Below are 71,719 nucleotides of genomic sequence, written 5' to 3'. Positions count from 1 at the left end.
CTTTGTGTGTTTTGTTGAAGTGCTATTCCCCTTTGGAATGCAGCATCTCCTGTATCTTGGTGCTTTTGTCTCAACTTCCAATTTGTGACACCTTGTCACATTAGCAAGGGAAGGAAATTTAGAAAACAGTTTTTTGTTGTTTCGTTTATTTCTCAGCAAGGCCTCCAGCAGCTCCAGGCGTCCCTTGCCTGGCTGTAGTTAAGGGCTCCTGAACCTTAGGGGATGGAATGTACCAAATTCTTAGAGGTACAAGAGCCCAGTGTTAAAAAATAATAATGGCTGCGATCCTTTATGTTGGACTCTTTAATGATTTGGTCTGTCATTCATGGGTGGATCTAGTGCTTGTGCCTCTTGACTATTTAAGAAAAACCACAAAATTAAAGTATGGGTCTTAAAATGGGCCTTTGAAAGTGTGGTGCGCTGAAGCTTGCATTCTATTAGCTAAATCATCCTGTGCTGTCATGTATTGAACAATTGGTCTTGCCAATATTTATTACAGATCTACAATAGTTTAACTCTGGTATAGCTCTAAAGATATTAGAACACTTTGAACAAACTTAAAATACTAGCCATAGCATCTACCAGCTGAGCGGTTAATAAGGAAATAGTTCACAGACTTTATCCTTTCTTGTTCCTCCCATTTTCAATATGCCATATTACCCACACTCAAGTCTAGTAGTGGTGAGATACCAACAGTTCTACCTAGGAACCAGTTTCGAGTTGTAATTATGACTTACCACCTGATTTTTTTGTCACTTCATGTCACCAGACTATGATCAACTTCATCAAAGATTGTTTTTAAGATTTCTCTATTCCAAACCACATGAAAAGACTCACCTTAATTTAACCAATAAAAAAGTTTTAGGTGCAATCCAAGAACAGTGTCCTAACTAAATTATTTTATCTGGTAGGTAAAGTGTGTACTGGGTGATGGGAGGGAAAGATGAAATCAATACAGTTTCCCTGAGCCCACAAATTTCTTTAAAAGTGAAGCGGTGGTTCTACAACTTGGCTGCACATTGGAGTCACCTGGAGAGCTCTAAAATTTTCTGATGCCTGGATCCCGCTCTGAGAGATTCTAGTTTAACTTGTCTGGAGTGTGGAATGGACACTAGCGTTTTAAAAATCCCCCTAGGTGATTTGAATATGCAGCTAAGGTTGAGAACCACTGGTCTAGAAATTCTCTATTTAAATTATCTCAAAATATCCACAAAGGTAGGAGGAGGCATAAGAGAGGTATACCTGCAGGCTTATCCCTTTCTCAGTTAGTCTAAGCTTATCTAGAAACACCACTGGTGACTGAGGTAGTCACAGATACAGGAGCAGCCCCCAGACTGGCCAAGTCAAGGGCAGACAGGGGTGATCCATGGGATATAACTTAATTTCACATTACCATTCTGCTAAGTAAAGAGAAACACCTCTCTCTCTCTTTTATCTTACCACAGTTGTTCAAGGACTGTGAAATGAAAACTGTTACTTCCTGAGATCCCTGTGTTTGCAGAGCTGGTCACTGGGAAGAGTGTAGATCACTTAATAATTCAGTGCCTTCCAGGACAGAACAAATATACTCTAAGCTTCCCCCCACCCCAAAATTTAAATTCAGGGATATCTATCAGTAGTTTGAGATGGCTCTGACCTAGACTTGAAGCAGGAAAGACACTACATTTTCTGAAATAAAATTTCCTCATGAAAAAGGGGAGTTGATACTGATAACTTGGGGCTAAGACTTTATAATGGAAGGCTTTTTTTTTTTAACATCTTTATTGGAGTATAATTGCATTACATTGTTGTGTTAGTTTCTGCTGTATAACAAAGTGAATCAGCTATACGTATACATATATCCCCATATCCCTTCCCTCTCACCATCCCTATCCCACCCCTCTAGGTGGTCACAAAGCACCGAGTGCATTCTAGACAACAGGACCTCAGGAAAATGTTGTAAATCTGGGAGATTTTAAACATTCAGGGAAGGCAATCTGATGATCATTTTTTGAATTCATAGAGTGTGAGGTGATCAAAGGAGAGGAGGGTTGGATAAGGGGGTTGGAATAGCTATTTCACAGTTGCTACCAAATGGCAAAAAAAGGATTAACTTTCTAGTAATGAACAAAGTAACAAATGTGCTAGGTGCATAAAAAATGCAATATTCATATCTTTTGGTATTCTAAATAAGCTATTCACCAATAAAAGTTAAAAATGAAAATAAACTGAAGAGACAGAAAAAAGTTATATAGGGGAGAGCTAATTTGCTCACATAGAACTTCCTGTGCTTAATCCTTAAGGGGTCCTACTACTTTTTTCCCCCGAACTTTTCTTTTAGGGTAAATTCTAAGTTATTTTGAATGGTTGTTTCACAAAGTGAGGAAACTTTAGATTGCTATTCCAAGTCATTGCCTTTATTTTTTCCCCTTGTATTAGTTTTCTGGTATGTTTGACATAAAATGTTGGAAGGCTTGCCTTTACTTATGTCACTATGCTTCAGGGAAAACCCATTTCCATGTGGCCTAGGTAAAGCTACAGTATCATTACCCATAGATACATTTTGTTTTGTCAACTAACATTTTAGCTACTTAATGGCAAAGATTATGTCTCTGCTCTGTTATTTTCTAGAAACTATAGAAATTCTGGCAATATCTGTTAAGGGAAGAGGCTCTACTACATGTAAAGCAAATATGTGAATACTTGGGGCTTTGCAAGTGCACTAATCTTTACTTTTACTTTTGTTATTTTTCTAATACGATAATGTGAAAGTTTATGCAAATATATTTTATTTTATTCAACTTAAAATTAATTATGAAATAGTAAAGCATAAATACAGAGAATATTATGATAGATGTCATGTACCCTTTACCCAGATCTTCTTTTTTCCCTAAGGAAATAATTTAGAAGTATGGTTGAAGCCTCACCCCTCACTTCCCATTCCCCTTCCTCTCTCCATAAAAGTAACCACCATCCTGAAGTCCATTAGTATCTTTCCAATCTGCATTTTAATCTTTTACTACATGTATGTATATCTATAAAAAATTTATAGTAATTTTTGTTCAGCTTTTTAGTTAGTGTACTTGAGCCCTTCTCACACTTACCTCCCATCACCCCTTATTCATTGGTTCTCTTTTTATTTTAATTTTTATTGAAATACAGTTGATTTACAATGTTTTGTTAATTACTGCTGTACAGCAAAGTGATTCAGATATCTATATAGAAATATATATATATTACATAAGAATGTATATATATACATATTGTTTTATATATATTGTTTTCCATTATGGTTTATCATAGAAAATTGAATATAGTTCTCAACTCTTTTTAAAATAAATTGTCTTCAGTTAAGTTCGGGGCAAAATTTAGGAAAAAACTTAGCTCATACTCAGAGGATGATGCCTAGTGCTACTGTAACAAAATAACACAAACTACATGGTTTAAACCATAGAAGTTTATCATCTCATGATTCTGGAGGCTAGAAATCCAAAATCAAGGTGTTGGCAGGGTAGTTCCTTCTGAGGATTATGAGGGAGAATCTTCTTATGCCTCTCCTGTAGCTTCTGATGGTTTGCTGACCATCTTTGGTATTCCTTGGTTTATGGGTGCATCCCCCTCCCCAATCTCCACTTTCATGTTCACATGTGTGTATGTCTGTTTCCAAATTTCCCCCATTTACAAGAACCGCTGTCATATTGTAACAGAGAGGCCTGCCCTACTCCAGGATGACTTTGTCTTAACTAATTACATTAGTAATGACCCTTTTTCTCGACTACTTCTACAGTCACATTCTGAAGTAGTGGGGATTAGGACTTCAACATATGAATTTTTAGTGGGACAAAATTCAACTGATAACATCTACTAGCTAGTATTATGTTGAATCACCCTATTCTCAACAGAGGAAGCATTCATTAGGGTAATGAGAAATCATTGCAGTTACGAAAAATCCCCTGTTCCACTATCCATATTCATATCCCTCATTTAGTTATTTTGGGTCTAACATTAATCAAGCACTTGTGCATCAAATTGTCCTGGGGTCTCATATGTTATTTGCTCTTTCAGTTCTCATACGTATTGTTTACCTGAGTGCAAGGCTATTTCCGGAAGGACCTCATTGGAATAGGTTCCATGGATTCTGACTCTTTCTACTCTCATGATAATTTTATTTCATGCGCCTTGCAGACCTTCCTACTGTTGGGCCTTGGTCAGATTTATTTCATTCCACCTTGGCAGAGATTCCTATTTTGGTTAAATACCTGGGATTAACATGAAAGTTTTAAAGATGTTTCCAAGTACTACTTGTACAGTTATACATTATATATATATGTAAAATATACTTTTTCTACAAAAAATCAAATACATTAAAGAGAAATCATCAAAAAATGTATTGAACTGGGCAGTGTTCATAGTACAGAGTATTACAAGCCCTTGTTAGGTGCTCATCTATCATCTTGTGCTTCTTTTATTATCATATTAAATTTTTATTAAAGTTTCTTGTTCTATTTTCTATCATCTTTGGCCATCTGGTACCTAGTTGTATCCATAGAACTAATTTCAGCCCCTGATACATAGTAGGTACTCAGTAATATCACTCTTGTTGGACAATACTTGAACAATACTTAGCCAAAAATGCTGTCATCCCAATCGTGCTTTTGTAACTGAAATTTATACAGTCCTGATCATAAACAATTGAGCCAATTAGAATTCAGAAGCACCATGATTCCTTGTCCATTATTATTTTGAAGGTGCTGTTTTCCAAACTGTATATTTTCCAAATATACAGTAACTGTAAATGGAGTAGTAGCGTGAGCCGTATCATAGAAATTTGTTAGCATATATTAAATTAAAAAGTGACTATCCTGGTTAGCAAGAAAATAAGTTTATATTCACTATAAAAACATTCTGAATGGGATAGAAAATGTCAGTGCCAGACCATTTGACCCAAGAAAGGAATTAAAAAAGACTTTGGGATTCAAAGGTATTATCAGGCCCAGAGCTCCTTTCAGCCTTTACTTGGTTAAATAAAGAATTTTGGAGTCCTCGCATTTTGTATTTTAACCAGGCAGCAGAAGCTGGGTGGATATGCCGTGGCATCTGCTAATTTGATGAACTCACTCCCTTTTCAGCGCCAGCCTTATTCCAATTACAGGCAGAAAACCAGGAGGCAAGTGTTAACAGTTTAAGAATGGATTCTTAATTTCGTAATTGTACAATCAGTAAATGTTTGTTTAGCTTCTACAAGTTGAGGGTCCATGAGGAAAATACTAAAGAACATCCTTTTGAAGAACCAATAAGAAGAAGGTAGTATAGAAAAGGAGGAATTTCCTGATCTGCGACGCCTCCCAGAGCCTAGGGAGCTGTGGTTTACATCTGTGCACCTTCCTAAGAGCTGCAGGAACAGAGGTCATTTCCCAGCCTCGGGCAGGCAAAGGCTCCTGGGATTTGAATCATAAAACCTTTAAGTGAATTCTGACCGAGCTGCCTCCTGAATGACCATCTCCTACTTCCCCAAGCAGAGCACAAGCGGACAGCTGTTAGCAGAGTCTGAATGTGTTTGGAATTTTGGGTTGTTTGTCTCCGTTTTGTTTGTTTTTCAGTGCACAAGTGTGCCCTCTTCTAACAACCAGGAATGCCATTAATTTGATTGAAGTTCTAACTGACCTATTCTGCTATTAAAGCTTTTCACTCTACTTTTAGAATATCCACTTACTTGAGGATTCTAAATTACTACAATCGGATGGAATATAAGAACTTCTTTGGCCTCATTCAGAAAAGTCCACTCCTCCACAACGAACACTTAGCTCGTATCTACTCTTTCCCATTCCATGGTTGTTCTAAGTACCTTTTCTCTGTTACGGTGTGAGTGTGCGTATGCGTTTTGCTAGGCTTGATGGGAGTCTTAAGTTCCAGGAGTCTCCATCGTGGGTCTGTCTGCTCTGCAAGGTCGATTTATTCGAGAAGAAAGTGAGCAGTGACTCTAATTAACTCAAGTTTTCACCTAATTGAGTACGATTTGAACAGAAAGGAGGCCTTAACTTTCAAACCACAGGCTCTGTGGCTAAGTTGGCTAAAGAGCCTCTCACGTAAATAGGATAATCCTGGGTTTGAATCCCAGCAGGGCCTAATGAGGTGTCTGTTTTCCCTCCTAAAAGCCGTTTGTCTGATATTTTCTTTAATTGCAGTGGTTGGAGGTTTTTTTTAACCTCTTCTAATTATACCTGCATTCTCGTACACCTGCATTCTCAATCACCCTCAGGCTCTCTACTGATGGTCTATCATATGGTTATACTGTACTGGAATTTAACTACTTAGGTGTTCAATATCAATTATGAATAGAGATTTCCAGAGTAAAATTGGAAAACTTTTTATTCAAATCATTTAAAAATATATTCTGCTGGTTTCTCAAACACCAAGCAATCTTACTTAAGTTATACATAGATGAAAAATGGCTGCAATTTATCGAACACTTACTATGTTGCATTTTTGTGTTTCCTCACATACCTTTAAATCCCTAAAAACACTCACAAAAGTAAGCATTATTATGCATATTTTAGAGATGAGAAAACTGAGAATTGGAGAGAAATGAAGTAGCTTGCCCAAATCACAGCTAGGAAATAAATGACCAAATTAGGGTCTAAACCTAATATTTTCCAGTTCAAAATCATGGTTTAAAATGTCAAATAATCTTATTTATAAAATCAAACAGTATCCAGTATGGTTTAAAATAATAGTTCTTAAAATTGTATGGCACATAAACTCATTAGATTATCTGATGAAAACTTGCCAATGACCACCACGAAAAAATGCTCCAACAGACATATGGATAAATTTTTTATATTCTTTGAAGGTGTTCACTGATCCCCTTAAGATCTTAGGTGTCCATGAACCACTGAAAAAAAAAAAAATCCTTGACTTTCGTAAACCAATAAAGTAAATCACAAATTGGTATTAAGGAAACATAGCGGTTATAGGGGCGTATTTTACTTCTTGATGTTGATTTTTATGGGACTATTATTCCCTCTCCTAGGCTGACTAAAATTGGACCATTAGAGGCAAACATCTGGTCATCAGTGTCATGACTCTGGGCCAGCATATCAGGTTCAAGAAGTTATATTTCTGGATGTGAGATCACTGAAATGAGTTCTGAAAGAAGATCTGTGCAGACAAACAACTCTTACAGCTGGCCCCAAGCAGCAGAAAATCTACCTTTATCTATTTTAGCTGATAGCTATGAAACTTTCATTCATCGCCTCATTCCAAAAATTATGTATTGTATGCCTACTCATGCAGCATGTGGAAAGGTGAGCTGAACAGGTCTGGTCTCCACCTCCAAGGAGTTAAGAGCTTAGTGGGAAGGAAGGAGGAGATAGAAATCAATTACATGATCACAGACAGAAATATAATATCATGACTATGATAAATGCTACAAAAAAGAATGACTGAGATTTAGGAGAACATATATGAGAAATTTTGTTTAATCTGGGAAGTCACAGAGGGGGACACTTGAGTTGCAAAAAAGGGGAAGAATTATGTAGGAAAGAGAGGCAGAGCATATTGTTTTCTTTTTGGAAGATAGATTTTAAATGAAAAAGAGTAGATTTTAAGCAACTTAACCAGAGGTGCAGAAAACATAAATGTAAAAAATAATAAAAGGGAACTGGCATCAAGGTTTAGGGAGAAAATCCCCCCAAATGAGAAAGAACCTATTTCTACAACTCCAGGGGAAGCATTGCTGACAGTGACTTTTTTTCCAAGACAGTTTTAGAGTAAAACTTTGACAGAAATAAAGTAAATGCATCCATTCCTTTTCCTTAATTTTAGATCAATAATTCATAATCCTATCCTTTCTCTCTCTATCTAATGATGATGAATTCACCAATGTTTTAGTGAGAAGGTATTTGTGCTAACAGGGAGTTCTCTTTGGAAATTTTAACTCTCCATTCTGTTTCTTATTGGAAGTTCTTAACTACCAAAATAAGAGAAATTCGAGGTCAGCTCTTCTAAGGTTATTTGAACCCCAAGTGCAGTTTTGTAACGAGGTTTAATGGAGCTTTGTAGTCTCCTCATACTCAGCAAAGAACTCAGTTGGTCTCCTTACAGTGCAAACTCAACAGAAAACTCCTAAGATTCTGCACTAGGGCATAGATTAAAAAGTGAAGTGGCTTTCAATTCAATTCAGAGATGTTTTCTTCCCTCTAAAGAAAGCACTATTCATTCAATGGACCAAACTGTTATTGTAAAATAACAAAATCTGTCTATATATGAATGCAGAGAAAAGGCTGGCAATAAAGTGACCGACCATGCACAGAAGAGAAAGGAGCATCGAGTTTTAGGTGATAAAGTATCTATCCATTTCCTGGATCTGCCATTCACCAAATGTGGGCTTTTGTTAAGGGATTTGATTATCTGAACTTATATTTTATTCTTACCTTTTCTTTTAACTATTACTTTTAAAGTAATTTTATCTTTACAGAAAAGTTGCAAGAACAGGACAAAGAATTCCTATTTATCATCATTCAAATTTCCCAGATCTGAATATTTACTCTCATTTAATTTATTATATATATATATATATATATAAATCATTGAGAGTTGCAGACATGATGATCTTTTATCTCTACCTACTTCAGTGTATGTTTCCTATAATAGTATTCTCTAATATAACCACAGTACCAAAATCAGAAATTAACATTGATATCGTACTGTTATCTAATATACAGGCCTTATTCAGACTTTGCTAATTGTCCCTGTAATGTCCTTTAAATTTTTAAAAATTTTGTTTTGGCAAAAACACAACATGAAATTCCTTCTTCCCTTCCTTCCTTCCTTCCATCCTTCCATTCTTTCTTTCTAACTTGAAGTATAAAGCTATAAATGGTACTATAATTTATCAGATTGACTTCAAAATAAGTGCCTATTAGCTAACGGGAGAGTTTTGGGACAAGATATTAAATTCTCTTGTCCAAAGTATTTTAAGTCAAAATAAATGGCACTTGCAGTTCATTTTAGATTGAAACACAGACACCACACACACCCAATTACATATTTCACTGCACGTTAATATATTCAACAATCAAGGTTGCCTTACATAAGTTCCACCTTCATCCAAATTGTTGATTAGATAAGAAAAAATAAACTATTTTATTTATTTTTAATTGGTTTCCTTTGGAAATTGATTTGTAGAAGCTTCTCATTTATTTTTAATAAGAATTTTCATCATATGTAGCTTATATAAATATAAATGGTCTATCCTGGTTTATCAGTTTGTCAAAAGGTCATATTAAATTTGACCAAGGCAAGTGAACCAATATTTTTATTTATGTAGTGGTTTCTTTGTGTGTCTTAAGTAGGCCTTCCCTATGCTAAGTTCAATAACTTTAACTGTAATTTTATTTTATTGAAAGACCAGCTTCTGTTTCCTAACCTCGTAACCCCACAATACCTATTTTTAGCTTCTATATTCAAAATGTTAAATAAATCACGATTGTTCAGTCTTAACATGTAAAAGGCTAATTTAATCCTTGCTCAAGAAAGGGAGGATTGCGAGATTGGAACCAAGATGGCAGAGTAGAAGGACGTGCTCTCACTCCCTCTTGCAAGAACACCAGAATCACAACTAACTACTGGAAAATCATCAACAGGAAGACACTGGAACTCATCAAATAAGATACCCCACATTCAAAGACAAAGGAGAAACCACAATGAGACGGTACGAGGGGTGCAATCACAGTAAAATCAAATCCTGTAACTGCTGGGTGGGTGACTCACAGACTGGAAAACACTTATACCACAGAAGTCCACCCACTGGAGTGAATGATCTGAGCCCCACATCAGGCTTCCCAACCTGGGGCTCTGGCAACAGGAGGAGGAATTCCTAGAGAATCAGACTTTGAAGGCTACTGGGATTTGATTGCAGGACTTCGACATAACTGGGGGAAAAAGAGACTCCACTCTTGGAGGGCACACACAAAGTAGTGTGCACATCGGAACCCAGGGGAAGGAGCAGTGACCACAGGGGAGACTGAACCAGACCTGCCTGCTAGTGTTGGGGGTTCTCCTGAAGAGGCGGGGGGGTGGCTGTGGCTCACCGTGGGGACAAGGACACTGGCAGCAGAAGTTCTGGGAAGGACTCCCTGGCCTGAGCCCTCTCAGAGTCTGCCATTAGCCCTACCAAAGAGCCCAGGTAGTCTCCATTGTTGGGTTGCCTCAGGCCAAACAACCAACAGGGAGGGAACCCAGCCCCACCCAACAGCAGTCAAGCGGATTAAAGTTTTATTGAGCTCTGCCCACCAGAGCAACAGTCAGCTCTACCCACCACCAGTCCCTCCCATCAGGAAACTTGCATAAGCCTCTTAGATAGCCTCATCCACCAGAGGGCAGACAGCAGAAACAAGAAGAACTACAATCCTGCAGCCTGTGGAACAAAAACCACATTCACAGACAGAGAGACAGGATGAAAAGGCAGAGGGCTATGTACCAGATGAAGGAACAAGATAAAAGCCCAGAAAAACAACTAAATGAAGTGGAGATAGGCAACCTTCCAGAAAAAGAATTCAGAATAATGATAGTGAAGATGATCCAGGACCTCGGAAAAAGAATGGAGGCAAAGATCCAGAAGATGCAAGAAATGTTTAACAAAGACCTAGAAGAATTAAAGAACTAACAAACAGAGATGAACAATACAATAACTGAAATGAAAACTACACTAGAAGGAATCAATAGCAGAATAACTGAGGCAGAAAAATCGGTAAGTAACCTGGAAGACAGAATGGTGGAATTCACTGCTGTGGAACAGAATAAAGAAAAAAGAATGAAAAGAAATGAAGACAGCCTACAAGACCTCTGGGACAATATTAAACGCAACAACATTCGCATTATAGGGGTCCCAGAAGGAGAAGACAGAGAGAGAAAGGACCCAAGAAAATATTTGATGAGATTATAGTTGAAAAGTTCCCTAACATGGGAAATAGCCACCCAAGTCCAGGAAGCACAGAATCCCATACAGGATAAACCCAAGGAAAAACATGCCGAGACACATAGTAATCAAATTGGCAAAAATTAAAGACAAAGAAAAAGTATTGAAAGCAGCAAGGGAAAAATAACAAATAACATACAAGGGAACTCCCATAAGGTTAACAGCTGATTTCTCAGCAGAAACTCTACAAGCCAGAAGGGAGTGGCATGATATACTTAAAGGGATGAAAGGGAAGAACCTACAACCAAGATTACTCTACCCAGGAAGATCTCATTCAGATTCCATGGAGAAATCAACAGCTTTACAGACAAGCAAAAGCTAAGAGAATTCAGCACCACAAAACCAGCTCTACAACAAATGCTAAAGGAACTTCTCTAAGTGGGAAACACAAGAGAAGAAAAGGACCTACAAAAACAAACCCAAAACAATTAAGAAAATGGTCATAGGAATATACATATAGATAATTGCCTTAAACGTGAATGGATTAAATGCTCCAACCAAAAGACACAGGCTTGCTGAATGGATACAAAAACAAGACCCATATATATGCTGTCTACAAGAGACCCACTTCAGACCTAGGGACACATTCAGACTGAAAGTGAGGGGATGGAAAAAGATATTCCATGCAAATGGAAATCAAAAGAAAGCTGGAGTAACAATACTCATATCAGATAAAATAGACTTTAAGAATGTTACAAGAGACAAGGAAGGACACTACATAATGATCAAGGGATCAATCCAAGAAGAAGATATAACAATTATAAATATATATGCACCCAACATAGGAGCACCTCAATACATAAGGCAAATGCTAACAGCTAAGAAAGAGGAAATCGACAGTAACACAATAATAGTGGGGGACTTTAACACCTCATTTACACCAATGGACAGATCATCCAAAATGAAAATAAATAAGGAAACAGAAGCTTTAAATGACACAGTAGACCAGATAGATTTAATTGATATTTATGGGACACTCCATCCAAAAACAGCAGATTACACTTTCTTCTAAATTGCCCATGGAACATTCTCCAGGATAGATAACATCTTGGGTCACAAATCAAGCCTCAGTAAATTTAAGAAAACTGAAATTATATCAAGCATCTTTTCTGACCACAATGCTATGAGATTAGAAATGAATTACAGGGAAAAAACCATAAAAAACACAAACACATGGAGGCTAAACAATACGTTACTAAATAACCAAGAGATCACTAAAGAAATCAAAGAGGAAATCAAAAAATACCTAGAGACAAATGACAATGAAAACACAATGATCCAAAAATCTATGGGATGTAGTAAAAGCTGTTCTAAGAGGGAAGTTTATAGCAATACAATCTTACCTCAAGAAACAAGAAAAATCTCAAATGAACAATCTAACCTTACACCTAAAGGAACTAGAGAAAGAAGAAAAAACAAAAAAGAAATAGAAGCCATTCTTTGATGAAAATAAAAATTTAAATATATTTAATATACAATATAAAGCATATTATATATATAAAGTATTAAATTTTTAGCTTTTTGTTTTGGACATTTTAAAACAAAGTAGAAATCATACTATAATGAATACCCATGTACTTACCACCCAACTTCAGCATTTATCATAGTTTTGTTGTTATTCTTTGTCTCTTTTTGTGCTTTTTATTCCCCTCCTGGAAAAAAAATCAAGTTCCAGATATTAATCTCAACTATAAATATTTTCCCATGTACAACTAATAGTTATAAACTTTCTTTTTTAACACTGCCACAATAACATCACAACCAGCAAAAATAATAAAACTTCTTAATACAATCAGATCCTCAGTATGTGTTTGATTGTTTCTTTTTCCAATTACTTTGTTTGAATCAGGATCCAGATATGTTGCATTTGTCTATTATTCTCCTTACATGTCATTTAATCTGTATCAGTTCCACCTCCCTTTATCCCCCATGCCATTTCTTTCTTGAGGGTCAGTTTGTCCAGAATGTCCCACATTCTGGATTTGACTGATTGCATTTTTGTGATGTTATTAAATATATTCCTATATTCCCAATATTTACTGTAAACAGATGGTTCCATCTATTAGACTAGACAAAGCACTAATTTTTTAATAAAAGTATTTCATTGGTGGTCCTGGGCATGTTCTATTTCACTGTGTCAAGAGGCACATGTTGTGTAGCAGTCTCACTTTTAGAGAGGAATTGATCGGGTATGTCAGCCCGCTCCATCTGTTCTAGAGCTCCCCCATCCAATTTCACCTCATGGTTGTAGCAACCACTGATGATTGTGACCAGGATGCATTTTAGCAATATCAGTTGCAAAATGTTGACTCTATTTTATTGTTCCTCCTGCATGTATTAGCTGTCATTCTTCTAAAGAAAGAAAATTTTCCTCATCAACTGTATGTTTATCCTGACATACATTCCGTATGAGAGGTAGTATAAGTACTTGATTCTTTTCCTTCATTTGTCAGCTTTCAAAATAATGAATCAATAACCAAAACCCTCCAAAGTCTGGATGTAGGAACACTTGTGTGTGTGTGTGTGTGTGTATGTGTGTGTGTGTGTATTAATTTTACAACCAGGTTCTTTACTAAATTGTCCATTTGTAGTAGCTTTTCCGTTCTGAGGAGTAGCTTCTAGATATATAACCCTACCAAGATATATAGAGAGAGCTTTATCCCTTTCTATCCACTACCTACTCCTCTAATTACTTTTTCATGCTAAATTCCTTGATTAGTACCTCCATTATAGCATTAAAATAGTAACGATAGTGGATATCCTTATCTTATCATGAAGAAATTAAATCTCTGTGACCACAGATATACTTAAGGTGACTTAAATAGGTGGTACAGATGATAAAAACTTACTAAAAATATATATTGTACAGAATTATTTTCCAGAATAAAAACTAATTCCTAGAAATCAATATATTTAAAAGGGACAACTTATTTTTTTTCCCTCTTATGTTATGAAACCAATGTTTCAGACTAGGTGGGCCTAAGCAAATCAGCTTTGATTTTTAGATTGGTTAAGACATATTGTTATTGTGGGATACTTGTTTGTGTTGGCAAAGTATAAGTGGTCGTTCACTCAGATTTATTTCTGAAATGAGCCTATGTCATTTATTTTGATTGAAATTTTCTTGAACAGGAGATATTTAGATGCTTGATCTCTCACACTCCCAATAAGTTATCTCAGCAAAGCGGCAATGGTCTGGATTCACTGAAGCAGCCAGTCTTCATTCACTCTGTATCATTCAGTTTAGACTTGGAAGGCGTCACGTACAATGACAGACAGTGCTTTATTGTTTCTCTGTGCATAGAACCTTGTGGTTATGACTGGAGCCCACTGCTTCCATATCTAGTGATTTAAGAAAACTAAGTATGGGGTGGTTGGACACTCATAAGGAAGAAATCATAAGATATTTTTCTGCTATTCCACCTCCAGTTTGGTTTTTGCTCTAAGAACTCTTCAGAATTCAGAAGAAAGTGAATGAAATCGAGAGTCTGTTGTTTTCTGTTTTCTTCTTTTCTGTTTTTAACTTGGCTTCCAAGGAAATCAGGCCAATTATCTTTCAAAAACGCTTGTCACGTAGGATTTAGGACATTTCTGGTGGTGGCAACGCTCTCGGGGCGAAACCGGGTACTACAAAGGCAGTACAGGTAGACAGAAAATTGAATGAAAGAAGACACCAGGTTTAAAGGGAGAGATGAAAGGAAAAGTGGTTTGATCACAAATGCATCCTCTCAAAACTGGTGGAGGTGCCGGGGATTGAACCCGGGACCTCGTACATGCTAAGCACGCGCTCTACCACTGAGCTACACCCCCAACTGCAACTCGTTTTCTTCGGATTCCTTTCGTGATTTATAATCATTATTTCTTTCCTTCTCAAAGATTTAGTAAATTGCAGAGGAAACGTGAATGTAAAATTCTCCATTTGCGTAAAATTCTCCATTTGCGAAACAGACTGAGCAGCGGCCTCCTAAGAAAGCAACAGAATGAGACTCCAAAGGAAGGAGGCTGAAAAGAGGCAATCTGTTGTCTCGACAATCTGTTGTCTCTCACTCTCTCCAGCCTCCCTCCATTCCTGCCCTCTCCACATGTAAGGCTTCAGGTAGCTGGGCAGCCGGGGTACCCACTGAGGAGGTGGCGTTGGGAAGGGAGCAGAGGTGGAGTCAAAGCGGGTCCGCGCCTGCAGAGCTCCAGTTCCCGCGTCCAGCACCAACTCCCTTGGAACAAAGACCCTCAAATCATCTCCATTTCCGGAAGCCAGAAAAATCCACTGAGTGTTTCGTGGTGATGGCAGGGAACATCCCAGCGAGCTCACGATGTCCTGGACTGTAGGCGCCCAGATCGTCCAATTTAGCAACACTTACCTCCGGCAAAACCCTGGAGTCCCCTTGCCTTGCGGAGCTAGTCGAGGGTGGGCTGGGCTGGGCTGGGATGTTATTTAGATAAAAGGTGAGCAGGCAAGGCAGGACTGGCTTCTGTTTCTCCGCGACCAATCCCTTGGGAACCAGGGAGCTATGAAGAATTATTAGTACCTCGGAAGGTTTGGGAAGGGGGGAAGCTTCCTATACTTTAAAGAGTTGGCCCGGGCCCAATTCACATGCATTGGTTTCTCCGGCACGTCCAGCGCAGTCTCTCTTTTTCTCCCTCTGAATTTCAAACTTATTAAAATTTTGAAAAAAATAAAAATATTACCCCAAATAACCATATACCTTTTACCCAGACTTAGCTGTTGTTAATATTTTACCCCATGTCCTCCCTCTCTCTCCCATGTGAGAGTAAGCTGCAGTATATCATGTTCACTTACCCTTAAATACTTTACTATATAACCACTGTACGATCATGAACTTCAGTGAATTTAACATTAAATAAATAGCTGTATTTAATCTACAGTCTGCATTCCAATTTGACCAATTACCCCCTAGAGTACAAGATCTAGTCTAGTGTCAGGTATTGTATTTAGATGACATGCCTTTAGTTTTCTTTAATCTGGGACATTTCCTCAGCCTTTCTTTTTTTTTCATGACATTAATGTGCCATTTCAATAATAGTGTATTTTTTCTTTTATTTTTAAAAATAGAATGTCTTTCACTTTGGTTTTTGACTGATGTTTTCTCCTGATTAGATTCAGACTATGCATTCCCAAGTGGATTACTACGTAGATAATGCTGTGTGCTTCTCAAAGTACCATACCTGGAGACAGGTAAGGACTATCTGTCACTCACTGGTGAGGTTAATTTTGATCCCTGCTTTGTAGGACAGTGATTTCAGACTGCAAATATCCTGTTCCTCATCAAAATCTCCCCCAAGATTTAACATGCACAGTCTGAGCAAATCTTTATTATGATTGTTACAGAATAATGATTTTCCAACTCCAGTCCTTCCACCATATTTACAGTCAGTGCTTGGCATGTTACTAAACAATCATTTGTATGGATTTCTAGTTTTTTGATGCTTTATAATTGATTATGATACTTAACTACTTTGGTGCACAAATAGTCCCAGATTTGGCCACTGGGAGTCCCTTCAAACTGGCTTCCTTTGTCTGTTTGAAATGTCTCCATCATTTTTTTGAGTCCTTTTTACTTTCTAAGCCACTGTCTTGTTCACACTCTCCTAGACTGAGTCTGTCCTCATGTCCAGTAAATAAACACCCAACACTGGGATTCTGCTCAACAAAAGTGGATGAGGGAGCTGATGATCAGGATGAGAATTTGGGCTGGGGAATTTGTTTTTGTTTTTTTAACTGAGTCCTACCTCCTCTGATATACCCAAAGCAAATAGGGGTAAAGGGGTGGAAATCACAAACATAAACTTGTTGCGTGAAAGAAACTAACAGAGTGTATGATTCCTTTTGTATGAAATTTTAAAACTGCCCAAACTAATGTATGGTATAAGAAATTAAGTCAGTTCCTGTCTTGTGGGTAGTGGCTAGAAGAGGACAGGAGAAGAGCTTCTGGGATACTGGGAATGTTCTCTTTCTTCATCTGGGTGTTGGTTACACAAATGGGTTCACTGTATGAAAAGTTGCCAAGTATAATTTGTGTACTTTTTCTGTATGTTTGTTATACTTCAATATGAAGTTTTCAAACACAAGAACAGTGTTCAGAGATATGTTATTTCAGTCGCTGGGGGATTCCTCTTCCTGTTTCTGCCTGGGGTTTATCTCCACAAGAGATTTCCCTTCCACGGTAAAGTGTTTACCAAGGATATCATGATTAACCTTGAAGTAAAAGAAAAGAGCAATTCGTTATTGTTTCCTAAGACATGATGTATAGTGGCTAACACAGAGCATCAAGATGCACTATCAAAGTTCAACAAGAATCTTTTTATGTGGGAAAAGGAAAATTAAATGAACTAGTTTTTGGTAAGCTTTTATCTTCAGAGTACTAGAGAATTGTATGTGACCTGAATCCCCTGATTTAGTGTTTCTACACTTAAGTGCGAGTTCTCTTTTTTCTCTTTCTGTTTTGTTTTTGTTTTTTGTTTGTTGTTGTTGTTTTTGTTTTTCCATTTTGTTCTTAGGCAGACAAGGCAATGAGAAGTGATATCTGGATCATTTTATTGGCATTTCCCCTCCTAAAATACTCTCAAATCCAATGGTGGAGTCTTGCCTCTGTCCCTCCAACTTGCAGCTCCCTCTGGAGATGCCCAAACATCCTCAAGATCAGTACTGACAGGGCCAGATTTCAGGTCCATACTCTCCACAGGGCAATGCTCTATAGCATATATTTCCTCTTCTTCAATTTATACTCATTTTAACATCTCCTCAGAAAGTTTTTAAAAGGTTTTAAGAAACCACAAAAGAGGACTAAGGAGCAAATTAGCAAGATCCCTTTACCCTCCCCAGAGGTCATGCTGGGCAATTCTGCTTTCTGAATGAGAAAGTCCAGTGAAACCTAATGTGAGACAGACATTTTTTCAGGAGCAAACACCACTTGGATTTTGCAATAGAGAACACTGGCCTAGGGAGAAAAGGGAAACAGTATTATCTATTTGTTTACAGAGCCTTGCAACCTGCCAGATTTGGGGGTTGAAATGGCCTTGGAGATGTCTCAGGTGCCTGGGTTGGATATGTTATTTAATCTCTCTAAATCTCAGTTTCTTCACATGTAAACTGAAAATGATAATACCTATATTTCATGACTGTTGTGAGGTTTAAAGAAGAAATGTACAAAACTTTTATTCACTGGGACCTAGAACAGAGTGTGCTTTTACTATTTGGTGGCTATTCTTATTGTTGTTGGTATTAAACTGGAACTTCTCAGCCTGGAGTAATCTAGTTGTATCCCTTTGATAACCGCCATCTTCCCCAGCTCAGGAATTCCCCATGTCTTTGGGACTGTATATTATTTACTGGTCATAAGGATCTCTGAAGATACAAAGGGGAACCACAGGGAAAAATATGACCCCTCTGTGAAATCAATCATATTACAGAAAAATGTTCTTTAAATACTTTTTCTCAGAAAACATGGTCTGGATAACAGGCTCACTGCTGTTAGAGAAAATAAGGATCCAGGTAATTTTTCGATGGGAAAAAAGGTTTTTTGTTACCTATGGAAGTAGAAATTTCCAAAACCTACTTTAGGTTAAATTGTTCTTTATGGATTTTTGGCAGGAGAAGGTAAAGAAGAAAAAGCTATGAGAGTGGAAAAATAGTGTTCAAGAAGGATTGAAAATAAAAACTAGGGATCACACCAAGCCCAAATACTCTGGCTTTTCTGTGGGAGAACTCACACATTAATAATATTTAGAATGAGAAGAGTAGAGAAGAGAGAAGAGGAGGACTAATGACTAGATCGAAGACAAAATTAGATGCTGTGCCTGTTTACAGTCAGCATCATTGTAAAGTTTTCCCTAAATATCTCGGAGATATGCCCAGGAGTTATATCACTGGGTTCAAAAATATATGTACTGTGTAAGCCAAATTACAGCCGTCAAAGATATCTAGGTCCTAAACCCTGGAACCTGTAAATGTTACCTTATTTGGTAAAGGAGAGTGAAGATATGAATAAATCAAGGGTCTTGGTATGGGAAAATTATCCTGGATTATCTGGATGGGCCCTAAATATAATCACAACTGTCTTTATAAGAGGGAAGCAAAGAAGAAGGCAATGTGTGGGCTGAAGCTAGATGCTACACTGAAGGCTTTGAAGAGGGAGGAAGCAGCCACAAGTCAAATAATGCAAAGAATGCAGCTCTAAAAACTGGAAAATTAAAGGAAATGTTCACCAATTATGACTGACTAAAAGCTCTGATGGACCTCCTACTTCCCAACAATTAGCCCCTAGATAGTGCACTCTTTGTGACATTTCTGGTCTCACAAAGAGTTGGAGAATTCTCTAGGGAGGTCACTCAAAACAAACAAATATGATATTATATGGGGCCTAAAGTCATTCAGGAGCACGTGGAGCACAGGTCAGGGTGACTAGTGATAAAGCTCTAGATGTGGGAGCCCTGCCTAGGGTGCCTGGGAATCAGAGCAGTTGGGAACAAGAACTGCAGGAAGCCGACCTGGATCAGCAGAGGAGCAGGTTATCTTGAAGCCAAACGGCAATAGAAATACAACTGTGGGGATGAATATTTAACATCAGAAGAGCAGAGAGGTGGAGGAACTGAGCCTGGACTTCTCCTTATGGGCCAAAACCTGTAGTGGGAAAGAAGTGGTTCAGGGTATGTTGTATGTTGAAGGTGAGTTTATGAAATTCAGTAAAAGAACATGAGAGGGAAAGAAGAGGGTCACTCTTGCCAAAGTTGAGAACCGAAGTAGAGATTTCATAGGAAGGAAGGAGCTACAGCATTTGGGCATGTGAGAGTCTTTTCAAATTTCTCTCCAAAAGTCTGCACTAAATGTAGAAAAGCAGTTGAACCCTAGCGAGTGACAGGGGTTTATTGATGCTGAGTTTATTTGAAGTTGTCAAGTTCATCTTCCTCCTGGGGGTGGGGAGGGTGGGGAAGAATGGTGGTGGTGGTGGAATTGTGGAGGCGAGAGGGAAGGAGTGGATATGGAACTGGTGAAGTGGCCTGCCCGAGGTCACACGGTGAGTGGGACAGAACCACAACAGGACCCAGGCGTCCTGGCTTCTGCACTAGTGAAGATTTCCCCACCTGGCCCTTCTCGGTGGGGAAGGGCCACCAATCTGCTCTAAGACGCCAATCTGCTCTAGAAACAAAACGGCCCGGTCAGGACAGTTGCGGGTTTTCTGCTGATACTTTTTTTCAACCACGTTTTCATCCGTTGCTGTGTGTCTCAGACTGATGAATCCCAAGCCCCAGAGAAGGTAACAAGACCGAAATGAAGGAGTCTTTCAGCAGTCCAGCATATTTCAGAAGCAAATATAAGAACTACAGAGCCAGGTTTTGATGTTTCCTGGTCTCTCCCAGAAAACAGGAATCCCGGGACGTGTTCTAATCAGGACGTAGGGAATTCGGCCCCTCGAATGCAGAGTGCAGCGGCAGAGGCACCCTACTCTCTGGGAGAACACAGGGCAGCTGACTGGAGCCGCGTCAGCAAATCAGGGTTGAAATCCTGGCTATGTTCATTCATTCATGTGTTCAACAAGGACCTATGTATTTAAATACCGACGTGTACTGGTTTTACCCGTTCATTTTGTATGTGCCAAGTAATCGAACCACTCTAAGTGTCATTTTCAGTTTTATGGTTGCTGTGAAATGTATATAAAAAAATATCTGATTGTGAGGATTGAGTCAGGATTAAACCAGAAAAGAAAGGCAATTAGATATAGTACGACAGAACGGAACTGCAGTAATGAAGGACATGATTTTGCCCCAACATCATCAGACGAGGTGGCCGAGTGGTTAAGGCGATGGACTGCTAATCCATTGTGCTCTGCACGCGTGGGTTCGAATCCCACCCTCGTCGTGAGGTTCTCTGGACCTTGGCGCCTTCAGGGCGGCCACTGTGTGAGCAGGGTGTTCTTCACTGACTCACTTCCTACTTGTCATGTGGATAGTGCCTATGAACATCTATAGCAACTTGCCTCAGAGCGGGAGGTGTACTTATATTCACACGGACTTTTTCGAGGAAGAGCGATATAATAAAACATTGCCTAGATATACACAACAAATTATTATATGTTGTGTTACACTTGCAGGGTATTTTCAGCCTATTTTTAACTGTACTGCAATTTTCACCAAGTTTGTTAAAGAGACAAAACTGAAAATATATCCCACATGACATTTCCTATTAGATCCAAGGATTCCTCCTTTAGCAGAACAGAAGAATATCAGTATTGTGTAGTTTCTGCTGTGATCTCCAACTTGTCAGAACTTTGGGGCAAAATATTTTTATATGTATATAAAATATTTTATAAAATAAATTTATTTAAGTATTTTATACATAAAATATAGTTTAATTTAAAATTATTTAAATATTTATTAAAATATCATATATATAAAGCTATACAGAAAACTCTTGCATCCTTTCTTATTTTCCAACCACCTAATTACATTCGCCACAGATAGCCATTGTTATTAATTCCTTCCAGAATCATATTAAGCATATATGAATATGTACCACGTGCAATAAATATATCTTTTTATCTCAAAAAGGGGTAACACAAATGATAACATACTATGCATATTGGTCTGTACCTTACCCTTTTCCCCTAAGCAATATATCTTTCCATATCATAAAAAAAAGTGACAGTTTATGCTTTTCCAAGGACACATAGTATTCCAACATATGGGTTACTGCATATTATTTAACCAGCCCTCTATTGGACATTTAGGTTTTTCCCCCATCTTTTGCTTTTACAAACTATGCTGCAATGAATAACTTTATACATTTATATATAATATTATACAGAGAGATATTATACAGAGAGAGATTATACAGAGAGAATATTATACATAAATAACATTTATGTATAAAGTTATTCATATATATGTATATGTAATTTTGAATATGTGCATTTGTAATACTGCAAGATAAATTTCTAGAAAGGAGTTTGCTGAGTCCTAAGATATGTGCATTTGAAATATTCACACCTACTGCCAAACTGCCCTCCAAAGGAATTTTATTAATCTATACTCCCAGCCAGTGATGACTGAGGTTCTTTCTCCCTTCACCCTCTCCAATATGCTATGTTGTCAACTTTGGCTTCTCTGTTATTTTAGTACGTGATAGTGATACTGCAGTGCAATTTAATTTTCATTTCTTTTACTACAACAAAATATTTGTTACATTTATAAAGATAGAATTTTTTTGCTTTATTTTATTTTATTTTTTTAAGGTGAGAGCAGTATTTGAAGTATGATCTCTAGGCTGCTTCAAGTGCTTGTTGTGAATGAAGAATTCTGGGCCTCACTCTTGATCTATTAAATTATGATCTCAGGGAGTGTGCTCTGGAATCTGTAATTTAATAAAGCATCCAGATGCTTCTCATGTTGATCTTAAAGCTTTGTGTCTGGCTGAGGTATCTATGTATTACATCCAATCACCCAGAATGCTCTTTATTTCTGTAAATGTTCAGCCCAGGAAATCTGCTCCTGCCTTCAATTTTACCAGCCACATCCTCATATCTTGGACAAATTTTGAAATCTGTTTTTATATCCTCAGGAAATTGGCTACCATTAATTAATTCAGTCATCTACATTGGACACACATTCTCTACATTTATTGCACCCTCAAATCCTGAGTTAGCTCTCTTTTCTGAAAAAGCAGTTTTCCCAGGATGTGTCTATCAGTTCTTTGAGGAAACTGTGAAAGAAAAATTGCACCAGATGGAGTCAAACAGACAAGGAAGACTTTAAGACTATTGCAATCAGGAAGATTAAACTCCATTCGGAATGCAACAGAGGCAGCTGAGGATTTTTAACCAAAGGGGCAGAGTAAGGAGTCATTGGGTGGAAAATTACTGAAAGAAACTTGATTAAATATCAAGAGTGAAGGAAGGGGAACTTGACTGGACATCAAGGGTGTTGGGGGGATTCTAGATAAACTGGCTTAGCGGGATTCTTGCCCAGACTGGAATCAACAGGATTCTTTACTAAAACTGGGCTGGGCAGGCCAAAGATGGTTTGTAAGAGGGCTCAGAGGAGCTTGACACAAGTTTGGTCAAGGAGGGAGTCCTTGTTAATATCCACAGGGATTCCTTCAGCTTCCTTAAAGAATGGGAGATCCACAGACCAGATAAGGTCCCTACAGAAGTGTCCACATGCTCTCCCAGCCTCTCATGCGTCTGTTACTGGTTCTGCCTCCCTAGATCAGCTGTTCCTTGGCCTTCTCTCCAGCCCTGGGTCACTTGAGTGCAGGTACCTCCTCCAGCCAGGTATGTTTCATTACTGTAATTTAGAGGCTTGGAATAATGTCTGATTTACTGAATTTGAGCTAGGACAAATGGGTCCTTGATGCCAAATATGACCATAATGATTATGTCATTAATTTTCCTTCAGTATTTGAGATGAAGTGGTTCTCCCTTTTGTTACGTCATTTCCTAAAGTTCCAGGAGGGTGGTTGGAACTCTGGAGTCTATTTGAGGTTTTGGCTTTGGGTTAGGATGTTAGTGCTGCAGATGTCTGAGAACCACAGGCTGGAGGTGGCATTGGTTGGAGAGAATGCAGTTAGAAACTCCCCACCCCAGGAAGGCTATCAGGTCAGTTCAGAAAAGAGAGGATACTTTGGAGGATACTTTTGATCATACTAGCATCAACAAGGTTGAAAGAAGACAGGACCACACCTGCTAAGGCAACACTCCAAGCAGAAAATGTTATTTCCCCTGGCAATTAGCATCATCACAGACCATCTACGTAGAGATACAATCAAGTGCTCATAGTGGGAAACAAAAGAATCTGTTTTCATAAACTTAGTAACCTTACTTTGTTACAAAGTCTCTGTGTAACCAATGGTAAATCATAATATGAGTCAATGAAATATTTATAGTTTAGTGAGTTACTGGAATTGGTGAGAGTAGGACTTGATTTACTTTTTGGTTACATATGAGAACATTAAAATGTTGAAGCAAGAAGGAACCTGAAAATAGATCACTGGATTTAAGGGTTGCCTATTATGACATAGAAGAGATTAATCTGTACAGAACATAGATACCTGTCTCCTCCTAATTTAGTTCCTGTCCAGCTGAAGGAAATCTTTCCTCCCACTCGCCTACGTTTCTCATTCTAATGGCAAATGAGTGGCTATCTAGAACTAACTGGACTTTCTACGTTTGATCAGCTTTGTCTCCAACGTGATCTCTGTCTACACACAGAGTACTTTTTCAGGGGGACATTTCTTGACCCTGAGCCTCAGCTCCATAGAACCGTTTCCCGGGTGCTTCGGGTGCAGGTGTTTGGCACTTTCTGAGGAGGTCGCGTTCAGAGGTTCGCTCCATTTCCCGCGGGCCCGACCGCGGGAAAGGGGAGACGCGGGGAGAGACGTGAGTTTTTCTGCTTGGACGGCAGGAACTGCGCGCTCCGCGGCTGCAGGCTTTCGAGGAGTTTCCAAGCCGGCTTCGCATTTGGGGTGGGTGATGAGAACGAGAAGAAGGAATGAGAGAAGGCAGAGGAGAGTGAACTGTCTCGGTGAAATGGGAATGGGAAGAGGAGGTGAGAAGTGACCCCGGACGGAGAAAGCGCGCTCCCGGCCGAGGCTCGGCGACTCGGCACGTGGGGTTTTAGGCTTAGGAGCGGGTGCGGCGAGGAGGCCTTGGTACCTTGGAGGTTTTGAGATGCGGTCTCCATCAAGGAATTGCGCTGCTGGAGCTGTTCTGCCCGAGCCCTGAAAAGTTCATGAGGTTGCTGGGAGGCTGACCATTTCTAGTCAGCCTCCTTGCTATTGAACTTTGTGTGATTGGAAAGCTTAATTTTAAAGAATTCGTTAGTTCCCAGGAGAAGTATTCTGTCCTTTTGTTTGAACAGAGTCGTAGAATCCAATACGATTGCACACGACCACAAATGTGTAAAGCAGAGGAACGCTTTCTTTCCGGTTCAGATATGATCCCAAGAACTATAAAATGTTCCCCCAAGAGAGGTCCCACCGAGATTCGAACTCGGATTGCTGGATTCAAAGTCCAGAGTGCTGACCATTACACCATGGGACCAACCGAAAAGGTAAACCTCCGTCTGTAATCATAGTTAAATATTTCCTTCATAAGTTTTCAATAGCTCTAACCCAGAAGAGTTAGGTCAAGCTTCAGTGAGACCACGCTGATAATGAAATCTGACGCTTTACTGTCGCTGGGGAAGAGGCATTGGGCAAAATATCATTCAGGGCAATCCGGGCACTCTCTCTTCTGCTTCTGTTGGGAGCATAAATTAATTTTCGGAAGACCAGCAGAGGCGGATCCAGACTTTGTGAAGTCTGAAACTTACACAAGTTTCTTAAAAAGGACACAAGGGGGTCCTTTTTAAGAAAAAGAATAGACATTCTCAACAGATACAGCTACTCTAAAGCATATATAACGTATCTGAGGAAAAATTGGAATAAAAAGAGGTCGCAGTCTTAACTAATTTCCATTATAATATACTTTTGCAAATTTTACAAAAACATATGTTCATACAGGGCGACCCCTTCCAGGGCCTTGGAGAGCAGTCTTGACACACTTAGTGAAACTCATGATAAATACCCCTCCAAAGAGCAGTTTGGCAATATCTATCAAACTCATCTCTACTCAGCAATTTTTCTTTAAAAAAGCCATCCTACAGAAATACAAACAATTAAAAAATTAAAATATATGTCTAAGGTTGTTCACTGTAATATTTTGCAATATCAGAAACTTGAAAATATGCCCATCCATTCAACGGAAATAATATACTAAAAAGAATGGGATAGATGTAGGTACCCACATGTTGGTTTGGCAGTTTCTGGAGAGGATTTAATCTAAGTTTAAAACAAATAAACACAACCTAGAAATTTGCTGAATTGTAATATATAGCATGAACTAATTTTTGTGAGTCATAGTTTGTGAGTTTATATATACATTTTTAAATAGCTTAAGAAGCGGAATTGGGAATCAAGGAGCTTCTCACTTTTTGTCTGTTCACTTTTGTGAGATATAGTCACTTTAGTAATTAAAAGTGAAAAATCTACAAAAAAAATTAATGCCCTTCAGTAGAGGACTTAGAAGTCATGTTTACTCCATGCTGACTGCCTCCTGTGCTCAGTATGGCGGTGATCACAGAATGCAGAAAATGAAAAAATGTAGAAGATAGAATCCCTGACTGCAAAGGTTAAGAGTTGGTTAGGGGGAAACCACAAAAGATAAGTGCAACATGTCAATAGTGGCTAGGAAAATGAATGGGGAGCTCCATCTCAGTCCTTTTGATGATCTGATGACTCGCGCACATAGACAAAAATTGTATATACAATTTCACTGGGTTTAGCGACTCACTCAAGACCATTTACAGACCTCAAAGGTAAAATTTTTTGATTTAGAGATCTCTAAAAAAGACCTTCTGATCCTTCAAAGTCTCTTGAATCAGAAATGCCAAAATGTGAGTAATAACAGGGAACAAAGTAGAAGCACAGAGAGAATGGGGAAAAGGAGCCATTCAGCAATTCAACAAATATTCCTCAGACATCTATTATTTATTGAGCGCTCTTAACAAGGCCGTGGGGGCAAGCTGGGTGGGGAGGAGGAAGAGGAATTAAGGCTGACACTTGCAATGATTCCTAGGCTTCTAGACCTCCAGCAGAATCCACCCATGCCACAGCCTTTTCCTCTTGAAACAGCGTTTTCTCTTTGCTTACCTGCATCCACTCTAGCACTGCCTGCTCCGTGCATCTTCGAATACCTTGCCTGGCAGAGCACACTGCCTTGAAGGAGCATGAGCCAGGCGGGAATTTCCTGGTTGCCCACTTGTAATGACTTGTTAGACTCTGAAAACACGTCCAGATTTTCCTTGTTAGGTTTCTGGGGCCAGTTTCACAGGACTGTTTACAGCATGGCTCACAGGAATAGCTACTCCTGTCGTTAGGGGGGAAGCTCACTATATGGATCTTGATTTTTCCCATCTATAAAATGGAAAGAAGGAACTAGATCTTACATTTCTTTTTTCGAGTCTGATTTACGGTGAATGGGAAAGGAGACAGTGGCCCAAATCTAACGAGAAAAGGCCGGTTGAAGCCTACAAATTCGCTGACTTGGCATTCGCTCAGGGATGCTCTTCTACGTCTGTTTTAGGACGCGGCGGTGACTACTGCGTGTCTGAGTGCAGCGACGGCTTATCACCGTGACAAAAAAAACAACAACCCAGAGTAGCCTCTACACTAGCGCTACTCACACCGTGAACCTCTTTTCACCCGGGAACTGGGTAACTCGGGAGTTAAGTCTCTGTACAGTTTACAGAGCACTTGCCTCCGGGTGCTCACCAACGTTACCACGACCACCGAGATGACTGCACCACCTGGAATCCTAGAGCGGACCGGAAGTGAGCGCTGCTCCCCCGGCCTGGCGGGAACGTGGGAGCAGCTGCGTCGGCCAGGAGTGTAGCCCGCGGCCCATCTCTCTGGCGTGGCGCGAGAGGGTCCGAGCTTCTCTGAAGGGAAGTGCAGGCGGAGGGAAGGTTGTGTCTGCGCGGCGACAATCGGGCGTCCTCCGCAGGCGGCTAGCCGTGTGGCAGGAGCCCTTCGCCCTCTCCACGCGGGCCTGAACCACAGGGAGCGCCGGTTTCGGAGAGACCTGTCTGGTTTCCTTGCTGGAGCTCGTATATCTAGGCTTTATTTAGGGCCAAAGTCTCCCCAGTTTTCTGTCTCGCAAGTAACCTGCCGCTCAATCTGTGGTCCTGGAGCTTTAGTGAGTGCAGTGAAGAAACTTTAGTGAGAAACTGTACTCACAGTTTCCCGTCTTGTCAGAGAATGGCTTCACTTTCAATGGAATTGCTCGAGTAACTGCCCTGTTGTCACCTAAACAAATTTTTTTTAGCTGCGTCTATAATTTTTCTGGTCAACAGGGTTTTCTTATATCGAAAACTTTCCTGACCAAGAATTGACTGGGGCCTTCAAGGAAAATCTGCCTAGACCCTTGTTGGAGGGAGCCTTTCTCTAAGCTAAGCTAAGGATGGCGGCAGCCCCGGGGGCGCTCCCAGCCTTGGTTGGCCAGGCTTCAGAGGAACAAGGGGAGATTATCAAAGTAAAGGTTAAAGAAGAAGACCCTATTTGGGATCAGGAATCCTGCCGACAGAAGGATTTGTCTCATACCAGGGAACTCTCTCGTCAACGCTTCCGGCAGTTCTGCTATCAGGAGACTCCCGGACCCAGGGAAGCTCTGAGCCAACTCAGGGAACTTTGCCGTCAGTGGTTGAGCCCAGAGATGCACACCAAGGAGCAGATCCTGGAGTTGTTGGTGCTGGAGCAGCTCCTGACCATCCTGCCTGAGGAGCTCCAGGCTTGGGTGCGAGAGCATCATCCTGAGAGTGGAGAGGAGGTGGTGACTGTGCTGGAAGATTTGGAGAGGGAGCTTGATGAACCTAGACAGCAGGTGAGAAATTGGAGGGGCCATCTTCTGTGAAGAATTTGAGTGCGTGGGTCCAAGGTAGAGTAAGTGGGGTTAACTTCACACTGACGGCTGCAAATTCTGGTTCTGGGCATTATTATTTGATCACTGGTGTAGACGAATAGATTCATGCTTCTGGGATAACAATTTGCATGTCAGTGATAGCTGATCCTAATAAGGAGATGGTTTAACCAAATGGGAAACCTTGGTCTATTACTTGCAAATGGAAAATATCTCTTATTTAGTGACTGTGAGATTAAGGTAGCTATCTCTTCTTACGATCCCCGCTACTTTTACCATATATGAAAGCAAATCAGTGCAGGAATATAAGGAATACCTTCTAGGAGAGACAAATAGAAAAGTAGTCTAATTTAATGGAAATATCAGGAAATGGTGAATCATAAGATCTGGGTTCTATGATAGGCTCTGTCACTAATTAGCTGTATAATCTTGGGCACACACACTTTCTCTGGACTTTGATGACTTCATCTGTACAGTGAAGAGATTAATTGCATCATTTTCTAGATACTTTTCAGTACTTGCAGTCGTTGGTATGTGAGCCAGTATTCTGTCTTTTCCCATCACACTGGAGGTTATTTTTAAGAGAATATACTTGCTTTCTGTGACTGTAATTTTAGAACATTATGGATATTGCCAAACACTGTTACATTTCTATAATGTTACTATCTATACATTTATCTGAATTCTTTTTGAGTATGAACATTGTATGTATACAGTCTGATCTGTTAAAATATGTTTTCTGGAATGCAGAATCTTTCATATGAGATTGGTAAATAGGAAAATAAGTCAATATAATGCTGAAATTGTGCCGGCTCATATATGAGTTTTCCCAGAAAGTTGATGTTTTGGGCCCAAGTAAGAGCAGCTGAATACAAAGTATATGACTATAGCTGAGTGCAGCAAGTTGTGAAGACATACAGTGCATAATGTCCATCCACTTCCATATCCTTCCTCTTGGCTCTCTTGGCCCCAGTCTCTGTTTTGGAAGCCCTTATGTGCATAGTTCCCTCCCATTTTGGTGCATGTTTTGCTAAACTTTTTTGTATTCCAGAAAATGAGCAAGGAAGGGGGTTTGCAAGTGCCATAGAAGCATGCTGGTGATAAAATTTATGCTAGTGAGCACAAAAGAAGAAAAGATTTAACAACTGAAGGAAAGCTCGAAATTATAAAATGTTTTGAAATAAATGAAAGAACATGTGACACTGGGTGTGCAACTGAAATAAAAGAGTCAACTTTACGAACAATTAGAGACAATGCTGGGAAAATAAAGTTATCTAGCTGGAACAGCTTCCATTGCTACAAAATTTATTGGAAGAAGGCATAAGGAAATGGTAGAAATGGAACATTTGCTTGGATTTTATACCAAAGAAAGAAGCAATCAGAGGTAACCTTTCTCAAAATTAAAGAGACGACTTTAGCAATACATGAAGACCTTAAGAAGAAAGTGGAAGATCCTGCAGAAGTGCCTTCATTTAGTGCAAATAGTGGCTGGTTTAGTGGCTTCAAGAACTGCTATGGTTTCCACATTATTAGGATCTCTGGTGAAGCTGTGAGTGCAGAGAAGCTGCAAAGACATTTCCCCGAGTGTTAAGAAATTTGATAAAGAAGGCTATAACCTGGATCAGATTTTTAATTTTGATGAAACTAGTCTCTATTGGAAGCAAATGGCCTCAAGGGCCTGTATCTTGAAGGAGAAATCATAAGATCCGGTGTTTAAGGCTACAAAAGGTCAACTGACTGTGATGCTGGGTGGGAATGCCAGTGGGAATTTAAAGCTAAAGCTTGTGTGATTTATCAGTCTGCCAACCCACAAGCTTTAAAAGGAATTGTAAAGACTAGCCTGGGTGACTGCTATAAGTCTAGCAAGAGAGGCTGGATGACAGGGCAGGTATTTACTTATCGTCAAGGTGATGTTTTGTAGATGATTTCTTAAAATATTGCAAGAAGAACAATTTGTCTTTCAAAATTCTTATAATTCTCAGTAATACACCAAGCCATCCTCCGACAGTTGCTGAACTTCCTTCAAATATTAAAGTTCTCTTTTTATCTCCTCATACAACTACTTTACTCCCTGCTCAGGGTGTGATCACAGTTTTTAAAGCTTATTTAATGATAACATTCAAGGTGTTTATTGGATCAACAGGGGGTGACAATGCACACACAGTTTTTGAATTCTGGAATTGATAGAGCATTAAACCTGCAATTGATAGTCTTGTAGAGGCCTGGAATGATGTCACCAAAGCCTGTTTGCATGGGGTGTGTTGTAAGATTCTCCCTGATTTAATTTATGATTCTAAAGGCTTTGAACCTTCAGAAGAGCTCCCTCAAATCAAAGCAAGCTGTATTGCTCTTGCAAAGGAGGTTGGATTTGAAGAAGTTGAGAGTGAAGATATTGAGGAACTGCTGCAATCTCATGCAGAGGCTCTCTCTACACAAGAGCCACAACAATTAGATGCTGAGGCTCAAATGGAAGCGTTTAAGAGGATGGTGCAGTTCAACAAGCTACCCCACAAGAGCATTTCACTTCTCAGTTATCTTCTGCTCTAAGTATGATAGAAAAGCAGTAACAGTGGGTAGAAGATAATGATGCAGAACACAGCAGGATTTTACTTTGTGGCATGAGGTCCTGTTTGGAGCCATGTTACCAGCTTCTTTATGAAAGAAAGAAAATATTTAAGCAGCAAAAAGTACATATCTTTTTATAAGCCAATATCAAAGAAATAAAAACAAGATGATGAGCCAGAACCGTCATTATATTTTTTGTAATATCACTACATTTCTTGGAAAGTGTGCAAATGCTTGTCCATCTGAACTTCTGATGATGATATCCTCTACCCTTGCCTCACCCTTTCCTTACACCTCTTTCTAACAAGATACCATCACCTTTCAAAGTAAAATCCTATACTTAATGTAACATTTCTTTATTTAATGTCTTTTTGACTATACTTGTACTTTTATTGGAATTTCTGTAGTTTTATTAATGCTCTCCTGACAAAGTTGTGTAGAATTTAAATAGTCTACCCTACAACTTTATTTTCTCCATAAATCCTGTTATTTTTTGTGCAGTTTTGCAGAAAGCATGTTTTTTCATGAGTTCATATGTTACCGCATAGATGCCTGTACAGGCAGTCTCTTATCTCTAGCCAGCACACCTTTTCTCTTTGTTTCAAATAAACAATATTAGTTTTTTCCCTTAGGATGTACCTGTTACTTTAAAATTTTCCTCTTCTGGCTTTGTTGAAAAATGCAACCATTGGTGGGACTTGGTGTTTTGTCAATCCTGGGTAATGTTCAGGGTTATGCTCTGCTCATACTTGATAGTTTTTCATGTGACTCAGGGTTATAGAAATCTTCTAGTCTTATTGAATGTCAAGTTTGCATAAATGTTTCTCATTTTTCTTGTTTCTGTGTGATTTCTGAAGGGAGGGGGAAATGCCATTGTTGCAGACACTTTTAGCTGCCAACCCAGTATCTATTGTACACCTCTTCTTTCTTGCTTAAAAAATGTTGATTTTGTTCATGTTGGCTATGTACCTAACTAAATAATTTTCAGCTTTCCTTGTGCTAGAGTTAGCCATGCATCATAGTCTGGCCAGAGAGAAATAAGCATATTTTTTGGGAATTTCTGTAGAAGCTTTAATTTTCCTTATAAAATGGCACAGATGTGTTTAGTTCTGCCTTTTCCCACTTCCTGTCTTGAACGTGGATGTGATATCTGGAGCTGTGGTAGCCATCTTGTGACCATGACATGATGATAAGCGTGAGGATGAATACCAATATGTTATGAATGGCAGAGCAGAAATATAAAGACAACTCGGGTCCCTTACAGAAGTGTTAGGTATGTGAATCAACGCCAGCAACTGCCCTCCTCTGGATTTCTTAGCATATGACAAAAATAAACCCCTATTTGTTTAAGCCACTATAAGTTAGGTGTTTTAATTAATTGGGAAATACATGCATTTCTAATGAATACAGTCATATTTACTCCACTATTTTATGACCAAAATTTCTTATTAGATATCTTAAAAAATCAAATCTGGGAATCATATAGTGAAAGACAAATGACTTTCATAACCAGTTTGAAGTAATTTCAGCTTTGTAATTTGTTTTTGCCATCCAGAGGCACCCTTTACACTTTTGTGGTAAAGGCAGAGTGGAATTCCTCCTATTCCTTCCAAGACCAGGCCCACCTACCTTGGACTAGTCCCTCTAATGGAAGTAAGAAGAAGTAAGCAAGCAGAACCCAGGGAAGCTGAGGAACACAGCCAACCAGCCAATGTCCATAGAAGCGAATTCTAAGGGGATTATCTTAATAGGTAATAACAATGAGATATTACTATATTATAGGTTCATCTATAGCCAGGGAGGATATCTGTGTTGCTTAGAACCCAAAACTTGAAAACAATAGAAAATGAATTTCTATCTACTGTGTTAGGAGAAAACAAAACTAATTGCTTACTTTTGAAAAGGATTAAAACACTGAACTGTATTCATATGTGTAAATAAGCGTGAGAGAATCGGTAGGAAAAACTTTGAGTAAAGAAGAGAGCAATAGTCTCATTCGATACTAACATACCATAAAGCCTCTTTAGGTAAAATTGTGGTACTGACACATGAATAGCTGGATCAGTGAAACCATAGAAAGTATGAAAGTGGACTGGAGCACATATGAAAACTGAGTACACAATATATGTGCCATCTCAAATCACAGTGGGGAAAATGGTGTTTTAAGTAAATGGTGTCGGGACAAAGAAGTAGCCATTTCAAAAAGAAACACATGAAACCCATACCTCATACCATATTCCAGAACCAGAATAAACTTTAAATGTGTCAGAGATCAATATATAAAATTTTAAACATCCAGGAACTAGGAGAAAACAAGCATGACTTCTAAAATAATCTGAATGTATAGAATTACTCAAAATCTAGAAGTAATATCAAAAACCTTTTTTTCTACATGAAACATATTTTTTAAATGCAGGACAAAAAACCCCCACAAGCAAATCAATATAATAAATTAGTGAAGATATTTGCAAAATATGTCATAGGTATAAGTGAATCTCCTTAACAGAAATGCAATAAAGATAATCACGAGACATGAGCAGTTTTTTTCTTTTTTCTTTTTACAAACAAACAAATGGCTATGAGAAGATACTCAACTTCAGTCATAAAAAGAGCAAATCAGAACTATACTGAGGTGCCATTTGTCACCTATCAGACTGGCAAAAATTCAAAAGCTTGGCAACACAATCTGTTGGCCTGACTGGGGAAACAGTTCCTCTCAAATGTTGCTGGTAGAAGTGCAAAATGGTACCATCCCTATGGAGGGGATTTTGGCACCATCTAACACATATTTATGCATTTACGATTTGACCCAGCCATACTGCTTCTGGGAATTTACTTGGAAAATACAAGTAAGAAACAACATAGACACAGTTTTTCATTGCAGCATTATTTGTAAAAGCAAAATATTGTAAACAACCTAAATGCCCATTCGTATAAGGGTGATTGAATAAACTATGGTGCATCAATATAATGGTACTATGTACACAAAAAAAAGCATAAGCAAGATATCTATGAACTGGTATGAACTGATTTCCAGATAATATTTTTATATTAAGTGAAAAAAAAGGAGGTGTAAACTACTATACAATATGAAAAAATAAGTATACACACATTTGCATTTAATTTGTATATGTATTATATACACACAAATATATACATGCAGACGTGTGTATATACGTATGTATAATGTTTTTACTTATTTTTGCAAAAAAATAAACCAGAGGGTAAAGCATCAACAACAAAAAATGGTTTCTTATGGGAGTGGGGGAGAGTAGAATGCAGGCTATGTGAATATGAGCAAGACTTCTCTGGATACATATTTCATTTTTTTTTACATCACGTAAATGTTCTCAGTATTTAAGAAACAATACTAAATTCAAAATGATAAAAACAGAAACAAATGAACTCAACAATATATCAAATTAACATAGTAATACAGAGGAAAATAATAATTCAGGTAGCTTGACCACAGTACTCTGACCATATACTTTTAGCAGGATACTGTCTATGGGCCTGTAAAGCTGCAAAGATATATTGAACTTTACTTAGTAGGTATGTTGTTGGAAGTGTTCTACAACACAAAGCATACTGATTCTGAAACTCTTTTGTATTATTGTAGTTTAGAGCCAATGAGTAAATAATATATATACATTGTTATGAACTGCTTTTTTTTTAACTGTGGGAGAAGGAAGATATTAATATGGAAGATGGAAAGGTGAGGAAAATTCTACAGGTATTGAAGTTGAGTTGAATTCATGTTATTTTATAAAATATATTTACCAGCTTTATCCTTGAAAGGGCCTAGAGGAGATGACACCTATTAAAAATGAGCCTACTACTACTCAATCTTTGCTACTAAACATTGTTGTCCTCTAAAATGAATAAAAATTTCTTGGGAAAAAAAAAACAGTTGAACTAGATCTGGGACAGGGAGAATACAATGTGGTCCTTGTATTGTTTATTCTAGAAAGCTTGGATGTGCCAAAACCAAAACCAAAACCAAACAAAAACTAGTGGGGTCATGTCAAAAGGTTGCAGGTGCCAGATCAAGGGGGCTCCCACTGGCCAAATTTGAGACAGTTTGAGCATCAAAGTGAGTGAGGATGGAATGGATTATAAAATAAGTCTATAGTGATACTCAGAAAGAGAGACAGACACCAAAGTAGGATGAACAGAAAGCTCTTTACAGAAAATTGCTAGCTATTAAATGTGGAAGGAATTGTAAAAGTAGGAAGTCACCATTTTGCAACCCCCAGTATAACAAGCAGAAATCAATGAATATTAAAACCATTGGGGAATAAGATATTTGCATAGTTCCAAATTATTACCAATTATTATTTATTACAGTTGGAAAAAGTGTATTTTTGAATGGATAGACCTGGTAGTTACCACCTTAACTAAGTAATCAAATTTAGCATTATCTACAATAAAATAATTTGACAACTTAATGTAACCTGTGATGTGACACAGTAAGTACACATTACTTACGTAGTATTCTTCCAAAAATGTTCTTTCCCTGCTGCCAAGCAGTCGCATGGAGGCTGAGGCTCGGGTGCTTTCAAGATTCGGCTCCATCCGTAACCCACCTCCTTGGCCGAGGAAGGCATTGTTGCTGGAGGTGTAATGGACGTTAATACTGCTCTGCAAGAAAAAAAATGATCAAATTAAAAATACTGGGTTTTTGTTCCTCAAAAAACAAAGAAAAAAAAAAGTTTAACCAGAATCTACTTGTGAAGAAACAATTAGGCAAGTCCCTAATGTGCGATATTCTATAAGACAAGTAGCCCTGACTTTTCAAAATTTAATGTCATAAAAATGCCAGGAAAAAAAAAAAGTCAGGAAATGATTTTAGATTAAAAGAAGCAAAAGAGATATAATAACCAAAAACAATGTATAAATATTGAATTGGATCATGGACTTAAAAAAAGCAAACATAAAATGCAGGTGACCCTTGAACACCTGTGGGGGTGAGGGGTTAGGGGCATCGACTTTCTGCACAGTTGAAAATAGTCCTCCCTATACATGGTTCTTCCATATCTGTTTCTGCATATGCGATTCAACCAACCAGGGATCGTGTAGTATTTACTGTAGTAGTTACTATTGAAAAAAATCCGCCTATAGATAGTCACCCAAGGGTTAAACCAATGTTGTTCAAGGGTTAACTGTATGTATGGGGACAATTGGGTAAATTTAATTATAAACCGAGTACTAGATCATTGGTGTAAGGAAGAGATAAATGTTTTCTTTTCACCCAACAGTTATCCACTTTGATTGGCTTTTTTTTTCTCCCATCCATAACACACTGGGCTAATGTTTTCCACATTTGGTCTAAAACAACTATCAGATTTTTTCCTGAGTTTAACAGTTCAGTTAGTTCCTATTAGATAATTTGCATACCCCCCAAATATTTACTTTTAATTGCTCACACTGAAACCCATTTACAATTTTCTTCTGGTTAGGAGGAAAATTAGGAAAGATTCCTTTAATGTGCTTCCATTGTTATTCCCCAAAACAGAAACCACAAGGATGCATATCAACTCCTGTTCAATGCAGACAGTTTCTGTTGTATGGCTCTGGCTTGATTCGTCCCAGCATTTTTTATTTCTCTCCTTATTCTATCTTGCACTCCTCTTAAGAATTCAATGAAGACTTTTTTCTCTTCTTATATCCATTCTGTTTCAGTAGAAGAATGTTTTGAAGTTTAGCTATGGTTTGTGCAGTGATGTGATTAATATTATATTAGTTTCCAAATGTACCTGTTTATCCCCAGGTCCCACAGGACACATATGGGCAGGAAGTTCCTATGGAAGAAATGACTCTTCTAGATACTGCAAAGGCGTCCTTAGGTACCCATCTCCAGACTATAGAGGACGGAATGGAATGTGAATCTCCAGAGCCACATGCACTTCAAGATAATGGTGAGGATAAGTTAGTCTTTGGAAGGAGGATGAGATTTGGGAGGAGGGAAGGGTCCATTCATAGAAATCTTATCAAATTTTATTCCATTGCAGCTTCTACTGAATATGGCTGAAGGAAGGGTCAATGAGTGTAGTGGAATGCTATTAAAGAAGTTGAATTAAGCAGTCATGCAATAATGTAAAAAATAGTTGAACACAAGATTTTTCATGGATATTTTGCAATGGAATTAAGTACCTATGGATAGATAAATCAGAGATGCCTCTGTATGTAAATGCTGATCACTTGTCAATGTAGACATGGGTCCCATTTCTGTAGCCTCTGCCCCCAATTCTTGTTACATATGACTGTTTAAGACTTGGAAATACTACTTCGATATTCTACTGAAGAAAATGGAATTTCTGAAGTCTATGTCCACTAGAGATCTAAGGACTATTAACAGTGTAATGTGTGGTGGAGGCAGCAGCACAGGCTGGCCTAGTTATGGAGTAGCTGTCTTTTCCCAAAGGCTTAAGTATAATTGATATAATTTTCTTCTTTTCTTTTCTTATAACCCTAGCAACTCCTTATTCTCTGCTTATCCTAGACCTACTAACATTGATTGTACTAATTTCTGAAGCTCATATTCTCAGATTACATATTCTGAAGCTCTGGTTCTCATTTACGTTGCCCCGTATTTCTTTCCTCCCCCCAGTTTATCCTTGTTTACCTTCTGTTATGTTCATGGCTCCATAGCATGATGCAAAATGTATCAGTGTGGAAAGAAATACTATCTATATAATGGTCTTTTCAGTCACATTTTGAAATACCACTTATCGTGAGTGTTGTCATCCTCATTATAAAGTTAACAAATTTTTATCCAACACTTTTTTTTTTGTGGCCACACCCAAGGCTTGGCCTGCAGGATTTTAGTTCCCCGACCAGGGGTTGAACCTGGACCACACAGCAATGAAACCACCTGAGTCCTAGTCACTGGACCACCAGGGAATTCCCTATCTGACACTTTTCTATGTAGTAATGTGTTAGATAATGGAAAAGATACTGGAGGAAAAAGTGATCCCTGCTTCTTTAGAAACTTACAATCTTGTTAGTTCTATGAAACAGTTAAAGAAGAAAGTGCTACAGTGCTAGTTTGTGTTGTGAATAAATTATGTCTTCAAGAAAGGAGAACTCACTGTAAGCTTAAATTAAATGATCAAGGAAGTCTTGTTGGAACCATTGAGACTTAAGTGAGGCCAAAACACACAGTAACATATTAATTTGAAGTTTTGGAAGTTATGAACATTTGAGAATGATTTAAATTTACCAATTCAACATTTGTTTTGCAAATTGGTAGTATAAACAACGTTGACTTGAGAGAAAGTATTTTTTCCAAGCAGCTGTAAGACTTTAGAGGTGATATGCTAATTCCAAATTATTCTTTTTGATTTTTTCAAAATAGTTTCCTTAAGACTAGCCAAATTTCATTTATTCTAAGTGTTTCTGTTATTATGAATATTCTAAACATTTATTTTAATATGCTATATTAAGTCAGAGCATTTTCACTACTTCAGGTTCATCTGCTACTCTTTCTTTATTAAAATCAGTAATAAGATTATTGGTATTGGGTTTAGAGTTTCACAGGCACCAAAAAGGAGCTCATGCAAATATATGATGTTGAAACTTCAGCCCCAAATGTTGCTATAACAGCTAACCTGACTGAATAAAACAAAATGTGGTATAGTCTGGGGCTTTAAAAATATCTATGACTGTATTTCTGAGACTTCTCTAGCCAAAAAAAATGTTCTTGTGTAATTAATAAATAAATGAAAAAATAATAACATCAGTTTGCTCCCTGTTTTACATAAAACAGTGCTTTACTTTAAGGCTAACCCTGGATACTGCTCTGGAAAGTCACATCCTGGCTTTCTACTCTTTACTATATCAGAACTCTTTGTTCCTGGGTTGAGTTCTTCATTTACCCTCTCTATTCCTCCAAAGGTAGACTCCCTAACCAAAATTGTATTCCCCCTCTTGTGTGTCCATAGCATCTACTTGTACTCCCAGCTCTCTCTAGTGGCTACTTGAGCAATATACATATTTTAAATTATATTCCCAAATAGTCTAACTGATTTTTTTCTTTATATTTTAGGGTCATTTTTGTGGCTTTCCATGATGTCTCAAACCATGGGTGATGATAACTTTAGTAGCTTAGATACTAATGAAGCAGAAATCGAACCAGAAAACATGAGAGAAAAGTTCTTCAGAAGCTTAGCAGTGTTACTGGAAAACAAGAGTAATAATACCAAGATATTTTCTAAAGCAAAGTACTGTCAATTAATAAGGGAAGTGAAAGAGGCTAAGGCCAAGGCAAAAAAAGAATCAGTTGACTACCGTCGCTTGGCTAGATTTGATGTGATCCTGGTACAAGGACATGAGAAGCTGATTGAGGCTGTAAATGGGGAAACAGATAAAGTACGGTATTATTTACACAGTGAGGATTTATTTGACATACTGCATGATACACATCTCAGCATTGGACATGGTGGACGTACCCGCATGGAAAAAGAGTTACAAGCAAAATACAAGAACATCACAAAAGAAGTTATAATGCTATACTTGACACTCTGCAAACCATGCCAACAGAAAAATTCAAAACTCAAGAAAGTTCTAGCATCGAAGCCAATTAAGGAAGTTAACTCAAGATGCCAAGTAGATCTTATAGACATGCAGTTGAATCCTGATGGGGAGTATAAATTTATCATGCATTATCAAGACCTTCGTACAAAGTTGAGTTTTTTGCGGTCATTAAAATCTAAAAGGCCTAAAGAGGTTGCACATGCTCTTTTAGATATTTTTACAATTATTGGAGCACCCAGTGTTCTACAGTCTGACAATGGGAGGGAATTTTCAAGGCAGATTGTCAGTGAACTTAGTTGTATTTGGCCAGAACTGAAAATTGTCCATGGGAAACCTCAGCCCTGCCAAAGTCTAAATTCTATAAATCAAACTAATGAGGATATCCAAAACCGGATTATCTCCTGGATGCAAACTAACCATTCATCACACTGGGCTGAATTTTTGTGGTTTATTCAGATGACCCAAAATCAACCCTATCACAGAGGCATGCAACAGACTCCATGTGAGGGTACATTTAGCTCTGAAGCTAAACTGGGCTTGTCTCATTCTCAGCTAACTGAAGAACTTATTGCCAGCCTGAACACAGAAAATGAATTGGAACAGGCCGACAAGGAATTAGAAAATACTCTAAGAGCCCAGTATGAAGAAAATATTGAGACTGGAACAGATAGTAGTGATATTGAAGAAAATCTTTCTATTTCTCCTAAGATAGCCCAAAAAACTCCTCCTGAAAGCAGACTGAATTTTTTATCTTGTGTAGTTTGTGAAAAAGAATGCACAGGTGTTAATAATTGTGTATCATGTGATAGAAATGTCCATGCAATCTGTGGAGTGCCCTCTCAACGTGAGACTGATGGTTATCACCATAGAATAACTTGTAGTCTTTGCTATGAGACCACTACAATGAAAAGGAAACATGACGAGATTCCAAGAAGTTTGACTGTTCAACCCTCCAAAATGTTAAAGCCATCGGAGACACCATTTTCATCAGACAAAGTAGGAGACTGGGTAAGAGTTTGAGTGTCTGCTGTAGATCAAAGCAGGGGAAGAGCCTCATACTTTACTGTGACCATGATGAGTGAGAAATTTTTGACATGGCATACTAAAGCACAATTATGGCCATCTTGTATATATTTTCTCCAAAGAAAGGCCAATTACATTTAATGTCCTCCCTCCACTCCTTTTTTCAAGTTGGAAGTTATAACCTTGGATGCTGCTTTGTTTATTGTTCTGGGGTGAAAAACAGTAGTATCTCTTACTTATTTCTGATGTCAGGCATTTCTTAGCGGAATGAGAAAGCTAGGGGATAAATGGTATGCATGATGGTATGTTTCTATAGAAGGATAAATTTGGGGACAGATGAATTTAATGTTACTTGGTTTTAATTATATGTGAGTTTGGGTTGAGGGGTAAGCTAAGAAAGGGCATCTCAGGTCAAGTGAAGAAATATTTAGGAAGGGCAGGGGATGATAAATTTGGTTGGGAGATATGGATTTGTGTTGGGAAAGAGTTTGGTTTTCTGATTTAAATGCAGAGTGTGAAATAAGACCAATGAGGCTAATATGTGTTCAGGTAAGTGTTTTGAAATGTGAAGCTTACACATGATTTGGGCCAGTGGTACTCAGAGTTTGTTCTTCAGACTAGTGCTGGTCTGCAAACTGTTTATACTAGTCCATAATTAGGTAAGTACACAAATTTGAGAGTATTTGGAAAGTTACAACAATTTGACATTGCTGCAATGCCCAGGCACGTGATTAATGAACTCATCTTTTCAAATAGAATATTCAGTTTGGGTGTTAAACTCTCAAGGTGAGTCACATGTGGTAGCAGCTCTACATTAGTCAGCACAATAGGTTCATATTAAAATGTGTGATATAGGGGTTCCCTGGTGGCGCAGTGGTTGAGAGATCGCCTGCTGATGCGGGGGAAACGGGTTCGTGCCCTGGTCCGGGAAGATCCCACGGGCCGCGGAGCGGCTAGGCCTGTGAGCCATGGCCGCTGAGCCTGCGCGTCCGGATCCTGTGCTCCACAACGGGAGAGGCCACAACAGTGAGAGGCCCACGTACCGCAAAAAAAAAAAAAAAAAAAAAAAAATGTGATATGCTATGATTAGCTTGTCGGCTGTAACCCAAAAGTGTATAAAACTCTGAGAAAATGTAAGTATTTATTTATCTTTATAACTTAATTTAAAAATCATTTTATATTTTTAATCAAGCCTAGTTTTGGGGTTTTTAAAATTTTTTAAAAGTATAGTTGATTTACAATATCATGTTAGTTTCAGATATACAGAACAGTGATTCAGTTCTATATATATTTTCTTTTTTCTTCTTTTCCCTTATAAGTTATTATAAAATATTGAGTATAGTTCCCTGTGCTATACAGTAGGACCTTGTTGGTTATCTATTTTATATATAGTAGTGTATATATATTAATCCCAACCTCCTAATTTATCCCTCCCCTCCTCTTTCCCCTTTGATAACCATAAGTTTGTTTTCTATGTCTGTGAGTCTCTTTCTGTTTTGGATATATGTTCATTTGTATCTTTTTTTTTTTTTCAGATTCCACATATAAGTGATATCATGTATTTGTCTTTCTCTGGCTTATTTCACTTAGTATGATAATCTCTAGGTGCATCCATGTTGATATATATATATATATATATACACACACATACATACATACGTCACATCTTCTTTATCCTTTCATCTTTTGATGGACATTTAGGTTGCTTCTATATCTTGGCTATTGTAAATAGTGCTGCAATGAACAGTGGAGTGCATATATCTTTTTGAATTAGAGTTTTCTCTGGATATATGCCCAGAAGTGGGATTGCAGAATCATATGTTATTTTTAGTGTTTTGAGGAACCTCTATACTGTTCTCCATAGTGGCTGTACCAATTTACATTCCTACCAACAGTGTAGGAGAATTCCTTTTTCTCTACACCTCTCCAGTATTTATTATTTGTAGGCTTTTTGATGATGTGAGCCTAGTTTTTGATTTCTAGTTTAACATTATTAAAGACAAAAGTAAAATTTGTATTACTTATTTTTAATTCTAATTTGCAGATGGAAAAACAAGCTTCACTGGACTTTTTTGTGAAGAAAAGACATACCTTTTCTGAATATGGCAGTAGTAGTAAAAGAATTGGTAACAATGGAAGTCATCCTGAGGAAGTGAAAACCAAAAGAGTTCATACTAGCTTTACTCGGAAGTACGATCCCTCATATATTGAATTTGGTTTTGTAGCTGTAATTGATGGTGAAGTGCTGAAACCACAGTGTATTATTTGTGGAGATGTACTGGCTAATGAAGCAATGAAACCATCGAAACTTAAGCGGCATCTATATTCAAAACATAAAGAAATAAGTTCACAGCCAAAAGAATTCTTTGAAAGAAAGAGTACTGAATTGAAAAACCAACCAAAGCAGGTGTTCAATGTTTCTCACATAAACATTAGTGCTTTGCGGGCTTCTTATAAAGTAGCACTTCCGGTTGCTAAGTCTAAAACACCATACACAATTGCCGAGACACTAGTGAAGGACTGCATCAAAGAAGTTTGCTTAGAAATGTTGGGTGAATCTGCAGCAAAGAAGGTAGCTCAAGTGCCACTTTCCAATGACACCATAGCACGACGTATTCAGGAACTGGCAAATGATATGGAAGACCAACTCATAGAACAAATAAAACTAGCCAAGTATTTTTCACTGCAACTTGATGAATGCAGAGATATTGCTAACATGATAATTCTTTTAGTATATGTGAGGTTTGAACATGATGATGATATAAAGGAAGAATTCTTTTTTTCAGCCTCTTTACCAACAAACACAACTAGCTCAGAACTGTATGAAGCTGTGAAGAATTATGTTATCAATAAATGTGGTTTGGAATTTAAGTTTTGTGTAGGAGTGTGTTCTGATGGTGCAGCTTCAATGACAGGAAAACATTCTGAAGTGGTTACCCAGATTAAAGAACTTGCACCAGAATGTAAAATAACACATTGCTTCATTCATCGAGAAAGTCTTGCTATGAAAAAAATATCACCTGAACTAAATAGTGTGCTTACTGACATAGTAAAAATTGTGAATTATGTAAAATCTAATACGTTAAATTCAAGATTATTCTCTTTATTATGTGATAATATGGAAGCTGATCATAAGCAACTGTTATTGCATGCTGAGATACGGTGGTTATCACGGGGAAAAGTTCTATCAAGAATGTTTGAAATACGAAATGAACTCTTAGTATTTCTGCAAAGCAAGAAACCAGTTTGGTCCCAACTTTTCAAAGATGTGAATTGGACAGCCAAACTTGCTTATTTATCTGATATCTTCAGTATTTTTAATGATCTTAATTTTTGCATGCAAGGAAAGAATGCAACATGTTTTTCAATGGCAGATAAGATTGAAGGACAAAAACAAAAGTTAGAAGCTTGGAAAAAAAGAGTTTCTACAGATTGTTATGACATGTTCCATAATTTAACAACAGTTATCAGTGAAGTAGGTAATGATCTTGATATTGCATATCTGCGAAAAGTTGTCAATGAACATCTTACAAATTTGTTAGATTGTTTTGAATTGTATTTTCCATCAAAAGAAGATCCACGCATAGGAAATTCATGGATACAAAATCCATTTCTTTCATCAAAAGATAATTTAAATTTAACTATAACCCTACAGGATAAGTTGTTGAAACTGGCTACTGATGAAGGATTGAAAATGAATTTTGAAAATACAGCATCACTTGCTTCATTTTGGATAAAAGTTAAAAATGAATATCCTGAGCTTGCTGATATTGCTTTAAAATCTCTTCTTCTGTTCCCCTCAACATACCTCTGTGAGACTGGCTTCTCTACATTAAGTGTTATTAAAACAAAACATAGAAACAGTTTAAATATACATTATCCCCTGAGAGTAGCGTTGTCATCAATCCAACCTAGATTAGACAAATTAACAAGCAAGAAGCAAGCTCACTTATCACATTAAATTTTTAAAATACTGATTTATAAGGTTTTAATTCAAAGTATACATATAGGCATTATGGAAGTGTGAAAAGTTATGATTAAATTGACAATTCTCTATATAAATTGCCTATATGTAAACAAAAGCGTACAGTTTTTATAATTCTCTTATTTTTCCCCGTTATATTTGTTATATTTATTAAGATGTAATTTTAAATCTGTTCATTCTAATATTAAAAAATTTGTCTTGTATTTTGTATGTCTTTTCATTATTGCATTTTATTAGGATATTAAGATGGTAGGATGACTTCAGGAGGGGAATAATTTCTTTAAAATGACAGACTTCATCAGTGAAGGGAAGTGAATTCAAGGGGTGGAATTAGAATTTGAATGCAAGGGAGGGGGTCAGTAAGATGTTAGGTTTGTTAAACTGATCCTGGGTGGTTTGGTTGGAAGTTGATAAGTTTGTTTTGTTGGTGCATGTTCAGATGCAGTGTTTAAGTGGGTAAGGTGGGGGAAAGCCATCAATGCTTATAAAAGCTCAAATGGGAAACAACCCAAATGTCTGTTCACAGAATAAAATGTACTGTGTTTATTCAACAGCTAGAATACAGTAGTAAAAATGAGTTATTGTGGAGGGAATTCTGGGGTGTGATGAAATGTTCCATCTTGATTGTGGTGGTGTTTACTATTAGCCATATGCAAAGTTGTCAATCAGGGTCCCAGATGAGTGTTATCTGGGTATACAGGAGACTGCTGTCAAGAACTACCTTGTTCTTACTCCTCTTAATTGATTGCAATTTCATCTTTCATCCTTTCTCCTACTTCTCATCCCAAATACGTAGCAACAATAGATTATATTGACTGAATTTCCACAGCGCCCACACTAGCCCAGCTTATCTTTACCAAAATTGATACTCATGTTTCCCAAACTATGAGCTTAAAAGCCACAAAATTGAATATTTTCAACACAGACAAGGAGGAGATCAACAAATAAAGAAAAATTTTTAAAAGAAAAATCCCGAGTTTGGCAAATGAGAAACAATATTGGATGGTAGTTGTGATAAATTATTATTATTCAAAAGTATTTACTGCCTCTTCCTGGGGTAAGATTATACTGCCCCACTCCACAGATATCAGATTTGACTCATTTGCTTCACTCTGGATAATGAAATGTGAGCAGACCTGACATGTTACTTTTGGGCACAAAACAAGAAACAGTCCTTGATTTGCCATATCTTTTTTCTTCCTCTGTCAAGACGCCATCAGTGTTTCAAGTTGAGGTGGCTCCATTATCCTGGGCGGAGTCATGATGGACAAATAGCAGGAACAGGGTATCTGTTATGGTAAGCCACTTTTATTCTTGGGGTTGTTTGTTTCTGCAGCACTGCGAAAATGCTGTACTGACAATGTGATTGAATCAGCACCGGAAAATGACTTCGTCTTAACTCCAGTGGTTCTTTGTCTGAACAAACTTGAACAAGTCCTTAAACATTTTTGGAGTTGAATATAAAATAAAGATGGTAATATGCTCAGCATTTGGGGTTGTCACCGATGTTCAAAGAAGAAATAAATTCAGAAGCTTTTGGCAAATTCTAAAGTACTAGAGAAATGTAAGGTATTACAATATTTTCACTCAAAGTCTGGACTCAGACGTGGTGTCTATGGCATCATTTTAGCTTCTGTGTTGCTGTGAGGCATAGTAATCATCACATTGTCAGGCCCTTTGTTCAGTCACTGAAATGTGCACAAACTGCATATGAATAAGACACAAAAAGAAGATACGAGGATATTTCTCAAAAGAACAAAGAAAAATGATGAATTCAATAAAAGTTACTTTTGAAACCCACTCATTGCTAGGTTCTGTGGCTTAGTTGGTTAAAGTGCCTGTCTTGTAAACAGTGATAGATCCTGGGTTCGAATCCCAGTAGGGCCTCCTTTGCACATTTCTTTAGCCCTGAGAAGGGATGAGGAAATTGTCCGTATAAAAGTACTACAGTACCTCCTGCCTCCTCCTGACTCCGGAAAAAGTCAGAACCCTAAAAGTTAGTTTAAACTTCTGCAACTCTCTTCTTCCCATCACAAAAAGGCAAGTGAACTTGTGAGGGCCATTTTCTGGGGAAATACGGATAGTTGTCCCGGGAGGGGTTCAGAGAGGTGTCGAATATGCACATTCTTGCCATTTGCGACAACATGGATTGACCATGGCTATCAGAGGGGAGGGTAGTGGAAGGATGAGTGAAATAGGGAGATTAAGAGGTACAAAATTCCAGTTACAAAATGAATGAGTCATGGAGGTGAAATGTACAGCATGGGGAATATAGTCAAAAATATTGCAATATCTTTGTATGGTGACAGATGGTAACTCGAGTTATCATGGTAATCATTTCGTAATGAAAATATCAAATCACTACATTGTGCAACTGAAACTAATATAGTGTTGTAGGTCAAATATACTTCAATTAAAAAAAACCTTTCCATAAATAAAAGAAAACCTGAATCAACATAAAAAATATTTCATTAGCCCTACTGGCACTAGCATTTCTACAGTGTTGAAATAGAGTCTTGCATTTAACAAGTTAAATGAGTTTGTTGGGTTATAGATAATGGTTTTTCATCTATCTTTTTATCTAGTTTGTTATATTTTTTTCCCATTTTCAGTTTGTCCATTTATTTTACATGTAATTCCAGATATGTGGAAATCACATATGCTGCTTGCAAAAGTGTTTGTAGTAAAGTCACTTGCTGTGACTCAGTTAAGTCCACTCCTAAGTACACATCTGTCTTGCAGTCATTCAGCTGAAATGAAATGGTCAATGTACCCAAATGATTCAAATGGCAAGACTGATAATGCTGCACATGCACCAAGAGGATATGAAAATGTTTATCACTCACATAATGGCGCTTACTTGGAGAGCAGGGGAGGCTCACAGGTAAGTCCAAAAACAGCTTGGAAGAGCAAGGAAGGGTGATGGGCTTTGACTTTTATTGGGTTAGAGGGTGGGCTGGCAGGTGAAGATTCCTGAGAACCAGGACTAGTGTGGTTTGATCTTTCCTCTGAGAGAGCTTAAGCACTTTCTTATGGGCTGGCTTAGATGTGAGTGAGAGTGATGGGTCTTGAAAGCTGTCAGTAAATATCAAAAATGGAGTCAACCTCTTAATTACAATACTCAATAGGAATTTGTGCACAGGTCCACAAAAAAGCATATACAACAGTGTTCCTAACAGCCCTATTCATGATATGCCCAAACTGGAAACAACCCATACATCCACCACTAGAATGGATAAATTGTGGCATATTCATACAATTTGACTATATATATGGCAACAAAAAATATTGTTAAATGCAAAAACATGGATGAATCTCATAGTGCTGCACAAAAGTAGCCAGGCATAAAAGAGTACTTATTATATAATTCTACTTATATGTTATTAAAATGTGCAAACCTAACAGATGATATCAGAGTCAAGAGACTGGTTACCTTTATGAGGAAAGTCATTAGGAGGCACGTGAGAGGGGCTTCTGGTGTGCTGGTAATGTTCTATTTCTTGACACAGACAGCCTAAGTGACAAAACTTAATTCTGGATCCCATTTGATGGAAATAGTGGCAATAAGTTGGAACAAAAGATCTGAGTGAGAGTTCATAGATATATTCTCTTTGTAAATATTCAGTGATACATTAATACATATATATTCAGATACATACCTACATAAATATAAGTATTCTATATATGCTCATGTTTGGGCACTTTCCTGAATGTTTGTTACACTTCAATTAAAAAAAGTAGTTTGCTTTAAAAAGAAAAAGTCACCAATTAGGAAAGAGAACATTGCCAATATTTTAGAAGTTCCATTTGCCCCACTCCACTTTACACCTCTCTCTCATCTAAGATAACCACAGTATTAATGCTTGTGATAATCACTCCCTTGATTTTACTTAATAGCTTTACTACTTATATATGTATCCATAAAACAATAGATTATTTAGTATGCTTAGTTTGTGATTTCTATAGATGATACCATGTATTTGTTTTGGAATTTTTTTTTGTTATTGAAATATTATGTTAACATCTCATTCTGTGTGATTTCTAGATTTTTCTTTATTGCATATAATTGTTTTTGTAAATTTTTATAGCTGTCATGAAAATGTGTTAAAACTGACACTATAATAAGCATACGATCTGTTTAAAAAAGAAAAGATTTCTGTTTCTTCCTTTCTTTCTTCCTTACACCTTTTCTTACTCTCCTTTTGTCTAGTAGGGAATAGAAGTGGCAGTTCCTGGTTTACTCCATGTGTTCCCAATTTCAAACAGAATGTTTTGAATTTTTTGCCCTTAAGTATTGTTTTCTGCAGACTATTTTTGTATTTTAAAAATCAGGTTAAAGAACTTTCCTTCTATTTCCAAATTGCTGTACCATTAGTGGACACTGAAATTTATTAAATGCTTTTTTCTGTCTGTACGGAGGTGAACAAAACTTTTTCCCTTTAATTTCTTGATATGCTGGTTTTGATATTAGGATGAAAGTAGGCTTATAAAATGAGACGGAGAGGCTTCCCTCTGTTACTATATTTGGAAGTATTTGTGTCCAGTTGAAATTATTGTCTCAGGAATGTTTTATAGAACTTCCAGATTAAAATATCTGGGTTTGGAGTTTTCTCTGTGGAAAAAATTTTGACTATTTATTCAATACATTTAATGGTTTAGGACTATTCATATTTGCTATTTCTTCTTTAGCAAAATTTTTTATTTGTTTTTTGCAGAATTGCTGTTTCATTTAAAATTTCAAATTAATTGGGCAAAATTCTTTACACCATTGCACATTCTGATCCACCTTCTGGAATACTCTTCTAATGCGTTTTTTTTTTTGGTTAACCTTTCACATCTTGTAGATTTCAGTTCCTGGAAGGCTTACTGAAGGCTGGGTTAAGGATAGACCCCAGACAGTCTGTCACTTTGGCCTGATGTGGCCCAGAGAACCGGGGTGGTGCTTTCCTGGAAAGCAAAAGAAAGAGCGCAGCCTCCTCAGGGTGCAGTCGCTGCTCAGAAGCGCTTTTGAGAAAACACTGTTTCTCCAGCACCTCTAAATTGTGCAAAACCTATGTAACCGACTTTGGGGGGCTGGGAGCCAGAATGTGCTGAGAAGGCAGGTTGGATAAAGACCAAAATCCGACCCTCCCAGTTCCTAATAATGGGGGATGAAGTCCCCCAGATGCCTCGGATTCCAACCGGGTTGCTTTCACCACGCCCACAGCACCCCCAGGAAGAGGGTCCAAAGCAGGCGGTGTTGAGTAACCCGGCCAGCCTCGAGCGCGCCTTCCCACCACCCGTGTGCTCTCCTCGCCCGCGCCATCACTAGTGGGGCATCGAGATCCACTGAGATGAGGGCGGCTGGGGAAAATGAGGTGCCGGAAAGAAAATATACGAGCACAAATTGACTCAAAACCACTCTTTTCTAACCTGAAGTCTGTCTCCTTACCTCTGAGCTACACAACACCGCAACCCAGTGGCTGCACAAGAGGAGGGCCATTTTCTAATTGCTCGCTAAGTGCAACTGTTGGGCTTTTTAACATAGGTCTCCCTGGAGGGTATTCAGCGGGTCTATTCATCGTGGTTTCCAAAAGGGGCCAGGCCTAGGAAGACGCTTCTCGATTCAATCCTAATTGAAGCAGTCTTGGCAGGATTGGGCGCCCAGCTGAGAGGGTGGCAGGAGGGGTCTTTATTGTGATTTTCATTTATTCCCGGAGGGTCTTAATTCTGACTCTGTATTCATTCTGAAGGTAAACCGAGCGTTTGTAGCCGTGATTACAGAGGGACATTCAGTCCTTTTCTCCTTCTATTTCTTTACAGGTTAATGCAACCGGCTGAGAGAGGCATCACAATGCAAGTGTAAAATTTTGTTCAGAGAAGAAATTTGGTGTCAAACTAAGGGCAGGAGTTTGGAGAAAAGTGAAATTTCCATTTTGTCTTAGCCTCTTACCATAATTGCTTGGAGAAGTTACTTGGCTTTTGTATCAATGACACCATCTTTTAAATAAGATTAATAAGGAAGGCCTCTCTTCGTAAGAATTATATGAATACTAAATAATACAGAAATATTCCAGAGTCTCAACACTTGTAATATTTTTCACAGCTGGAATGTTGTAGGACCACGTGGCCTAATGGATAAGGCGTCTGACTTCGGATCAGAAGATTGAGGGTTCGAATCCCTTCGTGGTTGTAAGTCCCTTTTTCACGCTCCGGTTCGCTTTTCCCAGGCATCACTATCCCAGCTCTCAGATTCCAAATTATAACATCCGAGCACTCCAGAGATCTCCCCTCTGGTATGATTGATTCAGTAAGTGGGGTCGGCGCCAGCCCCCTGCACCCAGCCGCTCGTACTTTAGAAATCCTTGGCCAGACAGGCACACAGGTGTGGGAATAGGGAAAAGCGCCAGCCCTGGTCTTCCTGACCCTCTTCTAGTGGGTTGGGTGAGCACAGTGAGCGAGGTGGGTACGACAGGGCACAAATGTCAAGGAATTTTGCTCGCTGGTCAGGCAGTGCCGGGACATCTCTGTTATTTTAGCGTGAGACGACCCTCACTCTTTCATTGGTTTTCAGTTGGTTCTCGGCAATTTGACGCTGAAAACGCGTCTTTATGTTGAGAGATTTGTTTTTTTGAAGTCAGTTTAAATGTCGCCCCCTTGCGAAAGGAAAATTTGCCACATTTTAGAGGCGCTAGAGAAACGATGTTCTAAAACCCGCCCCTGTTTCAGGTGGCTGCCTCCCGAGAGGCGCGCGGTCCTTCTCTGGCCTCTGCAGAGACCTCGTGTGGGTTCTCCCGCACGGTGCGGGATGAATTAGTTGGACTTTCAGCAATATCTGAGGAACCAGGGTTAAAACAGAGACCTGAAACTATGAGAAGAGGCCAGTCACGCAAATTAGGATGAAGAGGGAGCAGCCTCTACACAAGTGGAAAGAATGTGGCCAAATACATTTAAATATTTAGATGTAATGGACAAATTAATAGAACAATATGACGTATCAAAGTAGATTCAAGAAGGAATCGCAATTTTAAATAGTCTTAAACTATGAAATATTTTGAATTAGTTGTCAACTCTTCCTTCTGAGAAAATTCCACATCCTTTCGTTTACCAGGGGCTTCTTTAAAATATTCAAAGAAGAAATAAATCTAATTAGACACAACTCTTCCACAGTATAGGACAAGAAAAGAGAGAAAGAAAAAAAAAATCCACAACTACTTTTGCCGAATGCCATAATGAGCTTTTTCCCATGAATGTACCTCTTAAACAGCTTTATTGAGGCATTGTTTTCTTAAAATAAACTGCATATATTTAAACTTATAGTTTGACATATTTATAACTCATGAAACCATCACTACAATAAAGATAATGAACATAGACATCACCCCCAAACGTTTCCTCGTGCCCTTTTGTAATCCCTGTTTATATGTTGCTGGACTTTGTTTGCTAATATTTTGTTGAGTACTTTTGTGTCCATGTTTATAAGAGATATTGATCTATAGTTTTCTTATCTCATTATATCTTTGTCTGGTTTTAGCATCAGGGTAATTTGACCTTCTTTTCCAAATTTTAAAGAGTTTGTGAAGAATTAATATCAATTAAAAAATGTTTGGGAGAATTCAGCAGTGAAGATGTCTGGGCTTTTCTTTGTGGGTAATTTTTACTTAATCAATCTGTTTGCTTGTTATAGACTCTTATTCCACGCTAAATGCCTTTATCAGTCATCTACATCTTTGTAACAAACCTAACCTAAATTTAGTGGCTTAAAACAATAATTATTTATTTTGTTTGCAATTTTGAAGTTCAACCACTTGGGCTGTGCTTAACCAGGCAATTCTTTTGCTGGTTTTGCTTGTGGTCACTCATTGATTGCAGTCATCTGGCAGCTTGACTGGGACCAGATGGTCCAAAATGTTCCCACTCACAGTCTGGGGAGTGTGGCTGGGATGGCTGGGATGGCAGGGACTCACTCTCCACATGATTTTCCATCCTCTAGGAAGTTAGGTGGGATTTCTTCACATGGTGTCTCAAGGTCCCAAGACAACAAGAGGAGAAGTTGTAAGACTCTTGAGGCCATCTTGGAACTCTCACAACCTCACTTCCACAACACCATTACCACAGCATTCTATTGGCCAAAGCACAAGTTCAGCTCACATACAAGAGGGAGGGAAATAGACTCCGCCTCTTAATGGTAGCTGCTGCACAACCACATTGCAAAGGGACATGTATAATGGGAGGAATTTGTGGCCATTAATCAATCAATAATTTATTATCTCATTTAACACTAAAAACAACACTCTGAATAGCCCCTATAGATATGTCTATTGTATATCTTGGTAAGTAAGTTATCCACGATCACTTCTTTACCAGCGTTAATCTAAATTGGTCTGTGAGTCTTATTTCGAACCCACATGTACCTGGTGGGCAGCTCAGGGTAGGGCCGGGGAGAACATAAGCACTCCAAAACGTAGCAGCAGATGAAAAAGAACTGATAGTGCTGAGCACTTGCGCACGGGCAATTATAAATCTTTTGTAAAGCCGGAGAGCACCATGTCTGTGTCTCAGGATGACTCTGATAATGTTTAAGATCCAGGTGAGATTAAGTGACCCACACATAGGCTCCTGACTCAACTCATTTTCTGAGACTGAATACCTGTGTCTGCGATATATCTACAGGCAGCATGGACTTATAAAGAGTAATAAGCATCCTAGAGGAAGCCAGAGGAGTGGAGAAACGGAGGAAAGCAGGTTCAAGGACAGGACATTTTCCGCTGAAAGACTTGTAAGAAAAACCAAGATCGTCCGCATTTCGCATAATTGACAAATCAGACGTAGTTGAATACTGTGAACAGTCGTCTTGGCAAGTGTCAAATGATAAATTGCCAAAGTGTTGGAAGAAGGCAGGCACCACACTCAGCAGGATGGTACTTGTTATGCATGACTTTAAGAGAGAATTTTAAGACAAATCACAAGCAAGATGTAGGACAGAAATCACAACAGTTGATCTCTTCGGGGGTGGCCTCATATTTGGCCTGTCTCGTTGTATGGGCTGGAGAGTAGTAAAAGTTGCTCCAGGTGAGGCTCGAACTCACAACCTCGGCATCGCTCACAAGTGTACTGTCTTATAAGTACCGCGCGCTAACCGATTGCGCCACTGGAGCTACGTTAGGGAGATATAAGTGAATATACTTTCACAGATGAAGACGGTATTTTTGTTAAAGATATTAAATGTTATGAACAAAATGGCACCTTCTGATATGGGGCTTCCACAAATGGGATTAAAAGCAGCAAAGGCATCCCTGGTATTTGCCAATCTGCAGCCGTTTCCTCCCTTGTACAGAGATGCTGCCGGGGCTGAGCGTCGCAGTTATCTCTATCTTGATTTTCCGCTCAGATTCCCACGACTTCTCTAAATTCAGACTGTTATTTGAAAGCATTTGAATGAAAAAAAAATTACATTGATTCCACAAAGGCAGGAAGCTTTCCACTTAGGAGTGTGTATTTCATCTGTAAGAAACCAGTGCATTTTCATTGCTTCCGGATTCCCGCGGACTTTGCATCTCAGCGGTTCTACTTTCTTGAGTTTCCCGTCTCCACTCTGAGCTCCGCTCGACTGACCTTTCATCTGCTTCAGATGCCACCTATCCCACCCCGACCCGATCACTCGCTGTTTTTTAACCTAAGAATGTTAAAATACGTTGTTATCCTGAAACATTCAGAGCTAATATTTCCTTTCGAAAAACCACTGTTATAAATGTGCAGATGCAATACGTACAAAGGGAATGCAGAAAAACAAAAAGATAACTTGAACATTTTCTGAAGTCTCATACTCAGAGAAATCTATTGTTTATATTTGTTGTAGTTCATTTCAAGCTTTTAGTGGGCACGCTGTGAGCCAGACCTGAGCCACAGCTCCATTTGTTACCTGGTCCCTGTTACTTCCATTTTAACAGGGGGGCCATGATGACACTTTGGGTCTTTCCGTATCAATATCAACTTGGACCTTGTTTCCAACAGTCCTTGAAATGTGAGGGTATTTCTCTTTCTTGAGTTTATGCTTATTGAGTAAATGCTCATAAGTCCCTTTAGGAAAGGAATGGGGGAATTATATTCTACATATTTGCAGTGGCACTGCAGGGTCCTCAGGACTTGGCTTCTCCTTTAGTCAAAAATTTCAGGTCTGAAAACTGGTTTAAGATCAGAAATTGAGCAAGGTATTGTGATTTTATTTTTAACTGGTGTAGCTGCCCTCAGTCTCCTGATTCTCTATCCTCAATTTCTTCTAATTGTGTAGACAGTGATATGCTTGTTGACTGCCCATCTATATTGCTCCTAGGGATGCTGTATTTTATTAATTATCTCAAACACTCTGCAAAGTTGGCTACCACTCTGAAATTGTCTCTCATTACAGTAGTTTTGCCCACCCACTCCTGGGGCATGCACACACGCACACACACACACACACACACACTCACGGATTCTGATGGTTGAGTGCTGCTATCTCTGGCCTGAATTATTTCAGGATCCTATAGTCCCCATTGCTGTCAGTGAAGTTACTTCTGTAGCAGAATCTCATACCATCAGCCCAGCGCCAATAGAGGACACTCATTATAGAACTTCTCAGTGAGACTGGTGCACCTCTCCTCAGCATATTACTTTTTTTTTTTTTCAAACAGAATGTCCTTTGGCCCTCTTGTGACACATTCACCTAGTGGGTTTTCCAGCGTTACATGGTAAATCCAATAAATCCACTCTAGCATGCCCACTTTTCTGAGATTTTGATCCCTCCTTTCTGCCATCATCACGAGAGTCCTGGCATTCTTACCACATTTAGTGACAGCCATTTCTTTTTCAAGCAGGAGAATCCTAATAGTATGTTGAGTTCTTGCCAGTGTGTAAAAATTCTATACTTTTGGAGAATACTCCAGTATCAGTAAACTCTACTTCAGCTAACTTTGAGTTCTCTTCTTGATCCAGAACGCTTAGAATTTAGTTCTATATGGGAAAGACACTGAGTGAGTGGCAGAGGCACATGTTTGGCAGAGGAGAGGTCTCTGCATTGTCTTCAAGGAAGAAGAGGACTGGGCTACTTTTAAAAGGCTCAAAGGATCTTGGGAAATCTGGAGATTTAGATGTTCTAATGCATCCTACCAGATGTCTCCATTCAATGTCTCAAGGTTCTATTCTTTTCCAATCAAGGCCATGACCTAGGCATAGAAGATAATCTAGTTTGAGAATTTAACCCACTTTGGAGTTCTACTATTCTTATGATTAAATCTTGGATCTGAACCTTAGGTTTTTATGCTCTTGAGTTGCAGGATATGAGAGGTTCTTTATATCCTATTATGGAGACACTCTGGCTTTCACAGTTAGCCTTTATTTGATGAGTTATCATCCTCAGCCTTTAATCATCTTTTTCCAAGGCATCAGTTTCTTCTAATAACAACGATACAATTCTATTATTATTACCAGCTCTCCCATATTTATCAAGCACCTGATACATCACATCTTCTTGTGCATATCCACCAGTATAGCATCTCAGTTCAGGTCTGGTGAAAGTTTTAAAAACTGCTACTTTGTGCCAGTGGCTGTTTGTGCTCCACCAATCCCCTCACTACCAACCAGATGGTGGGTAATTCAGCTTCAAAAATCTTATCTTATCATCCTCTTTCTCAGATCACTTTTGGTACTAACTATTGTAGGTTGGGTTCCCCGGAAAGACTCCAATATGGGGATTTGCATTCAGAAAGTTTACTGGGGCACTACCTCAGGGTCAACACCTGAGAAGCAATGAAGAGAATCAGAATTTGTCAGAGGGAAAAATTGGGCTGCAGTACAAGTGCAAAAGGGCAATTGCCTACCCCTTGGGGGTCTCCACCACTGGAATGGGTCCTTCAGAGTTGTCCTAAATTGAGAAGCCAGATCGTGGCTGTTATACCTCTCGTTGACCAGTAATTGCATACAGGCTGCCCCTGGAAATGAAATGTGACCCTTGACCTGAGACAATTCCTAAAGAGGGATGAGAGTTGAGAGCCATCAGGTAACAACCTTTCAAGGACCTGGGATGGTAAATCCTTCTGTCCAGGGGGTTCAGGTAATTTGGTCAATCCACCATCTGCGACAGTCACAGTTAGGAAGAAGAGAAAGGTATGACGAGTTTGAGCACAGGATAGGATTTAAAAACCACCACACTGATCCCAGTTGCTGCAGAAAAGATTTTATTGGAGATAGGGTCAGGGCTGGTTCTGAAGCTGAGGAATCTAAGGTTGAGAGAGGAAAGCCTGTCCTTCAAAGGGTGCTCTGCCCAAGTGTCACAATCTGAATACAGTAAAGATCAGACATAGGAAAGTTTTTGTAGGGTCCAAATTAGAAAGAGGCTCCAGGTCCCACTATCGTGAAGATGCCCTTCCCTTCATGTGAGGCAATTTCCTGCTCCCACTAGACCTAGGGCTCCTACAGAAGAGTGACAGATCAGTGGGAGCAGGGGTGGGCTGGGTGTCACAGATAAAGACTGATCCGAAAATGTTTGGAAATTGACATTACATGTTTCTCCTGGGGAAGGAAATATGTTATGAAGTGGAACCTAGATTGTATGGCTATACACCCCATTGCTATCTCTACACCTTTAGGGTAGAGAGAGAAGGAGAAATCAGAATGTGTAGCAACGTTCTTTTTCAGGATATTGTGACAAACTGAACCTTCCTCATGGAAGGATGATTTCCCTTTGATGGATATGCATTATTAAATTTGTAACAGATGTCTGAGGATTTAGGGTTTCCATGCTGTTTTTTCTTCGCCCACTTACTCTTGCAAGGGGACATAGCAGTAGCCTTCTGAGTATAAATCTACTTGGTAGAGAGTGGGAATCTTGGCACTATAGAGGTGATTTAGTCAAGTGGAGACCATTTAGGAAGACAGTATAGTGAAAAGATGGATTTTTTTTTTTGAACAGGTCTTCAGGTAAGAAGCAGAATGGCTCCTGCCCCCAACTTGGTCTTCCTATTTGATTTTGAGCTGTTTCAGGTCTGCCAGAATATCTGACTTGACTGTACTGACTGGAGCCTGATGGAACCAGCGCATGACAGGGACTCCATCAGGTCCCACCAGGAACTTTTCAAAATTCCAGCGGATGTCATGGGCCATGATGGGTTCCCAAGATATATGTTTGATTGAGCCCATAAGTTCAGAAGGGTGAGGACAGGATTGCTGCAGCAGAGAGATGGAAAAGAGAAATGACTGTATCATTTCTGCTCTTGGATGATTCAGGCTATTTTCACCCACAGGTAATCTACTCCCTCTTATATCAAGATATTTTCATTTCCTCTGATTACTAATATATTCTCTGAATTGCTAAGATACCAACTACCAAGAATGTTGTAGATATTATAGCAAAAGTCTATTCCCTCTTTCTGTTTCTCCCTGTGACCACATCACAAAATCCTGCTGCTATGAATAAGATATATCACCTCTCTAGCTTTCAGTTTCCTTTTCTGCAAAGTGAATGGTTTAGATTAGAATGTGTTCTCCTAGGTCTTGATGCTCCATGGGCCAGTAACATTTCAAAAATATCTTTTGGGACCAGTAGGAGTTCCAACATTTTGTTTTGTCAAATAAGAGAAAATTTTAAAAACATCATTGCTTCACCATTTAGTTTTAAAAAGATAATTATAAGAATAAATTACATATACGTACTAATCTTAGAATAAAGGGTAGCCCTATAAATCAGTTGAGTTTATGAAATCCTCCTTATATTGTCCTATTTTTTCAATTTACTGAGAATATATAAAAATCTCAACATAGGCCAGCTTTGGCTCACAGTTCAGCATCTAAGAACACTGAACTCTGATGATCTTTAGAGCCCCGTTCAGCTCTCACATTCTCTATATCTAAGAGTCAGTGTTTCATATAAAGCACTTACTACATTGTATTATATCTGATTTCTATGTCATCCTCTCCAGTATGAAATCATCAAGGAATAGGGACTGTTTCTATTCATCTTTATACCCTTATTATTTAGAAAACTGCCTTATAGATAACAGGCACTCAACAAATATACCTTGAATGTATGAATGAATGAATGTCAATGAACAAAAGAGAGTGGTCCCAGTGAAAGGTGACACTCTACGCAACTCTCTCCACCACACAAAGCCAGAGCATCATAGATACTAACAAATTAAACCCCAATCCCTATGCTAATCTCGAGATCTCTTCCAAAGAGTCCAATCCCACCTCCAGGCAGGTGCCCTTGGATCCATTTCTACCACACCAAGTTTATGCTAGGAATATTTGGGAAGAAGAGGCTTAGGTCAGTGATTAACTCACCTTCAAGAAGATGAAGACTTTCTGCTCTTTTTCGCCATTCACATCCCCTTTCTCAAAAAGCTGGAAATTAGGTACATATCCTCCTCCTGGACGGACATACCTGCAATGAACCATAATGTTCCCAGGAAGCTCCAGAATATATGAAAGAAAGTTATAATGGGGTACCAGAATTTGAGGTCATGAGAAAGGGGAGAGAGAGGTGGAGATATGGAAAACAGGACTGGGAAGGGGAAATAAGGCCATTTTTAAACTTTGGGCTCCCTGATTCACTTTATTTTTCTCTATTCCACATCCTATCACTGTCTCCCCCTGCACTGTTTCTGTAGCAGCAATACCAGGAGCTATTTCTGTGCTCCTGGTCCTCCGTGGTCCGTCCAGTTCTCACTTCCCAGAGAGGGGGAGAGAGTGTCTGACACTGCCAGACTCATATCAGCAGAGGCCAAAGTTAAAATCAGTTTGCAGATGCCCCTAAGCCTATTAACCCACTACCCATCCCAGAAGTCCCTAATATGGAAGTGCCTCTGGAAACAGAGGAAAGGTAGACAGAGACCCCTATAGGGTTTCAAGCAGGCACTTACTTCAGTCCCGGAAGGATCTCTGAGTTCTCTCCTGGTTCTTGCTTTCCAAATTGGTTGCAGGGAAAGCCCAACACAACTAGGTCAAAGGGCTTCAGCTCCTCCTGAAGTGCGCTCAGTTCTAGGGGTAGAGAAGGGACAATATGGCGGCCTGGCTAGAGAGCCTCCTTGTGTAGAGAAAGATCCTTAGAGATACCCATTTTACAGAGGAAAAAACCAGAGGCCCAGGGAAGGAAAAAAAAAATATCTAGGTCAGAAAGACTGTTTGTGGCAGGGCTGAAATTAGATACTGGATCTCTAAACGTGTATTCAAAATGTTATAGTGCAGTATTTCCCAAATCTGCAGCACATCAGAATCAGGTGGGGGCCTTCCTTTAAAAATAGGGATACCCAGGTTCCATTCCAGAAAAATTTCTGATTACATTCTTTTGAGATGGCTCCCCAGTCACCTTTATTATTCTAAAGCTCACCAGATCACTGCTGGTGGGATTGTAAAATGGTTTAAGTGCTATGGAAAATAGTATGGAGGTTTCCCAAAAAATTAAAAATAGAACTACCATAGATCAGCATTCCCATTTCTGGGTATATATGCAAAGAATTGAAAATAGGGCCTCAAAGAGATATTTGCACATCCATGTTCATAGGAGCACTATTCATAAAAATCAAGACGTGGAAGCAACCCAAATGTCCATCAATGGATGAATGGATAAACAAATGATTGAAGAACTGGCCTTCAAACAAATTCAGCCTTAAAATGGAAGGAAATTCTGTCACATGCTACAACATGGATGAACCTTGACGACATTATGCTAAGTGAAATAGACTAGTCATGAAAAAGACAAATACTGCAGGTAAGACAAATACATTTGGTATCTAAAGTAGTCAAATTTATAGAAACAGAAGGTAGAATGGTGGTTACTAGGGGCTGGGGGGAAGGGGAAAAGGAGAGCTATTATTTAATGGGTACAGAATTTCAGTTTTGCAAGATGGAAAAGTTCTGGAGATTTGTTTCACAAGAATGAATATTTTTAACACTACTGAACAGTATTCTTAAAAATGGTTAAAATGGTAAATTTTATATTATGTCTTTTTGTACCACAATTAAAAAATGAAAAGCTCATCAGGTGATTTTTAAACAAAACTGCGTTTAAACATCACTGCTCATCAGTTTGCCTTTCCTGGTTGGTTAATTGGTAGATTGAATCTTTCTTTTAAAAAGGAAAAGACACACACAATGAGAATGTGCTTTTCTCCTCTGCACAAGCTGGTTCACCCTGGGTGGAGTGTGGGTAAATCTGACAGGGGCAAAGAGAACCAGAGAAATTCCAGGTTGAGCTTCCTGGTGTTCTTCAACAGTCTTCAGGATGTTAAAGATGCATTCTACCTAAAAACCCTCATTGATATGCCAAAACACAAGCTTCCAACTGCCTTCTTCCCCAAGTTTTCCAATTTGTCTCCTCAGACTTTTATAATTGTCTTCTTTGTTCACCCTTTCTGAGCTAGATATTTTCAGTCCCCTAGCAAACACTAACCAGTCCCACTCAGATTCTGCTCAGCCAACGGGGTCAACTGATATCTCCTCTTAGTCCTTTATTTATTTTTATTTATTTACTTTTGCAATATGAGATTGCTTTCCTGTTTCCAAATGGTTCCTTAGTACCTTTCCCCACATCCTCCACTCTTGTCTTTAGTCACTGTAGGTAATCACTTCCTCTAGGAAAGAGACAATAAATTAGGAAGCATGTCTACCAGTCCTTGAGTAGCTATTTCTCAGTTTCCTCATCTGTTATGTACAGAGTGGGAACTGAATAAATTGATTTTTAAAGTCCCTATAAACTGGTAAAATGAAGTATGGTCCAGTAGAATATTCTTCAGTCTTGAAAAAGAGGGAGGAAATGGTCTGAACTCCAAGGTACCTTATTAATTTTAAAAAGCAAATTGGCAAATAGTATTTACAATATGTTATCAACTGGGGGAAAAGAAAAAAAAGAATACCCATATATTTTGTAAACATGATAATATTGGTCATCTGAAGGGAGGGGAAAGAGTTGAAAAAACTTTTCACTCTAAACTTCTTTATTCCTTTAATTTTGAGCCTTGTGAATATATTACCTTGTCGAAATACAACATAATGAAAAATTTTAAATCAAAGTTCTTACTAGTTCAAATATAAGAAGTACATCTGTTTCTGAAAGAAAATAACCCTGTTTATTATTTATTGGCTTTCAAACAACAAGGCCTAAGATATGAGAAAGATAAAAATCTGCTCTGGGTCATGTACAGAGAGGGAAAAACTACACTTAAAGGAGGCATTGAGGTTGGAGAGGGAGTGTTTGCCTCTATTATGGCCTCCTCTACCAGCCCTTGCTCCAGTCAAATGTGCTCCAGGTATAAAGCCCCTTTCCCCTTTTCATTGTCTTTGTAAGTTACATGTAAAACCCTGGAAAAGTCTCAAAAACATCAATCCTACCTCCTGTATTTACCAAGGAGACTTGAATCTTCAGAGAGGCTCCTAGCTGTCAGATACATTATTGATTCTCCTGGAAATCTCAGGAGCAAAGCAGAGGCAGGACATAGGAAGGGGTCAACAAACATTTTCTGTGAAGGTCCAGATAGTAATTTCAGATGGTCTCTGACACCATCACTCATACAACCACTCAACTCTGCCTTGTAGCTTAACATCCATCACAGACAATCTGTAAATGAATGAGCATAGCTATGTTCAATAAAACTTTGTTTACAAAAGTAGGCTGGCCAGATTTGCCCTGTGGACCATAGTTTACTGACTCCTGACATCAGGGAATAAAGTCACTTGATCATGAGTATTTATTTTGATACATAGAATTAGAATTAGAATATAATTCCAACATGACTTAGAATATAATGAGCTGGAAAGTTTAGTCCCAAGGAGATTTGGTTATGAACTCTTAACAGAGTATTGAGCTGTCAGACCACAATAGGTGGCCACATTGACAAAAAGGACATGCTTGCCCGCATACTGCAAAGAGGGAGAAAGCAGAGGTCAGAGTCTTACAAGAAGGACTGAGGGCAAGATTTGGGAGCAGGACAGAAGCTTCCACCTTTGAGCCCTGTCCCACCCTCTCTGGTGGTCACTCACCTTCTCCAGCTTAGAATTTGACTGCACGAAGCCAGCTAGGAAAAGGGGGGAAAGATAGGAGGCCCTTAACTGTACAGTCATGACTAGTATCTGTAGATCACTAGTCTGAGAGTCTGAGGTTGTCGGGTACCTGGCAGCCTTTTGATACCCTGGCAGGGACTAGCCCCAGCCTATGCAGGCCAGTTGCAGGGTGGCAAGGATTTCTGGGGCGTGAGTAGGGCAAGAGGACGTAGAATTCAAACCACGTCCTCACCTACACACACCTCCGTGAGCACTCAGCGCTCACTAGTGCGATGAGGACCCGGGACTCACATAAATTCTGGCAGAATTATGAAAAGGTGAGGGCAAGCGCTCCACAGTCCTTGAAGACAATTGTCTATTTTTTCTGAGTGGATAGCCGTATCTAGGTGCAGACATCTCAGTAAAGTCACTGCAAAAAGGCATGATAGGGCTTCCCTGGTGGTGCAGTGGTTGAGAGTCCGCTTGCCGATGCAGGGGACGCGGGTTCATGCCCCAGTCCAGGAGGATCCCACATGCCGCGGAGTGGCTGGGCCCATGAGCCATGGCTGCTGGGCCTGCGCGTCCGGAGCCTGTGCTCCGCAACGGGAGAGGCCACAACAGTGAGAGGCCTGCGTATCGCAAAAAAAAGGCATGACATAGACATTCCAAATACTAATCCTAATATTATTATGTAAGTTAAAAAAAATCAAATAATGGACCACATGTGATCCATTAGAAGGAAACTGGGCCTGAGGAAGGGAAAAATATTTTCACGTTAATATGTTCACTGTACAAATGTTTACAAATGCTTTCATGTGCTTACTAGTCAGTAAGAAAAACCAAGCAGCCCAAGAGAAACACGGGCACCAGACAGTAAACCAAGTGGCATCTGTAGTAGGATACAATGTTCTCCCTTACCAAGAATTAAAGAGGTATAAAGAAGAATAGTTGCATTTTGCATTTATCAGATTGGCCAAAGTTCAAAAGAATGGAGGTGCCCAGTCTCGGTGTCAGTCTGGTATAGGAGGCTCTTACACACTAGGTGGGGGCAGGGAGGACTACTAATAGCCAACAACTTTCTGGAGGATAATCTGCCATTTTGAATGCGATGCTTTTTTTTTAAGTAAATAACTTAAAATTTTTTTTGAAATAATTATAAATGTATAGGAAGTTGCAAACACTCCTCTTAATCTCCTGGAAGCCCGAAGGCCCAAGAAGGATAATGGAAATGAGACTCAAGTTCCTCTTAGGATAAAATGCTTTGCCTCTCAACCGTCATAAGAACCCCCATCCATTCAGCAACAGTTTCCAGCCACTGCTCAATAGTCTCAGCCAAAAGTTTAGAATAGATGAGTTGATGATGCAGACCTGGAGCCCTAGGAATTGCTGAGTTTCTCACATAAATAACATATTTAAATCCCACCAACTTCATGGGGGGTGGGGGGGCTGACCAGTAACTTTCTCTTGTCTACAATACAGTTTTACTTTCTGGACCTCAAGTACTAAGGTTTGAGTTAATCATACTCCTAAATTCATGATTATTTGTCCTTGTAAGTTTCCTCTCTTGTTTTATTTATTACTCATACCCAAACTTCAATGATTTTTGATTCCTCTCTGCCTATAGGTAAAATATGTTTAATGTGCATAGTGTTCTTATTCTTGAAACAGTTGTATATTCCTCATCAGATTATTAGCTCCTTGAAGTTTAAAAAATTATTTGGGTTTTTTTCTATTTAAATCTCAGATTTAAAGGGTAGAATTAATCAAACTTTTAAATGTATGGTACTTTATCATCATTAGGCTATGCAATGATTCTCTTCTTATATTAATTAAAAAAATTTTTTGTCCCCTATCCACTCCCATTTTCCTACCTCTCAGAGAGGAGGAGTGGCAAGGAAACAGTTACTACAGAGTGGAAAGTTGGCAACATTTGTTCTGTTGCAACAAAACATTTGGTAAAACTATTGCCTGATGACTTAGAAGGCAAAATGACTAAAACAAGGATGAATGCCGTTTGCGGTTCCTATGGCTTTGGAATTACAAGGAGTGAATTCAGCAACTAACTGTGCTGTAACGAGATAACTAACAAAGAGATGTTGAAAAATATTTGGATTAGTTGAAGAGTATCGGGTTTGTTTGCCTTTACCACTCTTCCCACACTCTTCTTCCTCCTCCCACAGGATTTGGGCTGACAGCTCAGCTTTATTCCCACGTTTATTGAAAGGATAAATTCTTCCCCTCCAATTCTCAGTTCCTTTCCAACCAGCCCCCTCCTTCTTCCAGGTTCACGTAAAAAGCTGCCTCCCCTTCCTTAAAACTGAAGTCAGAGTAGGGTTTAATTCTTGCTTCTGGTGGAATCTGGGTATGCATTAATTCTCTTGGAAAACAGAAGATTTTTGTTATCCCAGATTTCTGATCTGTTCTCAGAGGCCTCTAATCTAGAGGGAGGAGCCCAAAACAAAGACTGCTGGTCCAGCCACAAAGCTCCCAAAGCCCTTTAGGGCAGCTATACAGGTTTTCTGCTCTGTGGCCCCTTCCCACCCACAGATACTTTGCCCAGCCACAGTTCAAGAACTATGGAGATTAAAATATCAAGCCTCAAAAATAGTGTACCTTAATTCCTTCATCCTTCCCAGGATGTGTGACTTTGGGCAAGTTACCCTCTGTGCCTCTGGTCCCATTTGTGAAATTGGGAGAATAATATGAACTTCATCGGACTAATTTAAAAAATAAAGGAGATAATTCATTTAAACTCTTAGCACTGGACTTAGCCCAAGGTAAACACCCATCGTTAATTTAACAGATGAGGAAACTGATGCTCAAATAGAAAAACTGACTTATCCAAAGTTACGTGGAATTACACACTGCTTCTCCCTTGCTGTTATAAATTCCTTACTTTCTTAGTCACTTTATCTTTGCTCATCACACAATAACTAACTCCTAAAGTAGAAGAGAAAATTTCATCAGGTCAAGTGGCCTAAAATCTCTGCCTTCCCAAGTCTCTGTGTCCCATTGTCTTAGTTTCCCTGGAAACAAAAGCTCTGACCTGGAGAAGAAAATGTTTAGGAGCTCATGCTCAGCAAGGGGCTACATGGGGCCACTTCCTGTCATGGTCTACCTGACTGTATCATATAACTGCTGCCTTCTCTTCATACCTTCTACCAGAGCCACGTGTCAAATTCCTGTTATTTCCCTTCTGGAATGCTGAAATAATTTCCTACTTGTCATGTGTTCTCTCTTCCAAGTTCTTCCCCTTCAATGCTTTTTTTCCTTCACCTGCTGCCCCTGGAGCTGCTGAACACTTGTCTGATGATATCCCTCCACCGATAGTGAGCCAATAAGGCTAACTAATTTATTATAGCATCAAATCCAGAATCTCCAGCATGGTATCCAAATTGCTCCTGATGCGACCTCAGCCTCCTTCTCAATCTTCACTCTCAGTAGCTCCTCCTGTGAACTCATTCTTCAGACAAGCTAAATACTCTCCATTCCTTGAAACACTTTGGATTTAGGTTCTTGGTCTTGGAGGTCAATGACACTGATTACTTGGGGATTCCACCTTCCCTGCCCCAAATTATCTATATATTTATTTCCATTGAAAGGACAGGGAATGCAATTTTATCAATTTTTACAAAACAAGATTTTAGGTTTGAAATGTTTGTCACCTGAGCCATAGATTAAGTGTGAAAACCAGTCCAGATTTAAATTAAACAATAAGAACTGTCACTTCCTGACTTTAAAAATCCTGTAATTGCTAATCGTCCATAATCTTAAATAGAATGGCAAAAATCAGCATGTCTCAAGCACTGCCTATTTTCCCCAGTCGGACTCCAGTTTTTCCTCGAGGTAGGTTTCTCATGAGGATAACTTTCTTGCTCATAGCTAGTGGGTGGCAGTTTAAAGTCAAATAAAGCCTTTCAGATTCTCTGTCTTAGCCTCTGTTAATGACTTAATCCTACCTAAAAATCAGCACCAAGTTTCTTGTGTTAGTTCCTTTGATCATAGAGGAAACAGGTTCAGTTTTTTTCTGAGATGTAGTCCACCTCTTCATCCCAGATTCAATCACAGCCTCTGCAACCACCCAAATATGATTTAGAGATTTTTGTCCACCATTTAGTTTTACTTGGATATTTTCCCTGAATTTGATAATCTCCATTGGCATCTGTGATCCCCATTCATGTCTCCAGGATTTTCCTGTGTTGCAAGTGTGGGTTACAAGTGTGAAATTTAGGATCTACTCCTAAGTCTGCCATTTTAAAGTTATATTGCTTATGTTTACATAGAATTTGTAGTTGACAAATCTCCTTCACATCAAGGATTTCATTTAGCCTTCACAATCAGCCAGTTAAAAAGGTAGAACAGGCATTATTTGCTCAGATTTTCAATGGAAAAGTGAGGTTCAGAGAGGGGAAGTGACAAGCAAAGTCTCATTAATAGTGTAGACCTAGACCATAAACCAGAGTTTTTATTTCAAATCCATTTGCCTCTCTACTCTAGGTTCAACTCCCAATCAAATATACGTTTGGAAATGAAGGGAAGTTCTAGAGAGACCACTGTCCTTTTGCATTTAATTTTCATCCTCATGTGTTCTTAACCTTCTGACCTCCTTCCCCAAACATGATAAGGAAGCTCACTTCTGGTCCAGGCTGATTCTGGCCCTGAGCCTTCACTGAAACAGCTGGTCCTGACTCACAGATTTTCCGAAGTGTCTGTCACTCATGCCAAGCTTTCCTCCTCCAACCTGCTACAGGAAGAATTCTGCTTCTTGGAGGTTGGGGGAGGGGGACAGGGGGAGGCAGTGAGAGGAAGGATGTGTACTCCCTTAGGCAGTGTTCTTGTATGTTCAGTCTTAATGGGCTGGGGGAGGGCGTGGGAGAGAGAGCTCTGTGTCCATGCACAACCACAGGAATTTGAGTAACCCACACCATTCAAACCCAGATGCCCTCCCACCTGGAAATTCTCCAGTCTGTGTCTCAGGCCCTTGCTGCTCCCAGAGAAAGAATAAATATGCCCATTTCACCAATACACACTGCAAGCCATCACCAACTCAATACAACTGTGGGACATTGAGAAAATATCAAAATCACCAAAGTCCCTTCTAAGGCTGACATTCTTAGTTTATTTTATCAGTTTTGAACGATTCTGGTCACCTTTAAAACTGATTTGATCAGTTATTACCCCTAGAAGATTGGGAAACAAGAGTAGGAAGCCAGAAATTTTACAGATTTTAAGCTCTAATGTGTCTTATGGTTCGTATTTCCCAGGCCACAACTGTATACATGAGAAGAAGATGCTCAGTAAAGTGGAGAGACTGCCTCATCCAAGTCACAAGTCCAGGGCTAGACACATCCACAACTCTGCCCCTACAACAGCCTCTATCCCTGTTACAGTCAGATCAGATTTAGAACAACTAATTTATCCAATAGTTCCTAAACTGACTTTATAACTTCTCTTTCAAACCTGGGTTCATTCAAGGTTAATGTTTTGATATTGATTATGTCTTTTTTGTATCTTTTATTTTAAATCTAGAACAATCCCACTGTTTCTCTTTTATGGCATTTTTGAAGTTATAAGTCCAGTTGTCCTGATAAATATCCCACATTTTAGTTGTCTCATTTTTTCCTCACAGTGTCATTCTTCCCCTACACAGACAGACCTTGTTTTATTGCACTTCACTTTACTGCACTTTTATAAATTGAAGGTTTATGGCAAACCTGAGTTGAGCAAGTCTACTGGCACCATTTTTCCAACAGCATTATTTTTTTAAATTAATTAATTATTTTTTAAAATTTTTGGCTGCATTAGGTCTTTGTTGCTGCATGCGGGACTTCTCTACTTGCAGTGAGCGGGGGTTACTTTTCCTTGCGGTGCGCTGGCTTCTCATTGCGGTGGCATGGGCTCTAGGCGCACGGCCTTCAGTAGTTGTGGCACATGGGCTCACTAGTTGTGACTTGTGGGCTCTAGAGCGCAGGCTCAGTAGTTGTGGTGCACGGGCTTAGTTGCTCCGAGGCATGTGGGATCTTTCCGGACCAGGGCTTGAACCCATGTTCCCTGCATTGGCAGGCGGATTCTTAACCACTGCACCACCAGGGAAGTCCCGGAATTATTTTTTAATTAAGGCATGTACATTGGTTTTTTAGACATAATGCTATATTAAACACTTAATAGTATGGTATAAACATAACTTTTATACCCACTGGGAAACCAAAAAAAAGAAAGTGTGTGACTCACTTTATTGCAGTGGTCTGGAAGGAACCAAACCCACAGTATCTCCAAGGTGTGCCTATATTTCTTGTTTTGGAAGTGAGGTCAAAGACTTGGATGGACTAGAATTTTGTGAATGTTATAGTCATCCCTGAGTATCTGCCAGGGATTGGTTCCAGGAGCCCCTATGGATACCCAAATCTGCGGATGCTCAATCCCTTATATAAAATAGCACAATACAACGGATACAGTCAGCTCTTTGTATCCACGTGTTTCGTATCCATCGATTTAACCAACTGCAGGTGGCTGACTGTATAAGGTAGGAGTAAAGTTTTAATTTCTTTTCCCATGGATATCCAATTGAATCATCACTATTTATTTAAAAGACCATCCTTTATTTTTCTATTACTTTGCATTGTACTTTGTCATAAATCAAGAGTCCTTATATATACAAGTCTATTTCTGAGCTCTCTATTTCTTTCCATTGTTCTATTTGTTTATTCTTAAAACAGACAACATTTAATGTACTTTTTTTTCATTGAACAACTTTTTATTGAGCTTCTACTATGTGCCACACATGGTTAAAAAACAAAGACTTTATAAACATGAAAGCTTAGTTTGTTCTTTTTCAATAAACTGAATCAATTGAAAGCAAGCTCTTTGTTCCCAAGAATGAGTTATAATTTAGCTGCTTCATTTTTGTCAGTAGAATGCCCACTGAAGTAAAAAATCCCGAAATAAAAGGAACCAATGATGAAATTATTTCTGTCACTGATGATAGTGAAAAAGAATTTGTAGATATTGATGAGGATCTTTTAGAAGTAGAAACATTTACACAGGAGGAAATGGATATATACCCATCAGACTATGAAGGTCAGTTCATTTAGCTAATCTTTTTGTTTGACCTTACTAATTTGATATTCGTGACTGATTATCTGAGATAACTTAGTCTTAAATCTGAATTGGCATGTTTATAATAGCCTAAAGCCAAATATTTAAAGAGAACTTAATATTTACGAAATGCTAAGCATGTTTAATGTAGATTTTAACATATAGTTTTAAAAATGAATTTTGATATTTTATGAAGCAAGTTCTCCCACCTTCTTTAAAAGTGTCTTGACTATTTTTGTCCATTTGCATTTACACTTAAGTTTCTTAAACACCTTTTCCAAATTCCTCAGGAATGTCTGTTAGGATTTTGGTTGAGATTGCATTGAATCTATAGAATAGTTTAGGTAGAATTGACATTTTTACAGTGTTTACTCTTCTAATCCATTAAGATAATGTACCTCAGAATTAATTTAGAGCTCTTCAAAACTGTGCCAGTTAAAACATATTTCTCATCATAAAGATCTAGTACATCTTTTGCTGAGTTTACTGCTAGGTATTTGATTATTTTATGTAATTTTAAAATTAAGTTTAATTTTTTAATGGTTTCTGAAAATATATAGATATAATAAAATTTGTATTGATTCTTTTATCTAGCAACGTTGCTAAATCCACATAATTATAGTAATTTATTGCTAGTTTCTTTCTAAATTATATGTTCATAAGGTATGCTAATGGTAGTTTCATTTGTTTCTAATCTTTGTACATTTAATTTCCTTTTTTTGCCTTCAATTCACTGGCCAGGTTTGCCAATACAATACTGAATTGAATTGAAGTAGTAGCAGAGACATTCTTTCCTTGAATATTATTTCAAGGGGTAATGATTAAATATTTCACCATTAAGTATGATATTTGCTGTAGACTTGTGTTAGATACTCTTTATCAGGTTGAAAAGGTCTCTTGTATTCTTAGTTTGCTGTGAGTTTAAAATATGCGTTGTTGATCTGAAACAAATAGGCTGCCAGATATTTCTCCAGCAAAGATGAGTTTATTCAGGATGAGCAGAGAATTGCTTTTCAGGGTCTGCAACCGTGGTGAGCCACGTGTAAGTCCCCACAGGCAAGGAAAGAGACCACTTTTACAGAGAGGAAAAGGAAGTTGGGAGGGCTACAGTAAACAAAGAATCCATGGCTTTTCATTGGTTGAGTTCAATTGCCAAAAAAGAAGTTGTTCTTCTTCCTGTTGGGCTCTGCTATGGTCACAAACTGTGAGAGCTCCCCCTTCTGGTCGCCTAACTCTATTGAGGTTTCTGTTTATTAATTTTTTATAGATTATATAATTATATGTTATATCACTGGTATATTTAAGCATAAATAGATATTACCTATATAAATATATAAAGAGAAAGATGTTTACATGGTCAATCTTAGTAATACATTTACTGTGATGGTTAATTTTATGTGTCAATTTGATTGGACCATGCATTGCCCAGCAAGCAAGAAATCTCTCTCTTTCTGCCTGTCTTTGAATTGGTCTTCTGTCTTTGGATTCAGACTCAGAGTGGAACTTATACCATCAGCTCTCCTGGTTCTCTCAAGCCTTCAGACTCAGACTAGAACTATACAATTGACTATCCTGGGTCTCCAGCTTGTTGACTGCAGCTTCCTGACTTAGGACTTCTCAGTCTATAACATGTGAGCCAGTTCCCTATAATAAATCCTTTTAGATAGAGAGCTAGCTAGATAGAGAGCTAGATAGATAGATCTAGTATCTATTTATCCCTAGAAAAAAGAACCAATAGAGATACCTCTACCTCCTTATCTATCTCTCTCCTATGGGTTCTGTTTTTCTGGAGAACCCTGACTAATTTCCTTGCATACGCTTGTCGTGGGGTGGATTGGTGTTTTCTAGTTTGTCCTTACCAAGAGGTAAGGACAAGCTGTTTACGCTGTTCAGACCATAGCTTAAGGTAGGCAGACTCTTACTGAATGGACCCTAGGACTTGGTGTCTGACCCTTGTGGTAGAATAAAAATTAAATATTTTCTCTTTGTCCCCACTTCCTGGCACAGAGCTTCTTAAAGCTGTTGAAATCTCCTGAGTGGGATGCGTGCTAATGAGAAGACTGGTGGCTGGGGGCTCCTGCATAACTTCAGGATGCAAGCTGC

The 71,719-nt window shown here is 38.7% G+C and overlaps 3 protein-coding genes and 6 non-coding genes across 9 annotated transcripts; 5 read left to right on the top strand and 4 right to left on the bottom strand.

Annotated features, from left to right (window-relative positions):
* Positions 1-14,695: 14,695 nt before the first annotated feature.
* TRNAA-AGC (transfer RNA alanine (anticodon AGC)) lies at positions 14,696-14,767 on the bottom strand. The gene has a single exon. It is a non-coding gene; the product is annotated as a tRNA-Ala (tRNA).
* A 5,982-nt stretch (positions 14,768-20,749) lies between these two features.
* Positions 20,750-20,831, top strand: TRNAS-GCU (transfer RNA serine (anticodon GCU)). Its single transcript has one exon. It is a non-coding gene; the product is annotated as a tRNA-Ser (tRNA).
* Positions 20,832-24,936: 4,105 nt separating this feature from the next.
* Positions 24,937-25,008, bottom strand: TRNAQ-UUG (transfer RNA glutamine (anticodon UUG)). The gene has a single exon. It is a non-coding gene; the product is annotated as a tRNA-Gln (tRNA).
* Positions 25,009-27,745: 2,737 nt separating this feature from the next.
* LOC138413857 (SCAN domain-containing protein 3-like) lies at positions 27,746-40,396 on the top strand. The gene is made up of 4 exons (XM_069541060.1): positions 27,746-28,386; positions 36,758-36,905; positions 39,035-40,192; positions 40,332-40,396. The coding sequence occupies exons 1-4, from the start codon at positions 27,967-27,969 to the stop codon at positions 40,394-40,396; spliced, it is 1,791 nt and encodes a 596-aa protein (XP_069397161.1). The 5' UTR covers positions 27,746-27,966.
* SCAND3 (SCAN domain containing 3) lies at positions 40,393-44,836 on the top strand. The gene is made up of 2 exons (XM_060023391.2): positions 40,393-40,530; positions 42,590-44,836. The coding sequence occupies exons 1-2, from the start codon at positions 40,426-40,428 to the stop codon at positions 44,504-44,506; spliced, it is 2,022 nt and encodes a 673-aa protein (XP_059879374.2). The 5' UTR covers positions 40,393-40,425; the 3' UTR covers positions 44,507-44,836.
* A 1,504-nt stretch (positions 44,837-46,340) lies between these two features.
* TRNAT-UGU (transfer RNA threonine (anticodon UGU)) lies at positions 46,341-46,417 on the top strand. The gene has a single exon. It is a non-coding gene; the product is annotated as a tRNA-Thr (tRNA).
* Positions 46,418-50,629: 4,212 nt separating this feature from the next.
* Positions 50,630-50,702, top strand: TRNAR-UCG (transfer RNA arginine (anticodon UCG)). The gene has a single exon. It is a non-coding gene; the product is annotated as a tRNA-Arg (tRNA).
* A 2,871-nt stretch (positions 50,703-53,573) lies between these two features.
* Positions 53,574-53,667, bottom strand: TRNAI-UAU (transfer RNA isoleucine (anticodon UAU)). Its single transcript has 2 exons — positions 53,630-53,667; positions 53,574-53,609 (listed from the first exon to the last, which is right to left on the bottom strand). It is a non-coding gene; the product is annotated as a tRNA-Ile (tRNA).
* A 3,838-nt stretch (positions 53,668-57,505) lies between these two features.
* Positions 57,506-62,602, bottom strand: LOC132432717 (epididymal secretory glutathione peroxidase-like). The gene is given in 5 exon segments (XM_060023460.1): positions 57,506-57,712; positions 58,829-58,928; positions 59,407-59,524; position 61,843; positions 62,336-62,602. Coding segments are annotated over 5 exon segments (693 nt in total).
* Between the last annotated feature and the right edge of the window lie 9,117 nt (positions 62,603-71,719).

The sequence above is a fragment of the Delphinus delphis genome, chromosome 10 (assembly GCF_949987515.2).
Source record: "Delphinus delphis chromosome 10, mDelDel1.2, whole genome shotgun sequence".
In the NCBI taxonomy this organism is placed as follows: Eukaryota; Metazoa; Chordata; class Mammalia; order Artiodactyla; family Delphinidae; genus Delphinus; species Delphinus delphis.
Note: the sequence above shows the minus strand (reverse complement) of the source record. Positions and strands in the feature narration are given on the sequence as shown.

Bases quoted from the DNA above. Each gene is read 5' to 3' on its own strand.
- LOC138413857 (XM_069541060.1), top strand. From the start codon at position 27,967: ATGGCGGCAGCCCCGGGGGCGCTCCCAGCCTTGGTTGGCCAGGCTTCA. The intron at 36,906-39,034 runs GTGAGGATAAGT...TTTATATTTTAG, and splicing joins ACATGCACTTCAAGATAATG to GGTCATTTTTGTGGCTTTCC. The intron at 40,193-40,331 runs GTAGTGATATTG...ATCATGTGATAG, and splicing joins TATTGAGACTGGAACAGATA to AAATGTCCATGCAATCTGTG.
- SCAND3 (XM_060023391.2), top strand. From the start codon at position 40,426: ATGAAAAGGAAACATGACGAGATTCCAAGAAGTTTGACTGTTCAACCC. The intron at 40,531-42,589 runs GTAAGAGTTTGA...TCTAATTTGCAG, and splicing joins CAGACAAAGTAGGAGACTGG to ATGGAAAAACAAGCTTCACT.